The 51,624-nt window shown below is 34.2% G+C and overlaps 4 protein-coding genes and 1 non-coding gene across 5 annotated transcripts; 2 read left to right on the top strand and 3 right to left on the bottom strand.

Annotated features, from left to right (window-relative positions):
• Positions 1-360: 360 nt before the first annotated feature.
• On the bottom strand, positions 361-8,344 carry LOC112010922 (uncharacterized). Its single transcript, XM_065775283.1, has 8 exons — positions 8,062-8,344; positions 7,734-7,929; positions 5,720-5,890; positions 5,519-5,635; positions 3,555-3,752; positions 3,404-3,463; positions 3,219-3,317; positions 361-751 (listed from the first exon to the last, which is right to left on the bottom strand). Exons 1-8 carry the CDS (start codon positions 8,202-8,204, stop codon positions 653-655), a joined length of 1,083 nt encoding a protein of 360 aa, XP_065631355.1. The 5' UTR covers positions 8,205-8,344; the 3' UTR covers positions 361-652.
• A 19,881-nt stretch (positions 8,345-28,225) lies between these two features.
• Positions 28,226-30,278, top strand: LOC112037110 (peroxidase 60). Its single transcript, XM_024069924.2, has 4 exons — positions 28,226-28,486; positions 28,940-29,119; positions 29,360-29,522; positions 29,653-30,278. The coding sequence occupies exons 1-4, from the start codon at positions 28,256-28,258 to the stop codon at positions 30,063-30,065; spliced, it is 987 nt and encodes a 328-aa protein (XP_023925692.1). The 5' UTR covers positions 28,226-28,255; the 3' UTR covers positions 30,066-30,278.
• Positions 30,279-32,238: 1,960 nt separating this feature from the next.
• Positions 32,239-33,092, bottom strand: LOC112037128 (uncharacterized). The gene has a single exon (XR_010630017.1). It is a non-coding gene; the product is annotated as an uncharacterized LOC112037128 (transcript).
• Positions 33,093-34,883: 1,791 nt separating this feature from the next.
• LOC136068703 (peroxidase 60-like) lies at positions 34,884-36,967 on the bottom strand. Its single transcript, XM_065776202.1, has 4 exons — positions 36,676-36,967; positions 36,043-36,222; positions 35,640-35,802; positions 34,884-35,509 (listed from the first exon to the last, which is right to left on the bottom strand). Exons 1-4 carry the CDS (start codon positions 36,904-36,906, stop codon positions 35,097-35,099), a joined length of 987 nt encoding a protein of 328 aa, XP_065632274.1. The 5' UTR covers positions 36,907-36,967; the 3' UTR covers positions 34,884-35,096.
• Positions 36,968-39,351: 2,384 nt separating this feature from the next.
• LOC112037123 (uncharacterized) lies at positions 39,352-40,392 on the top strand. The gene has a single exon (XM_024069935.2). The coding sequence runs from the start codon at positions 39,634-39,636 to the stop codon at positions 40,186-40,188; it is 555 nt and encodes a 184-aa protein (XP_023925703.1). The 5' UTR covers positions 39,352-39,633; the 3' UTR covers positions 40,189-40,392.
• The last annotated feature ends 11,232 nt before the right edge of the window (positions 40,393-51,624 follow it).

Here is a 51,624-nt window from a genome sequence, read left to right as displayed (position 1 = left end):
AAATTGATTTTTCAAGTGCGGACTTCTTCTTGCCCTTAAAAATGGTTTCAAGTAGAGGACCCAAAAAAGAAGTATCATGTAGAACAGCTTTTTCCATTTTAAGATCCTAGTCAGCAGAGATATCGGTCTTCAGAAAATGTATAAACAGCAATTTTGAATGACAGCAGTTGAAATATATCAAAGCATAGAATGCATGCTAATACATTGAATATTGTGATGTCGACCATACCAACATATAATTTTCTTACAAAAGTCTATGAATAAAATGATGCCATTTTGATTGAGTTGATTTTATGAGCCGGTTAGGATGATCAAAAGTTGATTTCGGTTGGTCTACCATTTACCAAAATGGAAAGAAAATTAGCAATTAAAGAAAACTAATTATATACTTGAGTTAATCGTACAGCCAAGGGAAAGTGATGAACAAGTCACCTCAGAAATGTATATTGAGCAATGAGCAGTGCAATTTTGCTGGAAAAAGGTTTCACTTGTAAGCGGTGATTTTTCAGAGGTTTTATAACACATGTTTTAAACACAGTCAATGTTTGAAACATGTTTCTTCATACAATATCACCAAGAAAAAGAATAAAAGAATCGGAAGCTATAGATTGGCAAGTCTTGCTTAGCTCCTCTTAGATGATAAGAACCTTTCTTATGATTGTTTCTGCTTTTCATTGAACTCTGTTGATTGAACTGGCTTTTGATTCTTCTTCTCATAGTCCTGCTTCAGTTCCTCTAAACGCTTAGATACCTAATAATTAAAGAAAAAATATGGCACGAATGAGTGGGGAAAATAAAAAGAATAATGAAAGAAAATCCAACAGAATACTACTAAGCATTTCAAGCATTTGAAAGCCTGCAAGGCAAATTGTAGGATGCAAATGTGTCTTATAGTGTCTGAGTAACCTAGTCCTCATATCTTAGGATGTGGGAATATAGATGAAATTCCACAGATCCTAAGTGTCCTTTCTTACGAATCTGGTGTATATGAAGTGTCTACATAGCTTAAGAGTGTATTAAAGTGGCACTTCAGACATTTTGCCCTGTGAATAGTGTCGAACAATCATGAAAGTACCCCTTCAGGAACTTCAAGAGTAATAGGAATGTTTATTTCCTTCTTCTACACAATTCAGTTAAAATAAAAATTACTAAGATTAGCTGCATGACAATTTTGTAATCCCACCCATCTTGTCCATCTAGTTACTTCACACATTCTGGTGTTCAATATTGAAGTATTGACATATTCTCTAAGAGATTCTTCAAAGAGAGGTTACTGACGAGGAAGTGATATATGTCATGTTCTCTTTAGAAAATGATAAAGCCCCAGGTCCTGATAGTTTTGGTGCTCACTTAGAGTTTTATTGGAGAGCAGGTATCCTTGGCCATCAAGAGTTTCTTTGTTACGGATTAGCTTATTTATTCACTTATTTGGATGACAAGAAACCTCTTCAAGTTAGGGCCCCTTCTTGTACCCACCCCTGTCAAGTAAACCACAAGTACACGACCCGCCCACAAGAACCATATATTGAGTAATCCCAGGACTCAGATTGAGACCTCGTGGGCTACCATGAAGCCAGCCAATTGGGTTAACCTGTGTGGGAAACTGGTAAGCTTTTGGCAGAGGCTAATGCTACTATTACCTAGATTCCCAAGGTGCAAAACCCCTCTTGAATATCAGAATTCCATCCTATATTTTGTTGTAACACTTTGTACAAATGTATATCAAAGATTCTAGCAAATAGTTTAAAGATGTGCCTCAATGGTTTCATTAGCCCTGGCCAAACAGCTTTTATACCATGTAGAAAGATTTCAGATAATGTCTGGCTTGCTCAAGAGATGACTAGGAATTATCATAGGGATGATCAGCTGCTTAGATGCACAGTTAAATTTGATATTTTGAAGGTGTACAAATTAGTGGAATGGAGTTCCTACAAGGTATTTTCTATTGGGTTTCCAGAAAAGCTCTTTGGATGGATCAAGACTTGTATTTCTACTCCTCAGTACTCCATAGCTTAGAATGGAGGCTTGTTGGGTACATTGAATGTAAGAAGGGGCTAAGACAAGGAGGTCCAATTTCTCCCTATCTTTTTGTTATGGCTATGGCTATGGAGGTTTTTAGAAAGCTGATGCAGAGTGCTGTTCAGAATGGGCTTCTATCCTAAGCGCATTAAAGTAAGTCTTTCACATTTGAGCTTGACAATCTAATGATTTTTATGGCAGCCAATAAGAGCAGAGTGGAGATCTGTAAGCAAGTTCCTGATGAGTTTAAAGAATTTTCGGGAATGGCAGCTAATGTTGGTAAAAGTGAAGTATATTTGTCTGGTGTGACAGAGGAAGCAAAGCAGAAAATTTTAGGTGTATTGCATTTTAAGGCAAAATCCGATAAAGTATTTGAAAGTTCTTCTTATTTCAGGTTGAATTTCTTGGAAGGAGTGCAAACCTCTGTTTGATTAGATCACAAGTAGAATTCACTCTTGGTGTGCAAAATACTTTCTATTTGCCGGTAGACTCCCAACTGTTTTGATCAGTGTTATTCACTGTGAGATTCTATTGGGCAAGTTTACTAATTCTCCTAAGAAGGTATTGAGGCAGTTGAGAAAATTTTGAATGCAAATTTGTGGAATGGCTCGACTAAAGAGAGTGCAAGAACTAAGGTGGCTTGGGAGTCTTTCCCAAAAAAAGGATGGGGGCTTGGGCTAGTTCAAAATTTCAAAGTAAAACAAAGCTGATATTTCTAGATTTATTTGGAATTTTTCTGGATGTGCTGGCTCAATTTGGGTAGTGTGGACAGAAGCTTAGTTAATGACAGGGAAATCTCCATGTGAATACCTATTCCAGCTTATTATTGATTAGTCACATATTCATATCTACCTCCAGTAACATACAAGTAATGGCCTTTGATGTCAAATGTTTCCTGCTGTGCTTGCATCAATTTCTAGAATTTACCACATAACAAGAGGTCTCTTGTAAGTTTTGAACATTTCACGCTTCTTACCTAAATTTGAAAACCTTTCACTTTGGCTGAGATAGATTAAGCTCAATTAAGATTTATTTCAGTTCAAGTTGCCCGAAGTTGTGACCTTATGCAAGAGGGTCAGAAAAATTGTTTAGGCATTAAGGTTATAGTGCATATGTGAAGAAAAAATTATTATGGCTTAAAGCAACTGGAAATACCAGATTCATGCATTATAAAACCATTCAAAGGAAGGGGGGAGAACCTTGATTGAGTAGGCCATTGGTAGTAACATATCTGGATCCATTGCATCCTCAGGGAAGTTACGCAAAGCATATATGAGTTTCTCAAAAGGTAATTTTATCTGATAAACAAAACAAGAATGTTACAAAAGAGAAATTACACTATTAATTTAAATATTGACTAGACAAAAGATCCAGTGAAACTCACCAAGTCGTCATGGCAATACTTTAGTAGGGCCAAACCAACCTTAAAAACAATTTGAACACCCTGCAAATGAATATGATAGATATATATATCAAGTTTTGAACCAAATATCAATGCTTCGAAGGCAAAACACATAACCTTAGCAACCACTAACCTCATAGAGAAAGACGTCCCAAATTCGAAGAGCCAAATGGAAAGGAAAAGAGTATGAGAAAACAGTTATGAACCACTGACTTGCATACATGCTAGGATTTATCATTTCTTGGGTAAAATGCTCCCCCAGCTTTGGCAAATACTCTCTCGCCAGGTTATCAAACTGAAAAAGATACTGTTGTACCAGAGGCAGTCCTACCTATCAATATGCATATAACAACAGATTCAGAGCAATAAAATATATATTTCACTCTAGTCTAAACGGTGGAGGGCTTTGGCAGAATAATGCACGATAGACAATTAAACAGCCATTAAGGATATCAAATATTTGTATGGAAGTGCTAACCTCCTTACCTTCAAGTGAGATTAGAACTGTCCCATAATTTTCAGGAACCAGAAACCAATCTCACTTCAAATTACAGAAAAATAAAATTTTCATAAGACTAAAAAGTGTGCACCTTTTTTCCCTCTCCCATTTCACCTTCCTCTCTCTACCAGTGTTTCCCATCTCTACCTAAAACTCAGCATCTACTACTTCTCTAACAAATTCTGGACCCTGCCCTTGCCTTTTTATGCAGGGTTCAAAATATCAACACAATGAATATGACAGAATTTCTCCAGTTGTCTCACAGCTGGTTATCTGGGAATCATTCTTTTTCTCTGATTAAATCTAAAAGAACTTTGAAGAGAAAGAGTGGGAGGCAGGTTCCATTTTTCCCCTCCCAACTCTTTGGCTCTTATTTCTCAACCCTCTAAAGTTCTAATGGCTTCCAAAAGCACAACAGAACTCCAAGTATTCTCACACTGCTTTATGTGCAAAGGATTTGGGGAATCTGTATCATCTCCTCCTTCACTGTCCTTTTGCTTTTGAAATGTGGAGTATGATTTTCTGCTTGTTTGGTATTTGTTGGGTGATGCCGCAAAGGGTAGCGGATTTGTTGGATTGCTGGTCTTGCAACTTCAGGCGTCATCGTAATTTAGTTATTTGGAGGATTGTGCCGCATTGTTTGATGTGGTGTATCTGGCGGGAACGGAATTCGAGAAGCTTTGAGGATCGTGAGCCGTCCATTCTTGAGTTTAAGTCTTTTTTGTTTTCTACTCTTCTCAAATGGTGTTTGGTTTTACCTTCTTTTTCTTGTATTTCCCTTTCTGGGTTGCTTGATCATTGTACTTTGTTTTCTTGATGTTCTTGCCTCTTTCGTACATTTCCTATGTACGGGGCTGTGTTTTTTCAATATATTTTTAAGTTACTTATCAAAAAAAAAAAAGTATTCTCACACTGCCATACTTATATATAAAAAAATTATTCTCACACTGCCATACTCTCTCAATTTTATTCTCTCTGGTTTTTAGGTTTAATGTTAAATCTTCTTCATCTTAACCCTTTTTAGGGTTCAGTTTTCTTTTATCCTCTTAAGATTATTTTTTAGTATACTATCCCGCACCAATGGCAATGTAGGACAGTGGATGATGAATCTGTAGAAAGGGGTACGGATCAGGGTTTAACCTTTAACCAAAAATAAAAGCAATAAATTATAATTCATTACACAAGAATAGTTTTCAATTAAAAAAGAATTCATAATTTTGCCGCTTTTCCTAATTAGTTAATTGACACACCAATGTCCAATTTCATCATTCCTCCTAAACTATAGTTTTCTATATTGATTGAAATTCCCTCAGACTGACCTAGCAGTCAGCCTAAAATCTTTCTTTTAACTCTTTTCCCTGTTCTAATTTATTAGATCTGTTAGAGCTTTGTAATTTGAAAGATTGATGTACTGCTACTCAAGTATACCACTGGTGTACCTGGGTTTTCTCTTTTTTGATTAGTAAACTTTCATTACTCATAAAAAAAAAGAAAAAGAATGAAAACCTTACTTATAACCTAGCTTCTTTCAGCTGCCAACCTAAGTTGAGTGCACCTCTAACAATGAGAACAAAGATGTTCTTGACATAGAAGCTTACCAGATATAATCCTTCCATTGGAGCATGGACAGCTCCTTTCAGTAATGCGACCAATAACCAGAAGGCATCCTCTTCACTCATATAAAGAAGCAATATACCAGCTAAAAAGCCCATTCCCTACATTTCAGTTCAATATCATTCAGTTCCATACACAGTTACACACAGTAGATAGAATAATAATGGAACATTTAAGAGTCAAACCTGAACATAACCAACTTCTCTGTCAAAAACAGAGTATGCTTTCAAAACATTGTAAAGGGACCTTTGACCTGGTCCGTGTCTCTGCCGGAAGAAAACATGTGAGGGAAATGTACGAGAAATGTCTCGTATTATATCTAGCTCTGAAGCTGATGTCTCGTATATTACTAGTTGCTGCATGAATATAAAATCCTATCAGCGTCATGCTAATAAGTGCATGTGAGGAAGAATAGCAATAAATGAAAAAATATACAGAATGTTTAAAGAATCATCAAAAGCCAAGAAAATTGACTTTCTTCTCTCTTTTCTTTTTCTTTTGCATATAACATAGCCTGCATTCTAATCTACCTCATCTACTCAAGAATTAAAGGTAAATATGTTTCTTATCATATTTTAAACAAACCAAACTATTAAAAGAGTACACCAGATATTTTCTTGTACAACCCAGAGGCTCATCTCAGACACGCGATTGTATAATAAAACAAGAGTCACACAAGTTGAATTGTTAACTATTAAATTCAAACAAGAAGTCACAGATTCAAACGGTAAGATTTCTTTATTTGCCAACAAAAGTTTCAGGTCAGAAGCATACTGAAACCAAACAAAGCTCAAGTGTTTCTAAGATTATTAAGGGGGGAAAGTCAAAGGAACAATTGTTTGGACATTGCAGGGAAACCAGATTATCTAGATGATATAATTGGCAACATTAAAATGTATCTAGCTGAAAATCAATGAAAATACATTTTTGACTAACACTTAAGTGAACACGTACATGTACATCTGTGTATATATGTAATGTGTGTGTGTGTGCGTGTGCGTGTGTGTGTGTGTGTGTACAATTTCATTTTTGATATTAAATCTGGCCTCCCAAGCAAAACTTCCTTGCTTCACCACTGTGAAGGACTATCCAGGATATATGCCTGATGATAAATAGGTACTATACAAAGTTCTATATTTTTATAATTCTCTAGCGCAAATAGATGATAAAATTCCTTTCATGTGTTGTCTCAAAATATTCCCTTTGTCCCATATTTTAGGTCATTTTTAGAAAATTCAACTTTTTAAGAGAACATCATTTAATGCAGTCTTTCAAGAAAAAAAGATATAGGTTTCTAAATTACTCTCTTTAATCTGAAATCAGATGAAAATGAGTATTGAATTTTCAAGTAAGTCACAAGTTAGGAAAATTATTAACATAATGTCTATTGAATTTTCAAAGAGAGCCATCTTTTGGGACATCCCACAATGAACAAAACAAAGAGATGGAATATATGAAACTTTCCAATAGTGTAACTTTTCATCTTATCATATTACCCTCACTCTTTTCCAAAAAGTAAACAAGGTTCTTATCATATATAGTAATACACAAATAACTTGTGGGTAAAGCCACTAAAACAAATATATTATGGATCACAGTATCAGAGGAAGGCCTTCTAGGCACTGAAGTAGAGTATTGAAATTTTGGCATATTATTCAACTCATCCACCCTAAAACTGCAGCGACTGCCACTAGCTATGGTTTGCTTGAAAATGTCAGAAATCTGTCTGTAAAAAGCAGCCTAGGTTAAAGAAAATGTAAAGCCTGCCACAGAAGTTTCATCTCACTGACAAAGAGCCAGAGTACATTTCATCACTCAAAAGTTTTATGTGAGGAAAACAAACAATCTGCGTGGATGAATTTATCTATGCCATAAATCTTTCAGTACCCTTTCATAAACAGAAAATCAACTCATAATCTCATATTACAATATCATGCATGTTTTGTAATTAAGATAAACAAGCCCACTCCCAATTAACCCGTTGCATGAGAGAGAGAGAGAGAGAGAGAGAGCAGGCAGGGGAGAGAATTACTTTTCCTATAATCATCATGAAGAATCAAACACAGAATCATGCAATCCATGGAGATATATCAGGCAATGGCCATGGCTTGCTAAAAAAGTAAAATTAATATATCTTCACCTAACAAGAACAATAATTGTGAAGGTTATTTATCAAGACAAACTAAGGAAAAGGCATACCTCATAAACCCCGGGGTTCAACAGCAAAAGGTCCCGACTTCCAGAGATCAACTGCCAAATGAGACCCCGTAAACAATCAGGAATTCCTTTCCTTATACGCCTTCTCACAACATGTGGTTTTCTCTTGACATAATATGTCCAATCACTCCCTCCAACCCCAATCATTTTCCTCCATTTCCGAACCCTTCTTTCCTCCCTAAAAAGAAATTCAATATCCTTGTAATTGAACAAGACCACTATATATCAAAGTCACACAAACTTAACTGGCTGGTCATACATAACCATTCGGCACAAAAGTTTTTATATGATTGATAAAAGAAAAGCAAACCTCTCATATTCATAAGCTGATCTTTCTTTCATTGAGCCATCATGAGAGTAACTAAGTTCCTGCTTTACAAACCCAAATCGATCCAATGGTGCTGGTGGAGGAACTGGGCCTGGTTCATAGTCATCTATTCTTCTCTTTGCCATTCTATTATCTCAACAAAGCTCTTGCACTCCAAAAGGCAGATGACATAACTTTGTTTTCCCAAACAGATGACCCAGTGACCAACTTCACATCACATCCACAAGTGAAGTCTGAAAGAGCTAAAAGATAAAACGAATGATAATCTTTATAATATTAATCACCAAAGAACTGCAATTATTAAGAAACAAACCCGACCCGTTTTCAATGAAAGGAAAAACCCTCAATTTGTAGAACCATCCAATCAGTGAAAACATCTAGTACTACTAGCTAGTAATTATAAAGGTGCAAACACTTGGCTGTTGAAAATGATCATTACAACAAAAAAAAAAGCATTAGTTACAACTTACAAGTGTATTTCCATAGTTATAAAAATCTCGAACTAGCGTAATCAGTATAAGAACATATGTGATGACTTCTACAAGACAATGATACGACTGCTCTTAAAAATGATAATCACAACAACAAAGATGCTAAACTACAAAACCAATCACAAAGTGATCGCTGATCAGTACGCAGAACAGCTAGCTACAATTAGAAAATTATTATTTTACTGTCATTGAATCACTATGCCTAACAAGGAAAGTATTTTCCAAGAAACAATAGATACAAGGAGTAAATACAAATACCCATCAAGGAAAATGCTCAGGTCATGTTAGCTACAAGGCAACGTAAAGAATATTGCACATTAGAGAACCACTGTGGAACATTGTGCCTGGCTTATCCTTAAAATGTACAAACACACACAAAATTTTAACAGTAAGCATATTAGCTGCAATCCTTCATCCAAAAAATTGAACTAAAATAAAAAGAACAATTCAACAAACTTGCTAAATACCCATGAGATTAAACTAGAGATGAACATGATCTTTAAAAAATAAAGTTAAGAAAAGTAAAACCCACAATTCTTTTGCATAAATATCAAATGGGTCAGCTCCAAAATAAGAAACAAGCCCAAAAAAAAAAAAAAAAAAAAAAAAATTTTTTTTTTGTTTAAGAGAAACGAGTTCTACACTTCAAACTTAAAAATGGAAAAAGAAAAAATAATAATTTTTTTTCTAAGCAGGGAAACAAATACAATACGTCAAATTGTGCAATTTAAAAAAAAATAATAATAATTGAGCATTTTAAAGCAGAATATTTCACAGCAATATTTGTAGCGTTGGTGGGAGATTCCACAATGGCAAGAGTAACACTTGCTGCCTAAAGATGGGAGGAACTTTGTTGCTGTTAAGGTAACTCCAAGCTCTAACACTCGAGATTCATAGTTTGTTATTAAGTATTTTATCAAGGAATCTATGGGAAGTTGCAGAGTTGAAGAATTGAAAACCTTTCACGTGCTCCTTTTCAATTTATTCTTCAAATAACCTTGAAGTTGTTTTTCTTTTCTTTAGTTTTCTGCATTGACCATGCTTTTTAAATGGTGGAAACACATTTAAAAAATTCTAAATTGAATGTGTAGCCGTGTAGAATCTGTAGATGGTTATTTATACCCGATCTAAGTACATTCCATTAGCTAGCCTGTGCAATTTTTTTTTTTTTTGGTTTATTTTAACATAACAACCCATTTTCCCTATTTTAGCCAATCACTTTCTAGTACCTATGCATATATTATCTATTTTACATTTTATTAAAATATTTTGTATTTATCAAATTTTTATTACTTTCTCAAATTATCTCTTTGTACATTTAAGAGAAATGTTAAAAAAAAATATTTACAAGTAAATAGTAATGTGTATAGTATCAATGTAAATTTATACAATTTTTTTTTTTTTTTTGATAAAGTGCAATCATCAGAAGTGAATGTCATATATTGAAATTCTAAATTTATACATTTTTAAATTGACTGTTATGATTGATTTGTTGACTTAAGTTTCAAATGTCCAAATTTAATTAATATGCTATTTTACACACACTGATGAACAACATTCTCTTAATAGTAACGTATATATTTTCATGATTATTGTAATAACAGTGTAAATTAATACATTTTATTTGATAAAGTGCAATCATCATAAGTGAACATTATGTGTTGAAATTATAAATTTATACATTTTTAAATTGACTGATATGAGTGATTTGTTGACTTAAGTTTCAAATGTCCAAATTTAACAGATTATTATGCTATTTTACACACACTGATGAACAACATTTTCTTAATAGTAACGTGCATATTTCCATGATTATTGTAACAACAATGTAAATTTATACATTTTATTTGATAAAATGCAATCATCAGAAGCAAGCGTCATAGGTTGAAACTCTAAATTTATACATTTTTAGATTGACTGATATGAGTGATTTGTTGACTTAATACCTCAAATGTTAAATTCTAAATTTAATAGCTTATACACGGATGAACAGCACTCTATTTGATCCATAAAAAAAATTGATTTTTTTTTTTTTTAATTTTACCTTTCCTTTTTCTTGTCTTTGTATGGTGCACAATTAGTTTATATATACATGTTCGCACACGTGTTGCGTGTACTTAGAAGCTCTTATGTTTTTCTTTTCTTTTTCTTTTTCTTTTTTTTTTTTTGTAAGTGCAAAATTTTTTATTGATTATAATTCGGGGTTGATGCAGTCTTCAATCACTGAAATTCCTAGGGTTTTCAGCTTTGAATCTTTCATTCGCCCTATTCATTATTTCATTATAGATTTATAGCTTTGTGTGTGATTGAAGGCTTTTCATTTTCATTTTTTTATTATCTTGTTTTCGACATTACTACATATATAACAACAATCCTTCAAGGGGGAAAAAGGATAAAAATTAAAAAAGAAAAAGAAAAAGAAGAAGATGTCATGTCATTGAGGAAAACCAAAGCCTTTCTTCTTAATCCATCTGTTCAACCTGCAAATAAGTCAAAAAGTGGATCACCTTAGTTAAAAATAATGTAGCTATTTATTCCTGAATATTATAAATTTCACTTCTTTTTCCATGATTCTCAATAACCCAAAATAGCATAAACTCAAATCAAAATTCTACAGAATTTTTTTTGAGTATTATGATCCAATTACGAAAAAAAAATGAAGATATTAAAAATTAGAAACAAATTATTGCAAATGGGACTAATCACATATTATTTCTTTAAAGAAAAGCCTCTTAATTTATGCGCGAATGAGTAAAAGTTAATTTTTAGAACCTTAAGTGCAATACGTTAGGCTTCAAATTGAATACCAAACACTACGGAAGCTTGTGAGCTCTATTGAGTTTGTAATATAAGATCATGTCAAGTATATCCACCAGCCTGTTGAGTCTCCAGATCTAATTGTTGTAGCCTATCCAAGAAAAGACATTAGAAGGGAAATAGTTCAATCATATAAATTTTTTAATAAGGTTCATTTAATAAATATAGCATTTTTAAATTGACAACATGAGACTAAAACAACCAAAACCAGTGACAATGGAAATCTAAAAAAATATGTGAAATTGATTAAAAGGAAGTGGCTACCAGTAGTTTTTTTAGACTAATAAAACTTACCCCACGACACCAGCAAAGACACACACAAGTAATCCTTAACTCTACAATTTCCCCCAATGTTGTCAGGCATCAAACCATCACAAACACCTGAAAATTCAACAATGTTAGAGAATGAGAATAATAAAAAATCATTAGTATTTATTTGCAAAATTATGATGAAGCAATAGTAATTAAATACCAAGGTAGACTACAATTCAAAGTTATATTGGAAGTGTATTTGGGAATGCACTTGGATGACGTAGAGAGTTTTTTTTTTTTTTTTTTTTGATATATATAGACGCAGAGAGAATTGAGACTACTGCTGGATGTGTGAGTTTTATTTTTAAAAATTAATCATATCCAATCGTGGTGATATTTTTTTAAACATGGAGTTTATCTCTATGAATTAGTGTTTTTAAAATTTAGGTGGTTTATGCAAAAAAAAAAAAAAAAAAAACTTTGTAGATATAATGGTTAAAAATTTGATTGGAAAAGAATTCAACACTTCAAACTTAAAAATGGAAAAAAAAAAAAAAAATTTTTTCTAGCAGGGAAACAAATACAATACGTCAAATTGTGCAATTGAAAAAAAAATTAATTTAATTGAGCATTTTAAAGTAGCACATTTCACAACATTTGTAGTGTTGGTGGGAGATTCCACGATGGCAAGAGTAAAAGCACTCACAGCAGTGATACTATATTGTTATATTGCTATATTATAGCTCCTCAGCCCCCAAAAATCAACACCCAGCAGCGGAGCTAAATTTATTTATTTTTAGCTCCATTGCTACAGTGCACATCTATCTATAGATGTGCACTGTTCATGAGAGCTAAAAAAAATTATTTTATTAAATTTCTCTCTCCTCTTCCATTAAAAAAAAAAAAAAAATCTCTCTCTCTCTCTCTCTCTCTCTCTCTCTCTCTCTAGCTTCTCTTCCTTCTTCCTCTTTCCTTCTCATTTTTCTTTCTCTCCCTCATTTACTCTCTGCTTCGCCGATCATCTTCATCATCGCCGATCTTCATTGAGCTTCTTTAGCTTCTCTCTCTCGTGCCTCTTTGAGTAAATCGTTGTCATCTTGTCGCTGATGGGTCATTGTCACACCAAGGATCGCCATCATGCCGCTGGATGGATCGCTGTCTTGCCACTGATGGGTCACCGTTATGCCTAGATGGATTGCCGCCGTGCCACTGGATGGATTGCTGCCGTGCCGCTGGGTAGATCGCCACTGTGCCTCCCCTCTTTGGGTGGATCATGGTTATGGGTTGCTAGATTTTGTGGTGGGTTCAAGTGTGGATGAGTTTGCAGTTGNAAAAAAAAAAAAAAAAAAACTTTGTAGATATAATGGTTAAAAACTGAATAGAAACATGTTTCCTAAAATGAGGTGCTCTTATCTTCATTTAAAATTAGAGTACGATTTTTTTTTTTTTTTAGGGAAAAAAAAAACTAAGGTTTTTTTATTTTTTCTTTTGTAAGAAGAAGTATTCTCTTTTAACATTTTTTGGAAGAGTAATTTTGTATTTTTTTTTTGATAAAGATAATTGAAGTATTTGAATTCAAATAATATACAAATATAGATAATTAGACATTTGAATATGGATAAGAATGAGAGTTTTAGTGAGTAGTGGTTTTTTTTTTTTTTTGGAAGAAGTAATTTTTTTTTAAAACATAATGAAGTATTTGAATTCAAATAGATAACAAATAAGATAGGTATCAGACATTTGAATACAAATAGGTGGTGAGAATAACATTTTTTTTTCTTTTGTACTTGAGATAGTATTACTCTTTTAACCTTTTTTTTTTTTGTAGGAAAAAAAAAAAAAAAAACTAAAGGGTATGTATTTTAGAATTTATTTCTTTTGGGGGGGGGGTTGTAATATTACAACCTAAGTTTTGAATTATTATTAGGTATTAACTTCTTTAAATTGATAAGTATTGGTATATTCAAATTTCTGTTTAAGGTAGTAATGTCTATTATATAAATTGATAAGTATTAGAAATTCAAATTTCTGTTTTAGGTAATAAGTCTATGATAAGTATTAGACCATCACAGTGCTTTGAGTGTGCAATAATGCTTTTTTTTTTTAGTGTTATAATGTTTAAACGTGATATATTGTATTTTTTTTTAAAAAAAAGAATAGAAAAGAAAGGCAAGGTAACGTAGAATAATTTTTAAAAATGAGATAGAGATATTGTCCTAAGTTTCCTCTTCCATTAAAAAAAAAAAAAAAATCTCTCTCTCTCTCTCTCTCTCTCTCTCTCTCTCTCTAGCTTCTCTTCCTTCTTCCTCTTTCCTTCTCATTTTTCTTTCTCTCCCTCATTTACTCTCTGCTTCGCCGATCATCTTCATCATCGCCGATCTTCATTGAGCTTCTTTAGCTTCTCTCTCTCGTGCCTCTTTGAGTAAATCGTTGTCATCTTGTCGCTGATGGGTCATTGTCACACCAAGGATCGCCATCATGCCGCTGGATGGATCGCTGTCTTGCCACTGATGGGTCACCGTTATGCCTAGATGGATTGCCGCCGTGCCACTGGATGGATTGCTGCCGTGCCGCTGGGTAGATCGCCACTGTGCCTCCCCTCTTTGGGTGGATCATGGTTATGGGTTGCTAGATTTTGTGGTGGGTTCAAGTGTGGATGAGTTTGCAGTTGGCTTGTGTTGGCTTTTGACAGTTTGGATTGGTGGTTAGTGGCAGTGTGCTGATTGGTGAAGAACATGGGTTTTGTGGGTTTGTGGTGGTGGATCGTGGCTGGTGGCAGATCGATGGTGGGTTTTGCCATGGATTGGTTGTGAGTTGGTGGCTGTGTTGGCTTGACACAGCAGTGAGTGATGGTGATGGTGGTGGTGTCGTGAGGGTTTGTTGGTTGAAGAGAGGGAAGAGAGGGAGAAGATAGAGATAAAGATGACTAGTGAGAAAAAAATAATAAATAGATGTTTGTGGAAATATATTATTTTATTGTGTTGAAAGCTAAAATAGATCCACTGCTGCAACATGTGTGTAAGTAAAATAGATAAAGTAATTTTTTGTGGTGCTAAATAGTTAAAATTATAGATCCACTGCTGTGGATGCTCTAACGCTTGCTGCTTAAAGATGGGAGGAACTTTGTTGCCTGTTAAGGTAACTCCAAGCCCTAACACTCGAGATTCATCATTTGTTATTAAGTATTTTATCAAGGAATCTATGGGAAGTTGCAAAGTTGAAGAATTGAAAACCTTTCACTTCGTTAGCATTTCCCTTTCTTCAATTTAGTCTTCAAATAACCTTGAACTTGTTTTTCTTTTTAGTTTCCTGCATTAACCATGCTTTTTAAATGGTGGAAATACATTTAAAAAATTCTTACCAAACAAGCCCTAGGCTTTCTAAAGGTGAAAACAAATAGTAAGATTTAAGGATATGTAGTAATTGTTGATTTAAATTTTAACAAACATGATTTTTGCTTCTTTTTATTATTATTATCTATCTAACCATGTCAATTGAAAATTTTTTCTTAATTTGATTAGAGATCCAAAAACTCACTAGAGTTACTGGTTGTCGTTTTGTATCCATAAGTCGCAAGATGATCATCCGAAAAAAATTTTGGGTCCCAATGATTTTCAGCTTCATAATCAGGTATTTGGGTAGATTTTAAATGGTTTGGTATTTAGTTAATATATTAGATGTCATATATAATATTGATAAGACTAATTTATGTTGTTGTAGGTTTTATATGACTTTACTCATTGTATACTACACATCAGTACTTCGGCACTTATCTAGCGGTCAAACCTGAATTAGATGTTCTTCACGTTTGTGACATCCAAAATCGAACAGGGATGAATATTACCATCCCAAGTTTGAATGAAGTTGATGTAGAGAGGGAAAATTCTCGACCTATCACGAGCTGACACGTTACACTACCAAGTTCACAAAATACAGCTAATTACAAAGCGCTACGTATTGCTGCTAGGATTTGCTATCACTACTCAGAAACCAACATAAATTTTCCAAGTGTCATGCAAAAAACCAATCACGTATCAGTGCATGTAAGCGATGACATAAGCGGAGCAATCAGGCTGTGACATGTGTCACTAATCAGACTCCGCCACATGTCGCTCACCCACCCCCAAACTCCTATAAATAAAAGCCTTCCTAAGGCATTTGAGGACACCAAGCCATCTGGAGCACAAGCAGCATCAGAGAAGATTCAAAAGCACTAAGAAGTACAGAAGTTTTGTAGGAATCGAGCCTCAAAGCCTTCAAGAACTTCAAACTCAAAATCGAAGAACATTCGAAGCAGAATCATCCAAACTATCTGCCTAGATCCCAAAGTTCATCGGAATCAAGTTCAAAAGCCTCTAGAAACCTCAACAAATCATAAATCAACGAAACTCTACGAATCCAAGCCTCTAAAGCACCGAAGAACTTCCACCACAAACCTTCGAAGATGAAGAACACACCAAGAACACGAAGAACACGAAGAACAAAGAATTTCTAACAAGCTCATAGCTTGAGATTCATTGTGATTCTGTTTCAAGGGTCCTCATCCATTCTTCAGCCAAATTGAAGAATATTTTGTGTACGAATCAAAATGTACATTACCACAATTCCAATCAACAAATCTTTTAAGAAGATCAAATCAGAGGGTCACTCTTTTGTAATCATAGAGAATTGTACCACACATTCATCAATACAAATTCAAATTTGTGAAGCTAATTTACTTGCTTGTCTTATTTCGAACTAAGAAATTTAGTCGTCTACAGTTGAATTAAGGGATTTGTATATTTGTGGTGCTTTTTCAGGAGGTTCATCAGCTTCGGTGATGAGATTGGCTATACTATTCTGTCAGAGCATTAGTTTTTTCAAGGTGACAGATTGACAGTGGAATGCAATTTTGCATGAACTTGTTGATCTCTTGAATTTGGATAGAGTTTTAATTAGAGATAGTTTTGTTTTTGTTTTTTTGTTTTTAATTTTGAAATTATTTTAACAGTATACGTAATCGTGCTACCTTAGTTTTGGCTAGTGCTACAAAAGAGGAAAAGAGGACATTGCTTGGTTAGAAGAATGCCCATATTTTTTCTTCCCCATTGTACAACTTGATTTTTAATAAAGTCTACTATTGTTTTTGCCCAAAAAAAAAAAAAAAAAAAATCAGGGATAACAATCATATGCTATGTTAGTCAATTTAAATTAGCCCAATCAGGTGCTCTATGGAAATAAAATGGGTCTAAGCATTTCCCCCAAAAAAAGGGTCTTAAGAGCATTCACAACAAATTGCTAAAAAATATAGCTTTTAGCAACTCAAAACACTATTTTATTTAATACCCAATATCAAAGGTTTTATTTTAGCATTCAACACATTAAAATAATATAAATAACACAATAAAATAATATATCCAACACAATAAATAACAACTACAACTACCAACACATTAATATATATATATATATATATATATATTAACTTTGGAGCTTTTTTTTTTTGTGTGGTTTTGATGCTAAAATGACAATATAGCAATTTTCATACGTTTGGTGTGAATGTTCTAAGGAAGAAAAGTAAAACAACACAAACAAATCCAATAACAATCATAGTCATGCTGCTATTCAATTTAAATTAACCCAACCGGGTAGTCTAGCCCAACAGGGTGATCTACGGAAATAATAAGGGGAAACACAAAGACGTGAAGTTGTATGTATCATCATTGCATATTGCAACGACTTAGCTTCATTTTGAAAAGATTAAGGCATAGCATTTATCATCTAATCCTAAAAATTTATGAAAGCACCGTATTGGTCATCAAATTCAACTCCATCCACTGTATTGGGCTGCTCACATTTTCTGGTCAGCGTGTTTCTTTCCTGAATTATTTCTATTTTTCTTTCTCTGATTGCTTTGATTGATCCAACAACAACAAAGCATAGGTCCCAAATTTTTTAGGGTTGGCTATGGATCCTCAACAAATTAGTTAGTCGGACATATGTATTCTTTCTTTCATTTTTATTTTATCTGAAGTCATACTGTCTATCACTTACTTAATTGACTTGTCCATTTTTATTTCTTCTACTAATGGTAATAGTAATTATAATAATAATAAAGAAAAGAAAAACCAATATAGAGAAGCAAAGATTCTTTTAGATGTAAAGCTCTTCCAATATACCATTAGCATGTAAAAACCACGCTCAGCTCCGATATTGCTCGGAACAGCTTTGCCAGTGTCAATATCATTTTGCTTTTCTCTTTTTCACTTCTTCTTTCCTGTAGGTTCATTGTTGTCCCTTTCCACTATATATGTGTGTGTGTGTGTGTGTGAGAGAGAGAGAGAGAGTAAAATTCCATATGGAAACAACAAAAACAACTACCTTTTAGTATTTCACCAGCAATAGATATCGTGCAAATGTGTATTGCAAGTGGGAAATGTTGAAGTGCTCCTTCTTACTTTATTACTCATGAGGTAGTGAAGGTAAGGACAAATACAAGGTAATATATTTTTAAAACATTTGTGATTTATTAACTAAAACATGCTGAAGACTCCAATAGATTTTGAAATCACAATCCCATACAAAAATGCAAATTGCAAACCACATCTTTTTAAGTTTACATATTTTTGGACAATTGCTAAAAATTTCCAATATAAAAAAAAAACAAAACAAACAAACACAAAAATTTTAAAAATTATGATGCTGCAGCCAATAAAACTATAGAAAACAAGGGAAAAAAACTCATATTTTGCAATCAAGAGGACTTATCTCGTTTGATTGTTTCTGATTTTCTTGTACCTTAATCTTCCTTTATTGAGTTAATGAAATAGTTTGGTTTCTCAAAAAAAAAGAAAAGAAAAAAAAAAGAAGCCTTATCACACAGACCCAAAAGCCATTTCAATGAATTGAGTGGGGGAAAAAAAGGTGAAAAGTTATCAAGCTCAAAAGTGTAAATTAATAAGAAAAAACATCACAAATGCTACAAATCCTTTTTGGGCATGTTAGGAACTTAGGATTTCCCTTTTGAAGCTCCTTAATCTCTTGCCTTTTCTTCTGGTCTTTCTGCAATCCCCACTGTTATCTCTCTGTGTGTGCAGTGGCTATGGAGGTCTATTGAGAAACACAGAGACGGATCAGGGCACCACTGCACCTATTGTTTGGGTTTTGGTTTCATGTTCCATCAATGGGTAATACAGCATTTCATATTAGGAAAAACCACGGTGGACCCTGATGTTCCTGAAATGTCATCCTTACTTTAACCGTAGTTTCCTCTTACTCTCTCGCTGGTTCCCAGTCCTTATAGTCACACTCGCACCCCATTTTTTTTATGAAGGTTTCTGCATTGGTGTGACATGTGACCACTTTGAACCCAGAACTGACTTAGAAGAAAGCTATGCCCAGACTTTATATAGAGCTATTGAGTTTGCAGCGGATTCAAATCTCCAGAGGATTGTTGTGGAATGCATGGCTTCAAATTTAATTAAACTAGCTTTATACCAGCGCATTATGCACATATTGTTATATCATTTACACAGTGTACAAAGAATAAATGATAGCTAATCTAGGTCTAAAAAAATAGCTAGTTTAGAATGTCACTATGGCTATTTTTTTAGAGCTAGATTAGCTATTATTTTATCATTTTAGATGGCAGAGTGTTTCCAAGCCATTCAAATTAATTACCTTATAGTAAAAATTTGTAAATGACGACAATGTGTAGTCCTTAATTAGATAATAAATTATTATTGCATTATTAGAGTTGTATGCAAATAAGATGCAAGTTTATGGATATACAATTAGGTGTATAAGTAAATTTGGCACAGATACATTTTTTTTATACAGAAATGTGATAGTAATACTGTATAATATTGTTTACAACTATTAATTGGCATGGATACTTTCATATGGAATATCTATTTACAGCAAAATAATATGACCAAGATGCAAGGTTAATACTACAAACTAATCAAAGTAAATGGTATCAACAATAATAAATAAATTAAAAATTCCCCCCCACCCCAAAAAAAAAAATCATAATTCAAATAGTTGTATCCTTGCTTCAGTTTTTAAAACTCCTACAGGTCCAATGTTGTCAGTAACCATGCCTTTGAGAATCTCTTTAAATCTCATAATTTCTCCTCTACAAAACATATCTAGACATATCACAATGAAATGTTAAAAAATTCCAAATCTGTAATAATAATGCAAGTTTAGTAAGGAGCAAAAAAATTCTAACAAATAAAAAGAACAATAAAAATGTAATTTCTGCTCTTAGTGCAAGTACAATATTTTGTTTTGAATACAAACTTCCCATACTCATTCTTCTAAAATAGGTTCTAACATTACAATTTCTCATATTGTCCTACTCAAAATGCTTTTCCAACTAATAATTACTCTTTGCAAAAAAGACTCACTCATAACCAAGCCAAAGAGACGAGGTATTAAAACACATTGACTAAGTTTAGAAAGCTCACCCTACCACCAAGCAAAGACAAACACAGCCACATCTTACAGACTCTAATCACAATTCAAAATATTTGATAATTTTACAAATAAGAGATAGGTTCCCCCATTTATACAACAAAGCACACGAAAACTCACAGTTTAAGATTTGTGTCACCGAAGTACATGCATTGGACCCTTCAGCATTCTCATTTAGCACGACAAATAATCATTATATATCTTGAACTAGAAGCATTCCTTTCTTGAGACATATTCCCTTGTATCATTTCCAAAAAAGGTTAATGTCAAATCAGTTTCAGATGAAGAGTAGTTAATACACCCTATGAGCTCACGTTCAAAGTGGCACCAACTTCCATTGTAATAGCAAGGTGGAGGATGAGGTATTGATTCAATACACACCAAGTGCATAAGTGACTTTCCAATAAAAAAAGCATTTGAGGTTGGATCCCAAGTCAATATGGGACCGAATTTTGGTGTAAAACTGAGATTATTTAGTTTATGGGTACTCCTACACTAGATAAAACAAGTTGAATAGCTGAGTAGTCGTGGCTTCATATCTACAGACTTGTACATCATTTGTGAACCTAAGCATGCGATTAAAATCATGAAACTTCAAAAAGAAGTACATGCCATTTTAGGTCATGGTATTTTGGTCCCCAAGCTGAGTTGAGCCAAATTTGGCCATGCTTATGTTTTCTCACTTGCAGTCACATGTAGTCTCATGTAGGGAATCAAATTGACTATATATCCTTGCCTTACTTGTTTGATAAACTCAATCAAGTTTCTTGTGGCACAAGAAGAAAAAAAAATAAAAAGTTTAAAAAACAAAGAGAAGAAGAAAGAAAAGATGAACAAGAAAGAAGAAGAGGAAGAAAAAAATGCTTTGTCAAAGATTACTAAGGTTAGGCTTAGATATTTGATATTCTTCTGTTTTTGTTTCATTTGTATATTCCTCTGTTTTATTTTTTTGAAATTTGAACAACTTACATATATACTGTATAGGATCTATTTATGAAAAAAAATTACTTTAATTCAATATTAGGACAAATTATGTTGTGATATGCATTAGTATATGTTGGTCCATTCTGAATAATCCAATATAGATGTGCTCAAGGGAAACACCACACACTAGACTCTGGTCGGGAAGGGAAAATTCATAATTTTTATTAAGGCAAAACTTAGATACTACCTTAATTGCTATATTTTACGGTTTGGGAGGAGGGAATGGAATGAAAAATAATGAAAAAAATAATTTTAAAATATTCTTCCCTTCCTTTATTTGAGAGTTTTAATGGAGGGAATAGAAAATTCATTTCCTTACTTGAGAATTTAAGTGAAAGGGAATAGAATGGAGTTTTAATGGGGATTCCCTCTTAAATTTCAACTATCTGTCCAATTATAAAAATCAACACATGCAGCGTTAATAATCCCATCTGCAATGTGGGAAACCAGACATCTTCTTCAATCAAATTACTCCAACACTAAAATCTCAGAAAAGCTTCAGTAAAAGCTACAATTGGACTTTATTTTAATAATATTGTTTTGGTCTTGTTCTCCTTCAGAAACTGCTCCTTCTCTTCATGGCTTAACCAGCCTTTCTCTCTCTCTCTCTACAACTTTCTTTCTCTTAAAAATTTTCCTATAAAATTTAGTCTTTTATAGCTTTAAGGCGTTTGTTGATTTTTATAATTGGACAAATGGATGAATTTAAGAGAGGAACTTAAGGAATAGAGTTTTACCCTTTTTAGTATTCCCTTCTTTTATTAGTTCTCGTCATTGGGGTCTATTAGCTGATACGTTACTCTATTATTGATGTTGGTGATACTGGTATTTATGATCATCTAACAATCTTAACTGGAAAATGGTTTCTTAATTGATAGGGACCCAAAATTTCCATTGAGGAACTGGTTGCAGATTTGTCTATAATCCATAAGTTGCAAGATGAGCATCCTAAAAAATTTCTGCATCCAAATGATTTTCAGCATCATATTCAGGTATTTGGGTAGCTTTGTAATTGTTTGGCATTTGGGTTGATATATTAGATGCTGTATATTATTTTGATAAGACTAATTTATGATGTTACAGGTTTTTTATAACACAAATATGTTTATAACGACCGTCAATACTCCAGGCACTTACCTCATAGTGCACAACCCCGAATCAAATTTTCTCCGTGTTTGCAACATCCAAAACCAAGGGGATCATATGGACATTGTCATACCATGGTTGGAATTAGATCAAGCTGAATTAAGAGGGTATTCTATTGATGGATGGCTGCTATTTTCTTATAGACAACACATCATCTACTATGATGTGGTAAACCGCAGAAATCATAGTCTCCATGATGTTCCATGGGAGCTTGCTGATCATATTGGAGTTTTTTCCAGCTCCCCATTGGCATATGGCAATATAACTATATTCGCTGAACATAGCGAAGATGAGATGGAAGTGTTATTACACACTGAAGAACGGGGGTGGAGGAGATATGTTGTACCTGCGGATATGGCAACTAATATATGTGTTTGTGGTTTGGTATTACATGAGGGAAAGCTGTTGTGTCTAGACACTAGCGGTCAAGTTCACATTTTTCATTTAGATAGACTGGGAGAATATGTTTCTTCAATTGCATTATTGCCTGATCATTTTGATCCAGATGACCTGAAGTTGTATTTCGCTTCTTTGGTTGTGGACGTAGCAGCTGTATACGTCATTATTTTGCTGGAGGAAGATATGGATGAAGTGGGTATAAAATGGTTTGAGCTGACACAAAGGGATGGGGAATATATTTTGGAAAGAGTGTTTGACGCAGGAGAACATTTTGCATATGCAGTCGGTAACCGAAATGGCTATAGATTCAATCCCTCATTTGACAATATTGGAAGACGAGGGTCACTCTTGGCTGGTTCTCTAAATACAAATATAGACTGCATTTGGATTGATAATGTTATTCCTCCAGAGTGGGAAACATTTAAGGAGTGCTCTGAAGAAGATTGTCCTTGTAGCTGTGCATTCGTAAGAGTTGGTGCGCACCAATTCTAACAGGTTTGTTTCTGAATTAAGGAGTTATGAGCTATGATTTGAATATGATTGCGAATAGTGGTGTGAGTTATATATCTTTGGACTATGATTTCTAGACTTTCTAAAGCTAAACAATTTTCAATTATTCTTCATCTTGGAGTTTTGAATTTTTGAAAATATCTATTGGCCAATGAGCTCTAGCTCAATTAGCACCTAAGGTCGTGGGTTCAAGAGAATCATTGGGTGAGTGTAACGAGACTGGTATTCTATTAGTTGCCTTGTTATGTAATCATCCATGCTAGTCGTGCCATCCTATCATTTCTTATTAATGAAATTTTTTTGGCCACCTTTGTTTAATTTCCTGGATGGTGATACATACTAAAGGGAAGTTGATTTATTACGTTGTCTCTCACTTTCTTCTTTTGTTTTTATATTTATTTATGGGTTCGGTTGATGTGTACTCTAACAAATTCATTTTTTGAAAAGTTTTATTGAAAATTGAAAAAGTTGTCAATTTATGGCCACCTTTTTCAATTTTCGATAAACTTTTTCTAAAATTGGTTTAATATTATAAAATCCTTTATTTATTTGATACAAAAGTCATTTATGTCTCACATTTTAATAAAGAATACATTTTTTGTGCAGATCAAAATTAATGTAAAAAGACTATATATATCATGGGAATGTCGGCGATGGAAGGCCTCTTTCAGAAAGTTGGAAAGAAGAGTTCGCACTGCCATGGATTCTCAATATTACATATTGAAGATTAGTGATATGATGACAAATATTTAATCTTTTGGTTTTAGTGCTAGCCTCTTATTATTATTATTATTTTTTATCACTTCTTATCAAGTATAAACATCCACGTATACTTTATAGTTTCCTTTATGGAGGTTATGTTATTTCTTTATAATTAATATTGAATGGAGCATCTTCATTTATACTATTACTGTGTTTGATCTTTCTTCCATTTTCTGTATTTTTTTGAGCAAGTATTATTGAGTGCAATAGTAAATTCGAAGAATTTTTTGAGCAAGTATTTTTGGCCATGGGTAGGGTATGGTTAGGGTATACCCATATCCAACCCAATTAATTTATCCATGGATACCCAATTACCTTATCCAGTTAGAACCCATACTCAGTTGTTACTCGGTTTGTTTACCCGTGGATATCCATACCCTACCCAAACCCAATTTCTATAAAATCACCAAATATGCTTAAAAACCACTAAAATGACCAAAATATCCTCAAAATCTCTAAAATGAGCAAAATACACATGAAATCTCTAAAATGACCAAAATACCCTTGATATCTCTAAAATCACAAATTATGCTCAAAAACCACTAAAATGACCAAAATATCCCATAATTTTTAAAATGAGCAAAATACCAATGAAACTTCTATAATGACCAAAATACCTCTGAAATCACCAAATATACTCAAATACTACTAAAACTTACCAAAATCCTAAACCTAAAAAATGATTGAAATACCATAAACCCAAAAATTTCCAAAATACCCTCAAAACTTTAAAATTACCAAAATACTCCCTAAAGTTAGAAAGTGACTTAAATGCCTTCGAAACCTAAAAAAATGACTGAAATACCCCCCAAAACATATAAAATGACCAAAATACCTCCTAAAACCTATAAAATGACAAAAATGCCCCTAAAACCTATATGATGATAAAAATACACCCAAAACCTAAAATGACCAAAACACCAAAACCTTTTTAATGATAAAAAAATAACCCCAAACCTCTAAATTTACCAAAAATACTCTAAAACCTATAAAACGACCAAAATAGCCCTAAACCTCTAAAATGACCAAAATACCCCCTCAAAATATCTAAAATGACCAAAATACCATTGAAACCTTTAAAGTGACCAAAATACTCCTAAACCTCTAAGATGACCAAAATACACTTGAAACCTCTTAAATTACCAAAATAGAGGCTTGGGGTATTTTGGGCATTTCAAGGGTTTTTTTGGTCAAATTAAAGGTTCTAAGAATATTTTAGTCATTTTGTAGGTTTTGAGAAAATTTAGGTAATTTTTTAGGTTTTGAGGTTATTTTGGTCATTTTTTAGATTCTAAGGGTATTTCAGTCATTTATTTAGGTTATGGGGTATTTTTGTCATTTTTTTAGGTTTTAGAGATATTTCGGTAATTTTTAGATTTTGGGCTATTTCGCTAATTTTCTAGGTTTCAGAGATATTTTGGTAATTTTAAGGTTTCAGGGGTATTTTGGTAATTTTCTAGGTTTCAGGGCATTTTGGTCATTTTATAGGTTTTGGGGGTATTCAGTTATTTTTTAAGCTTTGAGGGTATTTCAGTCATTTTTTTTAGGTTTCGAGGCTATTTTAGTCATTTTTAGATTTAGGGTGTATTTTTATCATCTTATAAGTTTTAGGAGCATTTTTGTCATTTTATAGGTTTTGGGGGTATTTTGTCATTTTTTAGGTTTCAGGGGTATTTCAGTTATTTTATAGGTTTCGACGGTATTCTGGTCATTTTTTAAGGTTTCAGGAGTATTTTGGTTATTTTTTAGGTTTAGAGAGTATTTTAATACTTTTTAGTTTTAGGGAGTATTTTGGTCATTTTTTAAGTTTCAAAGGTATTTTAGTAATTTTTTAGGTTTATGGGATATTTTGATAATGGCGTAAATGCACTTTTAGTCCCTACATTTTGAAGTTTTTCCATTTTAGTCCCTAAATTTTATTTTTTCCACATTTAGTCCCTAAAACCAATTTACGCTTTTTATTTTAGTCCTTCGAGCCCCATTCCGTCACCAATTAACAGGGGAACAGACGGGAGCTATAAAATATTATTATTTTTTAACCCTTGTGAATAAAATAAGGAAGAAATCAGATTCAAGCTCACGTGATAAATCACGTGAAGCATTTTAATGCACTTACCACCTACCTTTGGCGCGCTGGTCTTCCCCAAATCAGACTGAAATCCCTAGCTCTCTTCCTCTGCCTCACAACCAACAGCCACCATCATCAACCTAAAGAAAATCCCACTTCTCTCTCTAACCACCACCATCATCATCAACATCTCAAGATCCTCAACCATTTCGAAGCCCCTGATTAGATGGAAGCAAGCTCTTCAACCAGTTCAAGCTTGAGGAGGAGAGCTCCATTTAGGTGCTACTGTGATGAAAAACCAGTGTTAGTCGTTTCGTGGACACCGGACAACCCTGGCAGAAGGTTTTATGGCTGTCCAAACTACTGGGTATTTCAATATTTGAGTGTTTTTTTAATTAATCATGTTGTTTCTACTGGGTAGTTCAAGCTTTTGATTTTGAATCATGGGGTTTTCGTGTTTTTATTTTTATTTCATTGGGGTTAAGGGAGGAGGGACTTTCTGCATTTAGTTCTTTTCCTGGGTTTGGAAGCAATAATTTTGGTTTTTTTTTTTTGACACCTTGTTCAAGAGGTAGGATTTGTGCATATAAGGGTATTGTTCAACTGTGCATATAAGGTATTGTTTAAACTCAATTTGTTGACTGGGGAATATTTTCCTTTTGTTGGTTAGGTTAGTTTATTGATCTTCAATGGTAATGTTTGCTTAAAAATTGGATTGCTGTGGTTATATATAAACAACAATGTTTTTTCAATTTCATGTTAATTATACAGTCCTTATTGGTCATTAAGTAGCTTGATGGATAAAGAAATTGGTTTGCATTTCAGGTTGGCGAAAGTGTAAATTCTTCCAATGGCGTGATGATGAGATATGTGATCGTGGTAAGGTGCTCATCCCAGAGCAAAGGCAACGGATTATCAGACTAGAGGCTGAGGTTGCAAGATGCCACAGGAGAGAGAAGTTTTACAATGTGGCTTTGGCATTCTTAATGGTGATATGTGGGATTTGTCTCGTTAATTGTATGGTAGTTAGACAGGTAGTGGAAGTTTGATTAGGCTGGGAAGTGTGGAAGTGCTTATGCTTGGTTAGGTGGGTGGTGGAAGTGTATGTTTAGTTAGCATGTTTCATAGATGGGGGAGTTTCAATATCCTGTAATTGTTAATGCAAAGGGCTGGCAGTGTGTACATTTTGTGGTTAAGCAGTTAGTATGGATACACCTGCTGGTTTTTTTTTTGTACCATTCCTGGAATGAAATGAATACCCCTGTTTTCTAACTGTGTTGTTCAATGTGGGCTGCTGAAATGTGTTTATGAACTGTATTCATACTGGTTTCAGTTTAATAAAAAATAAAAAGTTAAATAACCAATTTGAAAAAAGAGATGTGAATATGAAATTTGTTAGTAAGTCTCAATTTCAAAGTCAGAGAGTAAATGATGACAATTCAAGGCATGTTGGCACAGACAGGCTACTTAAGTTGTTCAGCCATATCTTAAAAAATATCTATTAAACTTGTCCAAAATATCTATTAAACATGTCCAACTTTGCATGTAACTGAGGTTTACTTAAAAGATCTACTTGAAATATCTATTTGGCATGACTTAAAAGATCTACTTGAAATATCTACAGCATATTGACAGATTGACACAAAATCCCAGTCAACAAAAAACCAAATTTGAACCAAACTTTTTTGAGCTTGATTGACAGATTGATAAAGGCACACCATCTGCTGCAATACAAATCTCTACATCAACACACAGCTGGAATACACATTTCTGCTGCAATACAAATTTTTGCAAATTTCTATTGCAATCCAGATTTCTACAATACAATTGCTGCTTGCAAATTTCTGATGCAATACAAATTTTCTACAATACAAATTTTCTGCAATTCAATTGTCTGCAACACAAATTTCCTGCAATACAACTTTTCTGCAATACAAATGTCAAAGTACAAAATGAGTCATAACTCACTTTATATCAAACAATACAAACACTTCCAGCAACACTACACGGTCAGACTTGACTCACACCAAATATCAGAACACAGCCACAGTTCTACAAATATCAGAACTAGAACACAAACAGTTGTACAAATATCATAACACAGTCATGGTTCTACAATATCATAACACATTCACAATTCTACAATATCATAACTAGAACACAGTCATAGTTCTACAAAACAAAGGCAATGTTCCATGTTTAACCTATCCACCATATACACAAACATTAAGTATGCAAGATTTNCCTTTATTTCATGCGCATTTTTTCTAGTTCTTCTTTAATTAAGTGAATGAAGATCATGAAAATGTCTAGCACATCTGCTACTGCACTATGCCTTGGGTTCATCTTGATGAGCTTCATAGGCCATAGTTATGGTCAACTTCAGGTAGGATTTTACGGGGGAAAATGTTTGGTAGATGTTGAGGCAATTGTAGCCCAAGTTGTCGCGGCAAAATTCGATGAGGACCCGACGATTGCGCCAGCTCTCATTCGCATGCAATTTCACGATTGCTTTGTTAAAGTGAGCTCTTTTAATTTCTTTACTTTTTATATCTAGGTACCACAAAATGGTTAACATGCTTGTACTCCAAAAAAAAAAAAATGGTGAGAAGTTCATGCTCCTTGTATGTATTCTAGATGTTAGGAAATACCATAAACCCAAAATAAAATGTTGCCAAAAATTTTGTTATTGTGGCGCTCTTCATAATAATATTGCAAAGGAAAATTATTAGTTTATATTACATATTCTATTTTATATAAGATTTACATTGTAGACTAAACAAATGTATACAACATTGTACACTTTCATGCAAATGTATATTGTATATATTTATTTAGTTTACAATGTAAATCTTATATAAATTAATAATTCTCCCATTGCAAATTCTTTTTTTGTTTACAATTATTATTAGCTTTTAAGGGTATTTGTTTTTGTTTGCACAACATGGGCTAACACTATATTTAACATGAAAAGGGATGTGATGCATCGATTCTACTAGATGGGAACGACACCGAGAAAACTGCTCCTCCAAATCTAAGTGTGAGGGGCTTTGAAGTTATCGACGCAGCAAAGGATGCCGTGGAGGCCGTCTGCCCAGGAGTTGTCTCTTGCGCTGATATTATTTCTATGGCTACCAGGGACGTTTTTGCTTTGGTAATGAATAGATATACTCTCATCAATATAATTTTATCATTGTCAGCTAGCTCCATTATCATAGTAAGAACTTAAATGCCAAGTATAAATTTCAACATATAATGGCCTCTACGTAGTCTGTAGATCAAATGGTTCCTTGTGATGATATGCAACTGTGTTGACAATAACACGTGGTAATTAGATGGATAACATAATTAAAAAAAGAAAAGAAAAAGAGTATGATAATATTTGATGATGCAGATTAACGAAGGAAGCCGATACGATGTACAAACGGGGAGAAGAGATGGCTTGGTATCCCTTGCCCAAAACGTTGATCTTCCAAGTCCTAGGATATCAGTGAATGACTCCATTGTTGCATTCGCTAGAAAAGGACTTAGTGCTACAGACATGGTTTATCTTCTTGGTACTAAACAATATATATCTTACTACTACTTGTCTTATTATATATATATATATATATATGTTCTTATTTGTGCATTGTAAAACCACTTAAGCTTTTTGTTAATATATGTGCCATGTTTCATGATGTATAGGTGGTCACACTGTTGGAGTTGCACATTGTTCCCTCTTCCAAGATCGCCTTTACAATTTCCAAAGCACTGGGAAACCTGACCCTACCATGAATCCATGGTTAGCCAGTCAGCTACGACCTATCTGTCCCCAAAACTCAGCAGGCAGCAACACCGTTAATCTTGACCAGAGTTCTCAAAGTTCGTTCATCTCCAAGTCATACTACTGGCAAATCTTAATGCGTAGAGGGATTCTCCAAATTGATCAAGAGCTAGCTTTGGACCCACTAACTAGGAGCACGGTTCAAGGGATAGCTTTATTTTCCGATTTTCGATCTAAATTTGGTCAGGCCATGGTTAAGTTGGGAGCAGTTGAAGTCCTTACTGGCACACAAGGGGAAATAAGGCAATCATGCCGAGCCATTAACGCAAATTAGTCGTAATGCAAAGTCATATATAAGTTCTAATATTGATTTTATGCCTTGGTTTGTTTTGTCTTAAATTGTGTTAAGTAACTGTCTCTGTTTTATTTCATTTCATTTGTTTTTTCTTTTCTCTTTGTTTCCCTGTAATTTTTTGTATGATGAGGATATTCACATGATTCTCCCGAGTCCTAATCAATAAAAAGAAGTTATTTCTTATCAGTTGTATTTCAAGGAGTCTCCATAATTATTGCAATTTAGAAAATTCAATCGCAATTTCTCCTAAAAATGGGTTTTGGCATTTATTTATGTTAGTACTTGGTAGTTGGTTGTACTTTAATTGAACTCAAATAATAGGAAAGGTCTTAATTTATGCACAATAAGCTATAGTATTTCATTTAGGCTAGTGCAAGCATTTATGTTGCTCGGTGGTTAGACAAATTTGGAAATAAAATGATAACGTAGTATTTGGGAGTGAATATGCATGACACATTGTTGAAATCGCCTACTTGAGGGTGAATATGCATGACACATTGTTGAAATCACACACCATTGTTTCATTTGAACATTTTTTTTTCATTAACAATGACCTGGTAGGTGGGCAAAAAGGCCAGCCTATTCCCAAACCAATTCAAGCCCATTAGGGTTAGGTTGGCACAAGACAGAACCACACGGGCAACACTACCTAGGTGAGTATTGAGATGTTTTAAGTGAAGGACCCCACCTTGGCAAAGCACTCCAACAAATATCCATTGTAGCTGAGGACATAAATTAATGCCTTGGGAGAATCCGCTGGCTGAACACAGGATTTGGCATCAAACACAGGTTACTAGAAAATCATTTCAACAGTAGGACAATGATTCCCATCTTTGGTATATGATTAGACACATTAAAATAATAATCAAGACTCAAGAAACCACCCAAACTCCATGAGTGGAGGGACCCATGTACATGCATGATATTCTCTAATCACGAAAAATCCACTAAGGCAAGGGTATAAATAGGGCTGTCCACGGGTCGGGCCGGGTCGGTTTTGGACCCAATCCGGACTCGACCCGCCGGCGTCGGGTGAAGAGTGGAGGAACCCGGACTCGACCCGCCGGAAGCATCGTTCGAGTCGGTTTCGGGTGAGGGTGAACGTCGGTCGGGTCGGGCGAGTCACCGGAATAAAGAAAGCATCAAAATCTGGAAAAAAAAGTCGCCGGAACCTGGAAATCTCACCGGATTCTGGAAATATTCGCCGGATTCTGCATTTTCTCGCCGGATTCTGCATTTTTTGGCTAAAAATTGATGGGACTTGGCCGGATCTCCTCGAATCTAAGCTCGACCTCGCCGGATCTGCTCGAATCTAAGCTCGACCTCGCCGGATCTCTTCGAATCTAAGCTCGACCTCGCCGGATTCTGCATTTTTTGTATAGAACATCGGTCGGGTCGAGTGGCTCGGGTTTTGGAGAAGAAAACCGCCACTCGACCCGCCGGCGTCGGGTCTTGGGCGCGGCAACCCGTAACCGACTGACAGGAGCGTCGGTTCGGGCTGAAATCGGGTGGAGATCGGGCGGTTTGGTCGGTTCGGCGGGTGTGGGTCGGGTCTGGACACCCCTAGGTATAAAAGGAAGGGAGGGTTAAGAAAAAGTGGGTGGAACCAAATCCAGGGGAAGGAAACACGAGAGAAAAGACTGAGGGTAGAACACAATCTAGAGGATAAGAAAGTCCAGCTTGGATTTCAAAAATGGTAACTTGGCCACCTGATAGTATCCTTGGCTAGCCAAATTTCCAAGTAGCTCATTATCAAAATACCATCTGAACTGCTTCTTGGATCTCTCATTATGAGCCAGACCTAATTTATAATACAAATTAATTAAGGGTCCAGACCCAATTAGGGCAAGATTGTTGGGAAACAACTGCCACAGGCCTTATAAAATATAAATAGATTAAAGCTCACAGCCAATATGTTACCTTTTGTGACTACTTAATTTAATATAATTCAGCCTCTTGATCAAAAAAAAAAAAATATATATAATATATATATATATAAATAGATTTATGGATTGAATTAAAACATTTCAAAAAGTGTAAGATTAATTTGAAACTTTTAAAAGTGTGAGATTTTAATTTCAAAACCCCTAATATCATAGTCTAAAATGACAAAGCGAGTACTCTAGAAAATATTAAAAAAAAAAAAAAAAAGTTCAGCAAAAACATTAAAAAATATTATTATTCATTCATGTTCCATTCTTTTCTCACATAATGCAAAACGTGCGTTTCAGCTTTTTCAAGTAAGAGAGACTTCCATCTCAGCCGTATTTTCCTGATCAATCACATCAAGAAAAACAGGATCAACGGTGACCCGACTGTCCACGCGGACCATGAACTTGTGGTGCCACCACAACACCTTCGCGGTACCACCGATATCCACAGCCGCGTCCAGAACCATCTCGCGCCTCGCCACGTCAGCCAAGAACTTGACGGCGTGGTGAGCGAGCTGCACGCCGTCGAGCCGAGCCAGGAGGCGGAGCGTCTGGCAAGACTGCGGACCCTGGGAGCCGGCCTGGACCTCGGCGGAGCCGAGCAGGGAGCCGTCGTAGAAGATGGACATGGTGGTGGCGGAGTAGTGGATGGGCACGATGTTGGGGTTGGTGACGTGGACGGTGAGGTGAGCTCGACGTCGAGGACTGACAGGTTGAGCTTGAATGAGGTGAGGCTGATTGATATCACGCGGAAAGTCGGGTCTTTCGGCTTTGCCGAAATCAGCGCCGACGCTGCCGCACCCGACACCGCTCCGATTAGAGCGGAGCTCCAGCTCCATTTTACCCTTTTGCCCATCATTTTTACACCAAATTACTCTCCTTCTTTTTAGGCAGGAACGGTGCTGCTGCTCGTTTCTTGAAGTTCAGAAATGAGGACAGAGAGAGCTGGGAGTAGAGAGGGGGTGGATTGTTTTAATTGACAATAATGCCCTCGGTGTATTTTTTGTAGGTTGGCTACATTAGAGGTTAGCGTTGGTCATTTGACTGGGATGAAACATCAAAGCAATGTGGACTGGTGTCGGCAGTCGTTCAAGTATTGTTTGTGAATTGTTGTTTGAGCTCTAACGTTCCTGTAACGTTGTTCATATTTTTTATACTTAGATAAAAAAATATGTAAAAATACATATAATATTGTTTAAAAATTAAAAACATGTGTTTAACAGGTCTTTAAGTTCGGTTATTTTATAAACACACATTTTGATATTAATATGATTTGCATATTTGTTAACGGGTGATTTAATAATATTACTCACACAAGGGTTTACCATTGGATCTTAGAAAAAAAAAAGTAATTAAATCATCATTTGTTACGAGTCCAAATCTTCTATCTCATAAATTGTGCTCCACTTCATGTTCCACTAATAAAACTTGGATAACTAGCTTGTCTCATTAAATGAGATAACTCTGACTTTAATAAGAGAGACTAGTTGTCTCATTTAATGAGATGTCTCATTTAATGAAAAAGGTTAGTTGTCTAAATTTTATTGGTGGAACATGAAGTAGAGCACAGTTGATGAGACAGAAGATTCAGACTCATTTGTTACGTGTTTAAGCTATGTTAAAAAAGTATTAAAAGTAATTACATCATCGTTCCTGCTAATGTCAACACAATTGATGGAAGTTTCTTCCCACAATAACCATCATCAAAGTATCATATTAACTTTTCCTCTCTATACCTCGAGTTCTCTTCCATGGCCTCTAAAACTTCCACCATGAAATTCTTCTCACTACTAATTTCTGCATTTGCCATTGTCCATATGGTAAAGGCCGGAGATCCAGACATTCTCACTGATTTCATCGTTCCTGCTAATGTCAACACAATTGATGGAAGTTTCTTCACATTTACTGGCATGCGTGTCCTTGTCAAGGCAGACCCTCCCACTGCCTTCAAGGTCTTGAAAGCAAGCTTGGCAATGGGCAGGGTGTTTCCTTTGCTGTGTCGAGTCCGGGTTCCTCCACTCTTCACCCGACGCCGGCGGGTCGAGTCCGGATTGGGTCCAAAACCGACCCGGCCCGACCCGTGGACAGCCCTATTTATACCCTTGCCTTAGTGGATTTTTCGTGATTAGAGAATATCATGCATGTACATGGGTCCCTCCACTCATGGAGTTTGGGTGGTTTCTTGAGTCTTGATTATTATTTTAATGTGTCTAATCATATACCAAAGATGGGAATCATTGTCCTACTGTTGAAATGATTTTCTAGTAACCTGTGTTTGATGCCAAATCCTGTGTTCAGCCAGCGGATTCTCCCAAGGCATTAATTTATGTCCTCAGCTACAATGGATATTTGTTGGAGTGCTTTGCCAAGGTGGGGTCCTTCACTTAAAACATCTCAATACTCACCTAGGTAGTGTTGCCCGTGTGGTTCTGTCTTGTGCCAACCTAACCCTAATGGGCTTGAATTGGTTTGGGAATAGGCTGGCCTTTTTGCCCACCTACCAGGTCATTGTTAATGAAAAAAAAATGTTCAAATGAAACAATGGTGTGTGATTTCAACAATGTGTCATGCATATTCACCCTCAAGTAGGCGATTTCAACAATGTGTCATGCATATTCACTCCCAAATACTACGTTATCATTTTATTTCCAAATTTGTCTAACCACCGAGCAACATAAATGCTTGCACTAGCCTAAATGAAATACTATAGCTTATTGTGCATAAATTAAGACCTTTCCTATTATTTGAGTTCAATTAAAGTACAACCAACTACCAAGTACTAACATAAATAAATGCCAAAACCCATTTTTAGGAGAAATTGCGATTGAATTTTCTAAATTGCAATAATTATGGAGACTCCTTGAAATACAACTGATAAGAAATAACTTCTTTTTATTGATTAGGACTCGGGAGAATCATGTGAATATCCTCATCATACAAAAAATTACAGGGAAACAAAGAGAAAAGAAAAAACAAATGAAATGAAATAAAACAGAGACAGTTACTTAACACAATTTAAGACAAAACAAACCAAGGCATAAAATCAATATTAGAACTTATATATGACTTTGCATTACGACTAATTTGCGTTAATGGCTCGGCATGATTGCCTTATTTCCCCTTGTGTGCCAGTAAGGACTTCAACTGCTCCCAACTTAACCATGGCCTGACCAAATTTAGATCGAAAATCGGAAAATAAAGCTATCCCTTGAACCGTGCTCCTAGTTAGTGGGTCCAAAGCTAGCTCTTGATCAATTTGGAGAATCCCTCTACGCATTAAGATTTGCCAGTAGTATGACTTGGAGATGAACGAACTTTGAGAACTCTGGTCAAGATTAACGGTGTTGCTGCCTGCTGAGTTTTGGGGACAGATAGGTCGTAGCTGACTGGCTAACCATGGATTCATGGTAGGGTCAGGTTTCCCAGTGCTTTGGAAATTGTAAAGGCGATCTTGGAAGAGGGAACAATGTGCAACTCCAACAGTGTGACCACCTATACATCATGAAACATGGCACATATATTAACAAAAAGCTTAAGTGGTTTTACAATGCACAAATAAGAACATATATATATATATATATATAATAAGACAAGTAGTAGTAAGATATATATTGTTTAGTACCAAGAAGATAAACCATGTCTGTAGCACTAAGTCCTTTTCTAGCGAATGCAACAATGGAGTCATTCACTGATATCCTAGGACTTGGAAGATCAACGTTTTGGGCAAGGGATACCAAGCCATCTCTTCTCCCCGTTTGTACATCGTATCGGCTTCCTTCGTTAATCTGCATCATCAAATATTATCATACTCTTTTTCTTTTCTTTTTTTAATTATGTTATCCATCTAATTACCACGTGTTATTGTCAACACAGTTGCATATCATCACAAGGAACCATTTGATCTACAGACTACGTAGAGGCCATTATATGTTGAAATTTATACTTGGCATTTAAGTTCTTACTATGATAATGGAGCTAGCTGACAATGATAAAATTATATTGATGAGAGTATATCTATTCATTACCAAAGCAAAAACGTCCCTGGTAGCCATAGAAATAATATCAGCGCAAGAGACAACTCCTGGGCAGACGGCCTCCACGGCATCCTTTGCTGCGTCGATAACTTCAAAGCCCCTCACACTTAGATTTGGAGGAGCAGTTTTCTCGGTGTCGTTCCCATCTAGTAGAATCGATGCATCACATCCCTTTTCATGTTAAATATAGTGTTAGCCCATGTTGTGCAAACAAAAACAAATACCCTTAAAAGCTAATAATAATTGTAAACAAAAAAAGAATTTGCAATGGGAGAATTATTAATTTATATAAGATTTACATTGTAAACTAAATAAATATATACAATATACATTTGCATGAAAGTGTACAATGTTGTATACATTTGTTTAGTCTACAATGTAAATCTTATATAAAATAGAATATGTAATATAAACTAATAATTTTCCTTTGCAATATTATTATGAAGAGCGCCACAATAACAAAATTTTTGGCAACATTTTATTTTGGGTTTATGGTATTTCCTAACATCTAGAATACATACAAGGAGCATGAACTTCTCACCATTTTTTTTTTTTTGGAGTACAAGCATGTTAACCATTTTGTGGTACCTAGATATAAAAAGTAAAGAAATTAAAAGAGCTCACTTTAACAAAGCAATCGTGAAATTGCATGCGAATGAGAGCTGGCGCAATCGTCGGGTCCTCATCGAATTTTGCCGCGACAACTTGGGCTACAATTGCCTCAACATCTACCAAACATTTTCCCCCGTAAAATCCTACCTGAAGTTGACCATAACTATGGCCTATGAAGCTCATCAAGATGAACCCAAGGCATAGTGCAGTAGCAGATGTGCTAGACATTTTCATGATCTTCATTCACTTAATTAAAGAAGAACTAGAAAAAATGCGCATGAAATAAAGGACATCTTTCTTTCCTATTTGTAGGGAAGAAGATATGGACTATGGAGTATTAACCTACTACAAAAACTTGATGGTTTGCACGACTTGCATTTAGGTGGGGTTTTTTTTTTTCCAATTACAAGGTGTTCTAGGTTGTAACAAAACATGTACATATAAGGAAATATTCAATTATGGGGTCATATATTGTAAAATATGTATGAGGTGCCGACTTGGTTAATATTTCTATATTGGAATGAGAATCAATAAAATCAAAGAAAATCATGGATGAGTTTAAAGTTCAGATCATCTGACTTTAATAATATTAGTTTTAGCTCGCGTTTTCAACAGGCAGCAATAATTAATTATTAGATCAGGAACTCAATTTGTATTAAGTCCCAAAACCTGCAAAATCTGATCAACCACAGGTCCACAATCAGTAACAAACAATTTCACCTAACTTCAACTATGCTAAAAGAAAATTCCGTGACTTAGCAAATCTTTTATTCAACGTGAAGAACCCATATACATTCTCAAATGAAGCTACCTATCTCTGATATCAACAATTAATACTTATTTATGTACAGAATTTTCATATTATGCAATCTTCTTTTTATTTCAATCCAAAGATGATATGAATGTGCAGGCCAAGCCAGTTTAACAAAACTAACTATTTTTCATACAACTTGTGCAGAATTGAATTCAACTGCGCGCGCGCCTTGAACTCTTTAGTGTTTCACTTAGAAATTTAATTAGAAACCGTATACCTTACTCTTTTCAATGCTATTCTTTTATTGTATGCGTATCGAGGTTGATGGTTTTGCCCCTTTCGATGAGTTCTCAATGCCGGTTCATGGGAAAATGACTTAGTTGGAGTTGGAGCTATTAATTGTTAGAATTATGTTATTAGATAATTAAATTTACCATTTTCTAATAACTTAAGTTTTTTAGACAATCTGTAATTTAACATGGTATCACATGTCTCCATTATATTACTTCACATTTAAAACATATTGAGTCTTACCTATTACAAGAGATTTTAAACCCACATGTAAAAAAAATTGTTAAAATGATGTGGTTAGATAATTAAATTTATAATATTCTAAAATCCTAATAGCTCAAGCTTTTAACATCAATATAGATTTCGGTTATCAAAAAGTGATTCTTTGAAAACAAATGAAAAAAGAAGCTTAGCCAATAGTACTAAATTACTAATAGGTCAATTCGGAAGAAAGAAAAGAATGATAGGATATGTAATAGAGAAGTTTACAACTTTCCTTGGCCAATATTTTTATTTTTCTTTCGTATTATAAGCCTGTTGTGGCTCTCTTTCATCCACCCGCGAAAGATTGACCACTTGAGAAACTTTCTCAATAAAATACCCGTCTATGGTCATTTGTCGGCCTTGTTTCATAGTTAGCTAGAAAACATTTAAATAATTATTGGGCATAAAATAATGGGCCCAAACAAGGATTTATAGCCCATTTATTTTTCAACAGTTTACATAAACACTTATTTGATTTAAATTTCCGTCAATGTCACAATTACTGTTGAAGTTTATGTTACCGTTAGATGTTTACGTTGCAGTGTTAATCTCACTTATTTGACATTGATAGAAATTTCCTATTGAATTATGATGAAAATTTTATTTTGTCATTGTTGAACATCTAGAGTTAGCTTTTGCTAATCTCTTTATATTATTTTGCTAAATCTATTCGATAGCAATGATGGATTTTTTCTATTACTTGCTGAACATGCGTACTCGGATTTCATTAAACAAATTTTGACCATAATTACTAGATGCCTTTGCTCTAATTTTAATTAAAGTTTACTTTGTTTCTCAGAGCTTTGCTAGATGAATTGCACTTACGTGATTAAATATGTCATTTTAAATTTGTAAAGCATATTACTTTTAATCTCAATCTTACTAAACACGCTGATCGTATTTTTCTAGCATTGTTAGAACTTAGAAGTGAATCTATGTTTTTCCACAAATCCTTTGACATGATCTAACTTGTAAATGATATAAATCTCTACATAACAATCTCTACATAATACTGCTGCTGACTTTTATCTTACTTCACTTATTAATTATATTTTTTTTTTTGTTGTTCAAGAGAAAGCAAAATAATAACAGTCCATATAAATGACCCATTGGTATGAGCACTGTACTCGGCTTCCTCTCTCAAGATCTTTCTAGCTCAAAACAAATCAAAGCACGACAAGTGTTCGAACAACAAAAATCACACTAGACATAAACATCGACTCACAGTAGTAGCATAGGGAAAACCCTACCTCGACCCCAAATACAATCCAAAATCCAAACCCCAATTAGCAGCCAAAAAGTTAAGGACCACACATTTAACACAACTTAAACACGTAACAAATGATGATTTAATAACCTTTTTTTCTAAGATCCCAGTGGGAAACCTGCGTGCGAGTAATATCAGACGACTAAACTGTACTTGAACTACTGCCGACACCTGTCCACATTGCTTTGATCTTTCATCCCAGTCAAATGACCAACACTAACCTTTAATGTAGCTAACCTACGAAAATACACCGAGGGCATTATTGTCAATGACAACAATCCACCCCACTCTACTGAGTCTACTCCCAGCTCTCTCTGTCCTTATTTCTGAACTCCAAGAAACGACCAGCAGCACCGTTTATGCCTAAAAAGAAGGAGAGTAATTTGGTGTTAAAATGATGGGCAAAAAGGTAAAATGGAGCTGGAGCTCAGCCATAATCGGAGCGGCGTCTGCGGCGGCAGCGTCGGCGCTGATTTCGGCAAAGCCGAAAGACCCGACTTTCCACGTGATATCAATCAGCCTCACCTCATTCAAGCTCAACCTCCCAGTCCTCGACATCGAGCTCATCCTCACCGTCCACGTCACCAACCCCAACATCGTGCCCATCCACTACTCCTCCACCACCATGTCCATCTTCTACGACGGCTCCCTGCTCGGCTCCGCCGAGGTCGAAGCCGGCTCCCAGGGTCCGCAGTCTTGCCAGCTGCTCCGCCTCCCGGCTCGGCTCGACGGCGTGCAGCTCGCTCACCACGCCGTCAAGTTCTTGACTGACGTGGCGAGGCGCGAGATGGTGCTGGACGCGGCTGTGGATATCGGTGGTACCGCGAAGGTGTTGTGGTGGCACCACAAGTTCATGGTCCGCGTGGACAGTCGGGTCACCGTTGATCCTGTTTTTCTTGATGTGAATGATCAGAAAACTACGGCTGAGATGGAAGTCTCTGTTACTTGAAAAAGCTGAAACGCGCGTTTTGTATTATATAAGAAAAGAACGAAACATGAATGAATAATAATATTTTTTAGGAGGTGATTGGTAGAGCAGTTTAAGATAAGATTTTTGTAGTTTTTTTTTGTAATTTTTTAAAATATGTGTGAATAAAATAATGTGTGAAAATATTTGTAATGTTTTTTAAAATGTAAAAATGTTTTTGGTGAATTTTTTTTTTTTTAAATATTTCCTAGAGTACTTGCTTTGTCATTTTAGATGATGTATTAGGGGTTTTTGAAATTAAATGAGGTGTTTGGTACATGTACTTAAATAACAGTTTTCAGTTTGTAAAGAACATTACATGTATTTTCATACACTTTTTTATTCATATGTATTTTTTAAAAAAATACAAACAATATTACTAGAACAACATTACCAAACATTTCAAATTAATCTTACACTTTTTAAAATGTTTTGATTCAATCCATGCATCTATTTATATTTTATGAGGACTATGGTCATTGTTTCCCAACAACGTTGCAATAATTGGGTCCACACCCCAATTAATTTTTATTCTAAATTAGGTTCAGCCCACAATGAAAGATCCAAGAAGTAGTTTAGGTGGTATTTTAATAATGACCTGCTAGGAAACTTGGCTAGCCAAGAATACAATCAGGCAGCCAAGTTACCCTTTTTGAAATTCGAGTTAGACTTTCTTATCCCCTAGATTGTGTTCTACCCTCACTCTTTTCTCTCGTGTTTCCCTCCCCTAGATTAGGTTCTACCCCCTTTTCTTGACCCTCCCTTCCTTTTTATACCTTTGCCTTAATAGATTTGTCATGATGAGAGAATATCAAGCATGTACATAGATCTCTTCACTCATAGAGTTTGGATGGTTTCTTGAGTCTTGGTTATTGTTCTTACACGATTAGACACGGGAACCATTGCCCTACTATTGAAATGATTTTCTAGTAAGCACATGAAATGATTTTCTAGTAACTTGTGCTTGACACTAAATCTTATGTTCGGCTAGTGGATTTCCCTAAAGGCATTAATTTATGTCCTCGACTATAATGGACATTTGTTGGAGTGCTCTACCAAGGTGGGATCCATCGCTTAAAACATCTCAATACTCACCTAGTTAGCGTGGGTCTGTCTTGGGCCAACCTAACCCTAGATGGGCCTGAATTGGTCTGGGAATGGGCCGGCCTTTTTGCCCACCTACAAGGTCATTATTAATGAAAAAAAAATGCTCAAACAAAACGATGGTGTGTGATTTCAACAATGTGTCATGCATATTCACTCTCAAGTATGTGATTTCAACAATGTGTCATGTATATTCATTCCTAAGTACTACGTAATCATTTTATTTACATATTTGCTATTAAAGTTATTATTTGTAATCGGTCTATGATTTAAATTGATACATTTTGTAGAGTAAAAAGCTTGATTTGAAAGTTTGGAACCATCCTTTAATTTTAGGTTTTAAAATGTAATTTATCCAACATTCTATATTGTTTTGATTTTGCTTATCCACTTGTTAAATAAATTTTTTTCCTGGATCTATTAAGTTAGTGTCTATATGTATCATGCCATCTATACTACTATTTAAGGGGGTTTTCCCTGTTTAGGATCCTCATTTTTTTTTTTTTTTTAAAATGTCCCTACACCCCTATGTTTAAGTAGAAATAAAACTAAATGACAATCTAGTAAAAATACAACTCTAATTCTCATTGCCTAAAAAATAAGGTCACTTTCCTATTGATTTTCAAATTGCTTTATCCACTTATAAATTAAATTCTCAAAATAAAAATTATATATAGAATATATTATTTATTTATTTATTTATGTTGGTGTTTGAATTTTTTCTCTTCACACCTGTTTGAACTGCCTTTTTTTTTTTCATTTTAATGAATGTATTTTCAATATCCAAAATAAAAATCAATATGTGCGTGGTTTAATTAAATAGAAGAGAAAAACGTCTCAAATTAAGATGAATGGAAAATTATGATACTAAATCCAAAAAAAGCCTTATCACACGCACAAAGCACATGCAATGAAACTAATCACCTTTTACTATATTGGCAAAGGAAGCAGCTCAGACCTTTATTCATATAATCTGGAGTTAGTCTTCTTTTACTGTATTACCCAAAAAAAAAATGTCATCACCTCTGTATACCTTACTTACAATTTGATTGAATAGACCCAAGGAGAGGATAATAGGGGGAAGGGAACATGAAGAGAGGAGATTTTATAAGGAGGGGAAAATTGGTTTAAGGGGGCCTGGACTTTGAAGTGGGGTGGAATCTTGTGTGACAGTTACATACCATATTCCTTTTACATGAGGATGGATTCCATGCTTAAAATAAGTAAATCGTTTGAAGAATGTGAATGTGATATTTTATATAATAAAGGTTGCATATAATATCTTTCTCATATGGAGTGCATTCCACACTTATGAGTAGTGTAAACTTAGGCCTTCATTACCATAAGGAAGTCCAAATATATACAAGATGACATGGACCAAGAGAATGCATGGGAACTATTTTTAGATCAAGATTCTTGTGCTTCGTTGATTAAAGGCATTATCAGTGATGAAGGGATTTTTTTTTGGGGGGGGGGGGTGGTGGTGGTGTTTGGTTGAGGAGATGATAGGGGAGATGTCTAATAACAGGTAATTGGTAAAGGAAGCAAGTATTTATGTAGAGCCCCTTGTCTTAGCCCTTGACCTGCAAACTACATGCAGTTTGGTGTAGGACAAACATTTTGAATGTGAAAATCCAAAAATGTAGCATAGTTGGGACCTAATTTAAGCTAATCAAAGGGGTGATTTTCTTAAATGTATTAAATTCTCCAATTTACATCAATTAAATCTAGGGTCATAAAGGAGTCAAGTTAAAATGAGTATTAAATATATTTTGTACACTCAACAAATTAGATTACATGTACAAGCTTAATTCATTTTCTTGTCAAACAAGTTCAAGTTTATTTACAAACTACTTATTTTACTTAAGCATTTACCATATATAGTAATCATAACTAAAACAAATTATTTGTTAAAATTTGGCAAAGCCTGGCAATCGAATTGCCCATTCATAGGCATAACCCAGCCAGCCAATCCAGCCTATTTAATGAATTAATTCCCCATCTAACATAAATACGCGTTACTTGGAAATGAGTTACAAAAAGAGGTGTAAACCCCCATTTAAGTTACAAGTTCATGTTTATTAACAAGCTACTTTTTTTTTACTTATTCTTATACCATACATAGTTAATATCATAGCTAAAAAAAATTACTTGCTAGAGTTTGGCAAAGCCTGACAATTGAATTGCCCATTAATAGGCATAATCCAACCAGCCACGCTAACCTATTTAATTGAATTGATTCCCCATGTTACAAAAATACGCGTTATTTGAAAATACGTTACAAAAGGAGGGGTAAACCTGCATTTGGGTAACTAATGAAACAAACAAAACCAAAACCAAAACCAAAACAAAAAAAAAAACAATTCCCTCGCCACCATTCTCACGCTCTTAGTTGTCTTTGTCAAGTTTCTTTAAACTATAAATGTCATGTGTCTTGGTTAAGCAAGCCAAGCACCACCATGAACACCAATTATTTTGGGTCATGATTCATGAAGGTGTTTAACCACAAAAAAAAAAAAAAAAAAAAAAAAAAAAAAAAAAAAGAAGGTTCCATATTTTTGTAAATTGTAAATTTTTTTTTTGGGAATAGACAGAAGGCGGCAAAGTTGTTGGGCTCCTTGTGTAACAAACACTCCTACTTTTATACCCAGAAAGGATCAAGTTATATGTGCTGAAAAAATGGTGGGATGGGCCCACACTGAGAGTTTGGTATAGTACAGTAGGAATGTAGCATTGTAGCCACCTACCATAAGATCCAAACCCAATACCATCAATTTCTCAAAAAAAAAAAAAAAAAAAAACCATTAAATACTAAATTGCAAAAGGTGCAAAACCAAAGAATTTAAAAATAAAGGTTTTTTTTTTTTTTTAATAATATGAGATATAGGGTGTGTTTGGATACTGCTAACTTTGCTGAAATTGAAAAAATTATTACTGAAAGTACTATAGATAAATGTAAAAATTAGTTGAAATAGTACAATGAGGCTCATGAATAGTACCAAAAAATATAGTAGTATCTATGAATGATAGCAAAAATAAGCTGAATAGTAAAATAATTTTAATTTTTAAGTGCAACCCAAACGCACACATAGAGTCCATTTGAAAACAACATATTTAGCTGAAATTGAAAACTTTTTGCTAAAAGTACTGTAGATAAAACTAAAATGTAACTAAAATAGTACAGTGACTGATGAATAGTAACAAAAAGTGTAATGAGACCTATAAATAGTACCAAAAATAAGCTGCATAGTAAAAAAAGCTTACTTTTTGAGCCAATGTCAAACACAACCATAGAGTTCAATCTCCGTTTACAATAAAAACTAATTGATATTTTAGTCTAATAATAAATAACAATTATCATAAATGAATCCCATATATAAGTTGAAATTATCTTTAAAAAAATTATAAAAAATAAAAAAGCATAAAGAAAGGAATTGAAAAGAAGAAAAGTGAAGGTACTTGATTATTTACAACCTAAGAAACGAAGAGAAGAAAACAAAATAGAAAGAGAGAGAGTCTTTTTCTTTTCCTTTTTCAGTTCTAAGTGTCTCATTTTCCAAGTTTCCTCCAAGTGCACAACTTTAAAGCAACTGTTGGATATGTATAAAGAATTTGTTGACGTTGAACATAAATATAGTCTATTGGTTTATCATTGCTGTGACTAATAATTAATCAGACGGCAATTTCATTTGATTGGGCTCCATCTGTACACTATTATGTCAAAAACATAAGGATTAATTTTTTGTCATTAAAGCAAAGAAAGAGTCAATCCTAAGGGAAAAAATTGCAATGCAAAATATATAATTATATCAAATTTTGATTAGAATCATTAGCATCAAATTAGTGCAAAAAAATTCTGTATCACGCGTTAAGACAACAATGATTTAGGTGCCAAGGAGTGCTGCTCAGGTTCATGATTCAGCTCAAGATTTACATTTGTTCCTACTTCTTTGTTTTTTATAAATTATCACTCTTAGACTTTGACATATAAATGCTAATTTAGTGTTTATAGTTTTGATTCTAACAATCAATTATTAGACTTTGTGAGAGTTGTGACAACCTATCTAAACATTAAACACCCACTTTGTTGAATATTTTCAGTAGCTGAGAAGCTAATTGAAATAGGTTTGACAATAGCATTTTATTACAATTTCTAATATTGAAAAACCATGTACCAAAACAAAACTTAGTCCATTTTTCGACTCTTCTATACTATTATGTTAGGTTACTACTTTTTCGGCCTCAAAATAAAATAAAAAAAGCTAGTCCTCCTAAAGCTTATCGACCCAATTGTTCTATATACAAATGAAGATGAAACCTAATAATTAGGTTTAGATACTTTTGTAAGGTGATAATATGCTTTGGTTGATTTCAAAATAAAAACTAATTCTAGTATTACCCTAGTTGTATAGTAGAAAATAGTGAATAATATTATATTTGCACAAAATTTGACATGTGTATTAAAAATATAAAGAAATTTTAATCTAATAGTGAGATTTTTAAAATATTAATTCAATAAAAAAATTATTAGATGTTCCACTTTGAGTTGTCCATTGAATCAATAAAATTTTCTTTTTTTGAGTATATATATATATATATATATGATATAATGTAATCACAATTCACATTTGTCAAGTTTGATGGTGTTAAGTATGTGTACAAATCACCATAAAAACATGGAGAAGGAAAGACTTCACTCTTAGGGAAGGCAAATGCAAGTGTCTACAATAATGTCAATGTAAAACAATAGCTCATGCTCAAATATCATAATTTATAATAATTTTCTATAAACATCTTTATTAACACATTTTTAGTGAAACTATTTCATTCTGATTATTTTACAAATTACTAAAATTGGATTTTTTTTTTTTTTTTTTTACAACAGATATAGAAATATTATTAAAAAAAAATATGAAAAAAATATAGGAAAGGAATTTCATAATCATGATATTGAGTACAAATTTAGAAAAAAGTAATAATAAAACCTTAAGACGGTAGCTCTTCAATCAACTCCAACGATTTTCTTAAAACTCAATTTCAAACAAATTTTATAACACTTTTTTTTTTAATGGTAGACAGATATAGAAATGTTTTAAATTTTTAGGAGAGTCAAGGAGCCCGTAAGGTTCGCCTATATTGAGAAGAATATCAATATTTTTTTAATTCGCCTTATTATTTTAGAGAGGAAAAAAAAAAACACTACATATATAATTATCAAAATAATATTTGTCTTGAAAAATATAATAATAGTTTCCAATTTTCAATATTTATATCACTTAGGAAGAAATTACAGATGTAATTTAGGTGCATAACAAATTTTAAATTCTTTCTTTATAAATGTCTTGTTTGAAATATGTTATGATAAAATTCTGCCTATTAGAGTGATTAAAATTTTATTTACTAATTTTATCTTAAATTACATTATTTGTTAAAAGTCTCCCAAAGAGACAATTGGAGTACTAATCCTAATAAAACAATTGGGGTCACACTCACCCCCAAAAAAACAAGAGTCATACTCATACCAACACCACACTTTTATTGTATGGTTTTGAATGTGAGGCTGGTGCCAGCGGTGGGATTGATACTTCCCTTGTTATGTATTTTATATCCAAATAATAAAATAAATAATTAATGGGATTTAAAATTTTGTTATCCATTATTTTAGATATTCTACATAATAAATATCAATTTTCTCATCCAAGTACAGAGTTGTGGTAAGAATAATTAATTTGGCTATGCCTGCAACTAAAGTCAGACCCATGTTGGGACCAATGGCCCCCTCACCCAACACCCCCATTCTCCCCAATTTTTTTTCTAACAATAAATAATTAAATTTTGTCGTCCTAAAAATTCAATTGGGCCAAAGCGGCTTGGGACAAATTAAAAGAAATAAAGAAAAAAAATGATTAGCTAGTCTATAACTTATGGCCCTACTTAAATAACAAAATTAAAATAATAAAAACTTTTTTACTCAAAACATTCTTTAAAAAATCTTTATCTATGTTTTTTTTATGTTTTATGCTGATAAAATCCTCTAGTAATCAAAATAAGTATTTTCTTAATCAATAGAAAATTAAAAGCAAAACAAGAAATAAGAGATTAAGGATTTTCAAGTAATATTATTCTTTTATTTTTATAATAATGTAGCTTATTGCTCTTACATGTATGTTCATGCACGCGTGCATTTTATTTTTTATCAATATATTTTTATTAATATTTTAAAAAAGTTGATAGAATGGTAATAAATCGATGTGAAAAACACATATCATTTTTTTTTTATCTTAATATCTTTCTTAATTGTGTCAAGGTGGTTCATAAAGATTAAAATATCAATAACCTACCAATTTATTTATAGAATTATTGTAGTTGTACACTTGTCTTGTTTCAACTATAACTACAAGACAACACAATTTTATTTTACTTTTTAATAATTTAATAAGTGGGGAAGAGGGAATTCGAATACTAGATGTTTAGGTTGGAAATAACAATAAGTGTCAATTGAGCTACAAAGTTTTTGGTCAAGACTTGCATTTTAATTTAAAATTTTTGTCAAAACTACAACAATTAAAAAAAATTAAAATGATTTTCTAAAAGTACTATTTGATTTTGTATATTGAAAGTAAAATTATTGTGAAATTTAGTACATAATCAATTTATAGAATATTTTTGGGAATTTAAAAGAATACAAATTTTCATTTTGATAAATGATTGATTTTGACATATATTGAGAACTATTATTCTGTCTTTTCTTTTGTTTATATTGCGGTAGCTTTGAAAGAATATTAGTTTTATTTTTATATTTAGTCTTGAATTAGTATATGTTTCATTCTTGAATTCTAATTTTTATTTATTTATTTATGCTTTGCCCCAATCAAAAATTTAGGTTTCATCTTGCCTGCAACCCTCCTAAAAAATTCAGGTTTCATCTTGCCTGCAACCCTTCATCCTTGGTTTAAGTTTAGGCATTGGTTTTTCAATGTGCAAGTGTTTGGGGTCTTTTACAAACTGGTCATCCCTACACTTTTTTTTTCTTTAGCAAAAATTTAATTTGACTACTAATATGCCACTCTAAAAAGGGTCATAAATAGCAAGAGACCATGCTATCATCTAATATTGTACACTTGTCAATCAATTGAAACAATGTCAGGTATCTTGAATTATTAGCTATTAAAGTACAGAAAATGTTACTATCAAGTTCGGGGAGTTTAAACTTGGTTTTCAATTCTTTTTCTTATTATGTTGTGCTATTTGTTTGGACTACTCTTTAATAGTTATGAAAAGGTTTCTATCAGAAATTTACTCCCTTCCCTTTGTTCAAGCATGACCTCAAATTCGCTATCAAAGGCCAGTTATAATTCCTCTTCATAATCCATATTAGCACACCAATTCTATATATATATGTGTGTGTGTAGAGAGATAGAGAGAAGAAAGGGGAGGAATGAGATAAAATCAATAATAACTTATCTGCTCAATAATTATGAAATTTATTAGAACTTTGAGCTTTGTGCACTTTTAGAATGATAGTCAATTTACAAATATAAATGTTTGTGGAACGTGAGGTAAGAACCGATATTTAAATCTCTATAAAAATTAAATAAAAAAAAAAAGCTTTATAGACATACATTTATATTAGACTAAAATAAAAAATTTATCTCACATTAAAAAAAAAAAAAAAAACTACAATTAAACTTTCTATTTATGAGAGTCAAAATTAATAGAACTTACCAGTAAGGCAGTAACCAAAGCTGTAAATTACAGTTCCAGAGAGAAAACCCCTCCTCCTGAAAATGCTCCAAAGATAAAGAGAGGTCCTTGTGCATTGTGCATTGTGATGTGAGCTGTATTTAAAACCTACCAAAACCAATACGCAATGAATAATAGCACTAATGCCCTTTTTGGATGAAATAGTACTAACCTTCTAACTGAAGCTGACAACGCAAAAACATAAACATATACATATATATAGTAGTAAATACTCCATTAACACTGTTACTTAATTAATTTCCCACCAAATACGTCTCTTTCTATCTCTCTTTCTCAATTTCACAGAGACTCTCTGTCTTTGCTTGTTCAACTCCCCCAAAAGCCCAAAACAAAGAAAAAGAAAAAATTGAAAAAAATATAGAGATAATGATACTCACGTCCCACATTGTTCAAACCCTTTTGCTTTAGTCCAACTCCAACCCAAATCTCCTTCTGAAAAAATCTTCTTTCTTTTCAATCTGTCTGTCTCTCTCAAACCTCTCAGAATCTTTGTAAATTTTTTTTTAGTATAATAATTTTTTATTTCTTGTTTCTCAAAGCAAGAAAGCGCTTTTTTTTTTATTAGTGGGTGTTTTTTATAATTGAAGAAAAAGGTTGTTTTCATTGCCAACCATGACTGAGGTCCTCAATCCCAACCCTTCGCCAACCCATTTCTCTTCTTCTTCTTCTTCTTCTCCTACAAGAGTTTCTTCTTCGTCTTCTTCCTCTTCTTTTTCTCCTTTATCATTTGCAAAGCAACCTCAGAATGAGGACAACAACAACAACAACAACAACAACTACAACCTTTGTGAATGTGAGTCATTCTCTTCGCATATAGCAGAGGACGGAGATTCTATAGTGTCGGTGTTTGAGGAAGAAGAAGAAGAAGAAGAAGAGGAAGAAGAGTGTGAGAGTCAGACAAGAGATCAGCTTTCTTTGTTGGCATTGCTGGTGGCCCTTTTCAGAAAATCGTTGATTGCTCAGGGTGGAGTGGCATTTTCTGGTGGAAATTATGAGGAAGATGGGGGTTCTGTGATAGATGGCTGAATCTCATGCATGAGTGTATTAGCACGGTGTCCTACTCGATTCTGATAAATGGGGAACCTAAGGGTGAAATCTCCCTTCTAGGGGAATTCGCCAAGGGGACCCACTGTCACCATATTTGTTCTTATTATGCTCAGAAGGTTTGAACAGAATGATTCAGAAGGCTGCAAGGGAGGAGATTATTAGAGGTTTTTCATTATGCAAAAATGGTCCAAATTACTCACCTATTTTTTGCAGATGACAGCTTATTATTTTGTCGTGCAAGGAGGGAAGATTTACAAGGCATCCAAAAAATCCTAGCCAGCTATGAGCAAGCATCCGGTCAGAAAATAAACCGTGAGAAGACAACACTTTTCTTTAGTAAAGCTGTGTCAGATGATATGAAGAGAGAAATTATTGATCTCCTAGGGGTTGCAGAAATCAAGGATATGAGAAGTACCTAGGGTTGCCTGCTGTGGTGGGAAAAAATAAAAAGGCGAGCCTAAATTACATCAAGGAGAGGGTGTGGGCCAAACTTCAAGGTTGGAAGGAAAAACTGCTATCTCAAGCAGGTAGAGAAGTATTACTAAAGGCGGTGGTTCAAGCAATTCCTACTTTTGCGATGAGTTGCTTTAAATTGCCGGTGGGTTTGTGCAAAGAGATTGAAATGCTAATAAGAAAATTCTGGTGGGGTGAGCGTGGTGGCCAAAGGAAAATCCATTGGAAAAGTTGGGAGATCCTATGTAAAGTGAAATCCGAGGGAGGAATGGGATTCAAGGATTTGGTTAGGTTTAATGAAGCTATGTTGGCAAAACAAATTTGGAGATTACATACTGAGAAGGAGTCCCTACTGTATAAGGTTTTCAGCACCAAGTATTTCCCTTCAGGATCGGTTTTTGAAGCAAGAAGCTCCACCGGGTCGTTTGCTTGGCAAAGCTTGCTAAAAGCTAGGCATGTCATTGAAAATGGAATGCTATGGAGAGTTGGAGATGGCACACAGATTCAGGTGTTCCATGATAAATGGATTCCTGGAGGTTTCCCAGCAGGAGCTATACCACGTACGCCAGGCTCTGAGGATGATTCGACTGTTTCCTTACTCATAAATCAGACCACAAGGGAATGGGATGGGCAATTGATTGATCAAAAAATTGCACCATTTCTGGCTCAGAAAATAAAAGCCATTCCGCTGTGTAGATCGGGGATGAGGGACTGTATAGTGTGGCCACGTACAAAGGACGGCAACTACTCGGTAAAGACGGGTTATCAGCTGCTGGGAGACTTAGAAAACAGAGAGGCAGCTTCGGGGTCTAACAGCAACAACACAAGAAGTTTTTGGAAAGGAATTTGGAAGATGCGGATTCCAAATAAAATAAAAAATTTCTGTTGGCGAGCTTGTACCGAGTCCCTTCCAACTTTGGCGAATTTACATCGGCGTAATATTGTAACCTCTCCTCTGTGCAGCAGCTGTGGAATGAACAGAGAAACCGTCTTGCATGCTCTGTGGGAATGTGACTATGTTCAGGCTTGCTGGGGTCGTGAGTTTATTAA

This window comes from Quercus suber, unplaced genomic scaffold (genome assembly GCF_002906115.3).
Source record: "Quercus suber isolate HL8 unplaced genomic scaffold, Cork oak 2.0 scaffold_8, whole genome shotgun sequence".
Lineage (NCBI taxonomy): Eukaryota > Viridiplantae > Streptophyta > Magnoliopsida > Fagales > Fagaceae > Quercus > Quercus suber.
The sequence above is the reverse complement of the archived record's forward strand: the minus strand, read 5'-3'. Positions and strand labels throughout refer to the sequence as shown.

Bases quoted from the DNA above. Each gene is read 5' to 3' on its own strand.
- LOC136068703 (XM_065776202.1), bottom strand. From the start codon at position 36,906: ATGAAGATCATGAAAATGTCTAGCACATCTGCTACTGCACTATGCCTT. The intron at 35,803-36,042 runs GTAATGAATAGA...TTGATGATGCAG, and splicing joins CCAGGGACGTTTTTGCTTTG to ATTAACGAAGGAAGCCGATA. The intron at 35,510-35,639 runs GTACTAAACAAT...CATGATGTATAG, and splicing joins AGACATGGTTTATCTTCTTG to GTGGTCACACTGTTGGAGTT.
- LOC112037123 (XM_024069935.2), top strand. From the start codon at position 39,634: ATGATGGGCAAAAAGGTAAAATGGAGCTGGAGCTCAGCCATAATCGGA.
- LOC112010922 (XM_065775283.1), bottom strand. From the start codon at position 8,204: ATGGCAAAGAGAAGAATAGATGACTATGAACCAGGCCCAGTTCCTCCA. The intron at 5,891-7,733 runs GTATGCCTTTTC...ATATTCATGCAG, and splicing joins TGAACCCCGGGGTTTATGAG to CAACTAGTAATATACGAGAC. The intron at 3,464-3,554 runs GTTAGTGGTTGC...ATTCATTTGCAG, and splicing joins GGGACGTCTTTCTCTATGAG to GGTGTTCAAATTGTTTTTAA.
- LOC112037110 (XM_024069924.2), top strand. From the start codon at position 28,256: ATGAAGATCATGAAAATGTCTAGCACATCTGCTACTGCACTATGCCTT. The intron at 28,487-28,939 runs GTGAGCTCTTTT...TAACATGAAAAG, and splicing joins TTCACGATTGCTTTGTTAAA to GGATGTGATGCATCGATTCT. The intron at 29,120-29,359 runs GTAATGAATAGA...TTGATGATGCAG, and splicing joins CCAGGGACGTTTTTGCTTTG to ATTAACGAAGGAAGCCGATA.